Source organism: Capsicum annuum, chromosome 5 (genome assembly GCF_002878395.1).
Source record: "Capsicum annuum cultivar UCD-10X-F1 chromosome 5, UCD10Xv1.1, whole genome shotgun sequence".
Lineage (NCBI taxonomy): Eukaryota > Viridiplantae > Streptophyta > Magnoliopsida > Solanales > Solanaceae > Capsicum > Capsicum annuum.
In genome coordinates this window covers 173,217,473-173,289,561 of record NC_061115.1, presented here as the reverse complement: position 1 = coordinate 173,289,561, position 72,089 = coordinate 173,217,473, and the positions used below count along the sequence as shown (strand labels likewise).

The 72,089-nt window shown below is 35.3% G+C and overlaps 1 long non-coding RNA gene across 1 annotated transcript; it reads right to left on the bottom strand.

Moving 5' to 3' along the window:
- Window positions 1-19,256: 19,256 nt before the first annotated feature.
- Window positions 19,257-21,447, bottom strand: LOC107870937. Its single transcript, XR_001674544.2, has 3 exons — window positions 21,234-21,447; window positions 20,364-21,116; window positions 19,257-19,668 (listed from the first exon to the last, which is right to left on the bottom strand). It is a non-coding gene; the product is annotated as an uncharacterized LOC107870937 (long non-coding RNA).
- Between the last annotated feature and the right edge of the window lie 50,642 nt (window positions 21,448-72,089).

Genomic DNA, 72,089 nt, shown 5'->3' with positions numbered 1-72,089 from the left:
ATATTCTTAACTCTGTTATGAACCCAAAAGGATGAATGATAGGATAGAACTTGTGCTGAATAGAATAGAATCGTAAACTCACTTGAATTGAGTTATGGTATGCATTGAGGATAGTAATATACTTAAATTTCCTATTTGGTTCAATTAAGGGATATATTATGAATGAAATCTACTTAGTTCTCACATCTTGGCTCAACGATATAGTTACGGTGCTAAGTTAGATAAGCGACTAGAGGCTCGAAAGACCATGGTCATAGTATCAACCTCATGAACCAACAACCAAGATATTCAACCTAACCAATGATGTTATATAGCTTACTATGATTTTTCACAATGCCTTAACCATGTGCCTTTCCCTATCACTGTCCAAAAACCTTTACTTCCCGCATTATTTGTGGTTACTTTTAGTTTTAAATTTAAAATTATTTCATTTACGTTACCACATAGTTAATCTTAATAGTTGAACTAGTCTTGGATAGTTGTTAACACAAGTCTCTATGGGATCGATACTTGACTTACTTAGGACTACTTTACTACATGGTGGGACCATGTACACTTGCGTGTGCGCTTGGACACAACATACTACAATAATGATGAAGGCAAATAGTGTTCATAAAGGCCTATAATAACTATTCAAGACGCCACACATGCAATACAACAAAATTAATTGGAATTAATGTACAAATAAGGCCTACAATGTCAAATAAAGCATGCACTTGTACATCACAGCAATCATATTCTCTAGAGTCAACAATAATATGCAAATAATACCCTATATGGGCACATAATAATAATAATAATTTTGAGATGCTACTCTCCAATTCCCTAATCCATAGCATTCATTACAACAAAGTTAACTACCAAGCCTAGTTTGAAGAAAGTTAAGTCATAACCTACCTAAAAAGCCAAAAGTTCACGCCTAAGTCTTCAACATGGAGAAGTTCCAACCTGAATAGCCTCGGCACGAGCTAAAACTATCAAAAATATAACCTACACATCAAAATATAGATAATTATACCCATATTAACTATATTTGATTTGAGTCAAAAATTAGTTTTAAAAATGAGTTCAAAAACAAAAATGGCAAAAACCATAATTTTATTTTAGAAACATGTTCCAAAATCAAAAAGAGACTATATTTGAAAATGCAAGAAAAAATGAGTTGAAATTGGTGTTCTAATTGATGCAAAACAATTTAAGAGTTTACTCGAAAAATCCCCAACTTATAGTTTGAAATTTGGAGCTTAGCAAAGCTCAATTAGTGAGGGAAACCCTCAAAATTGCGCTTTATCGAAGATCCTACGTCAAAAAATGGTAAAAATTGCAAAAATAGTGTATTATACAGTTCTATAAATAGTGCTTTATGATCGAGATGGTTAATATTGACCTGGGATAGATTGTTCATTAGATCACCATGAAGAAACCAACTTAGCACACCCAAATTCCAATCGCGATCGCGGACAACCCACCATCCATCCTCGATGAAGAGTGTTGCCAAGGGTCGTGATCGCAAGAAATGGCCATATGATTACGTTGATGGCCTGATTCCCTAGATATGTAATGCCTAGGGACTACCCCTTAGATATCGCACAATGATTAGGATTACGAGTATTCCCAAAGCTAAACAATGGTATGCGCTTAGCACTTAAGATAAATATACTCACAACATGAGCAGGAACTTTTATCTACTAACCTAAATTCAATTGGATAAAAAATATCAAATAAAAAATTTGAACTAAATATCAATTGAAACACATAAATGTCTGAAAAGAATTGACAAGTCTTGCCAAGCCTCTAAACATACTAAAAAGCCACTGGGACAGACCCTAGCTGACCTGAAAGACAAACATAAAGTCTAAACATAATCATAACTAAACTGTTGAAAGTACACATAATCTTGGTCCTCAGAATATGAGGACTCACCAACTAACTTGAGGTATAAAGTGATCATCATGGCTAAGAGTGTAGCCGAGGACAAACATCAGTATATATATTATGAAATAATGTAGCCACAAAGACGTATATGTGGTCAACAATTCTAGAATGTACTAAGTATATGGGTATGGATGCAATAAGTAAAACTGAAATACTATAAACATAAATAGTAAAGCATAATCTAGTAAAGTCGATTAGTCATTACACTTAATTTCTGAAATTTTGTTTCTGTGGGAGATTCTTATTATAACCGGCATCAAATATGTGAGCAATATGGAGTCCAACTTATAACCCATGTGGAGGAGGGTTGCTCCATAACTTGTCATTGGTATAGAACCATAATTCTAGTTATTACTAAGCTAAGCTCATTTGGGCAAGGAAGACACTCTCTAGTGAATACCCTTTTTAATCTATGGTGGCACATAGTTTCTAGAAATTCGCTTGCATTAAATTCGCCTCACCTCGGTGCTAAATACTACTCCCAAAATATACTAATGCTCATAATATATGAAATTCACCTTAAAGTAAGAATGTATATTTATAAGTCTAAAAACCAATCATGCTTTTGTTTCTAAATTATGTTCATGAGTAACTATGTGAATTTCATATCATATCTAAGATTATAAGATCAAAATTTAAATTATAATCATGCTATAATAATCTATAATCTGAAATAGTAAGTGCAAACTTCTTGTAAACTGAGTGACTCATGCTAAAATTGTATATATTTACGAACTCATGGAATTTCATGTAACAATGCTAAAACTCACTTCATAAGATCAATCACTTGTGCAAAACCTTAATACATATGAATTTTTGTACAAAATAAAGTTTAAGTCATAAAGACATACAATAATTTCAAAATTATGGAAAGTGGGTATGAACCCTAACCATTGAATTCATAAATTCATATTAAAACTGAGATTTTGGTCAAAAGGATGAAAGGTAATCCTTGTTCAAATCCCACATACCTAAAATTATCAATTCTCTTGAAAGAAACTCTTAATTTGGGCCCTAGAGATTGACTTTTGATAGGAACCCTTCATTTGTGTTCTTGAGAGCTTGGAAGGATATGGAATGGGGAATTCATGATATGGGGTGAGGAAAAACGTTTTAGTATTAGTTATAGGACCATTTAGGACATAAACGACTGAATTACCCGTAAAAACTTGAAGAAAAAATAGAATTTTGGCATCGCCATGATCACTAGGATGGCACGCTCTTATTGCGCTAAGACCACTCTCTTATCGCAGAGACCAACTGGTGCAGCATACCTTTATCGCGCCAAACCATTGGTTTTTGAATCTGGCTATGCCTCGTTTCCATGGCAAAATCTAAATGCTGACCCTTATTGTTTTCAAGTTATTTAAGCCTCGAAACTCATCCCAAAAGTTTTAAAGTACTTTCTAATGGTCTTGTTAATATTTATAATCATCAATCATCCTCAAAATTGCATTAAAACACATGAGAGCTATCAAAATAAAATCACCAAACTAATGGAGCATAACAATATATTTGTTGTTGCACTAGCTAAAACTTTAACCTCACAATCTCCGAATGGACCCCTGAGATTCATTTAAGACACCACAAGCTATATATGTTTGTAGGCTTTTTCCAATGTTCCTACTCAATGACAAAGTTGGATTTTTAAAAAGAGGTTGTTAACAAGAAAGTGGCCCTGGACCCCTTAAAGTCATATTTCACTAGTTTTTTAATGATGAGTTGAAATGCAAAATAATGTCTCTGAACCCAAACCAACCTCGATACCAACCCAAACTTAATATTCTAGATCTAATGGAACTATCCAAATCATTATTGGGCACCCCAAACTCAATATGTTGATCAAAGTCAAACTAATGGCTTTTAAAGCATCACACAATCTCAAACTCTCTCAAATCACTCTTGAATTCATATAAAATCGTGCCAACAATCTCCACAAATCACAAAAAATTAAAGCAACTACAGAAAAGAAAAAATGGCCAAATCACATAAAATGAAAAAAAAAACACAATTACGGTTGTTATAACTTTCTAGTATATTGTATTAGTAATCCTAATAGAAGTATCCTTCCGGATGATCTACCATATCTGACCATAAGAAAGGTATATTATTCAATCATGGGGACCTCAATTATGTCTAAGTACATGGATTGACATTGATTTCATGGATCACCCTTCCAAAATTCATTTGTCCCCCATACTTTATTGTGTTTATACTTTTCCATAGTTGGCTGATACTTTTTTAAAAAAAGGTTTAACCTTATGTCAAGATTCTATCCTCCACAATAGTTTACATATCTGGTGTATTTGAACCATATTCATCTATCATCCAACTGCATTTGAATACCTTATAGACATCCCTAGCCAAATCTCCTGTTAGAAATAGATATTGTAGTGTCTCCTACTATGGGATTGTGTAGAAATAGAATTTAAATGTTATAGCTATCCTTCTCCTCATTAATTTTTGTCATTTTTTGTTACTTTATCATTCCATAATATCCATATATCCATATAAGGAAAACTATCTTACATGGCATTCCCTTAATCTATATGTTCTTAAAATTCTATTACATGTTTGCGCTATGTCTTATTATGGCCCATGCACTATTTACTATGAATCGACTTATACTTGTAAGCATCTACGAAGGTCTATCCTAATAACCTTCCAAAGTCAGAATAAAAATTTCAATCTTAATGTGCTCCACAATATCTTTTGGGAAGGTTTTTGGTAGTATCTGGTTCTTCTATTTCCCCTGGTACTAAAAATGAAGGGAACCCAGTTATGTCCAATTTTTGTTCCATATATTACAAGTTCCTACTTTAGCCTCCCACTATATTTCATATTCAATAGTTGCTCTAGCCTCCAACATCTTTTTCCATATTTGAGTAACCCTCTTCCGTTGAACTAGTGTTCGAATTATCTTCTTGCAGTATTTATTCCACATATATTTTACTCCTAGGGATTTTTTTGTTCTAAATCCCCACCAAGATTTGGAAACAGTGCAGCTGACACATCAAATATGAATTTGAAGCCCAATCCTCCTTCCTGTGAAGGTAAACAAATATTCTGCCAAGATGCCCAATGTTTACTTATTCCATCCTCTTTATTGGTTTAGAATTAACTAGAAAAGATCTTATATAGCTCATTCAAAACACATTTAGGAGGGGAAATTACTAGCAAAAACTTAATTGGCATTCTTTGATGAACACTTTTGATCAATACTACCTTACCTACATATGACAATAATTTCCCTTTCTAGGAATGTATACTTTTCTTCACATTCTTTACCAACTCTGCATATACTCCTTTTTCTATCTTGAATGAAATTCCAGGAATCCAAGGTATTCCAAAGGGAATTGAGCTACTGATGTCACTCACAATTTTTACCAGCTCATTCCTAATTTTAGAATACTTATAAAAGAAGTGTTTCTCCTAGTTAACCATTTTGAACTTAGTCATGAAAATTATTTCATATGAAAAATTACTAAAGGATGGTATGATTTTAAGGTTTTTGAAAGTATTGTTGTGTTTAAATACATTTTTCAAAGATAGCAAAAATGTTCTAATCCACTAGTAAGCACATTTGTGGATTTTTTAAAATGTCGATCTCGTCCTCAAAAAGTCATTTAAAGCTTTACCCTGCTCTGATTTTAAATAAAAAGTTTTTCGAAATGACTTTATAATAATCTTTTAACTTTTCTAACATTTAGTGGCAACTCTTTTTTCAAAACAAACAAACAATGTTATGAAATTTTTTTGTCATAATATTTGTCATAAGATCTAAAATGGATAAATAATATGAGTACGATCACGTAGATGGACTTATGAGGGCGTACGTTAGACCCGAGGCTTGGTGTGTGCAATGAAGTGCAAAGGAGCACCTAAATGGACACCAAAACAGCCCACTACATACACTAAATGGGCCAAATCAGTCCACTACATATACTAGAGGGGTACCCCTTCCACTACAAGAAATACAGTTTTTTGTAACGACTTTCAGTGGCGACAAAACAAGTTGCCACAAAAGCTAGCATTTCTGTGGCAACATATAAAGGTCGCCACAAAAGGTCTAAGAATTAGTGGCGACTATTAAGGTCACCACTAATAGTTACATATTTAGTGGCAACTGTGAATAGATCGCCACAAAAGGTATAAGATTTAGGGGCTACCGTTAAATTCGCCACTAATAGTGACATATTTAGTGGCGCCTATACACAGGTCACGACAAAAGGTATAAGATTAGGGGCGACCATTAAAGGTGCCACTAATAGTGACATATTTAGTGGCAACTATGCGTAGGTCGCCACAAAAGTTATAAGAATTAGTGGTGACCGTTAAAGTTGCTACTAATAGTGACATATTTAGTGGCGATTGTGCATAGGTGCCACGAAAGGTATAATATTTAGGGGCGACCGTTAAAGTCACCACTAATAGTGACATATTTAGAGTTACAGAATAAAAATATAGAATAATTAATGATATAAATTGAAGGCCCAAAAAGTTTAAAAGTAAACCAAATCAAAAGTTCAAATTTTCATTTTGCATTGTTTTTCTCTTAAAAAAATAAATTAAGTTATTTGTAAATATATTTTAGATATATATTTTATATATAGACAATCCATATTCATGATTTAAAAATGTACAAATTATTCTATTACTTTTTTAGTATATTTTTTATAATTTATTAATTCAAATATGACATTTTATATAATTTTATTAATATTTATTAAATTATATTGATACTTTTTAAAATTCAAATTAAGTTACAATTTTTGGACCATCTTTTAAACCCTTTTAATCTCAGCCATTGGATCAAAATTGATCCAATGACTGAGATCAAATCTCTCACTCTCTTCTTTAAACAAAACCTAAAACCTAATCCAATTTTCAACAACAACAAAGCAGCCACCTCTCTCCTCCCCATACTCTCTCTCTCACCACAACAGATGCATCACTGTCACCGGTGAACCGCCGCCGATCAACCACCCAACACCAGCGCCGCTCCTCTCTCCCTTCTCTCTCTCTCTCTTTCTCTTTAAAACCACCAGAAAACCCATGCTCCGGCGAGCCGCGCGCCACCAACAGCCCTTATTGTGAGCCCAAATGAAGCCATCTCCGACCAAGCCCTGCCCCACCAACAGCCCTCAAACAACGCCTTCTCCATCCCTCCACGTAGCCGCCGCCCTCCACCGGAGAAGTGGGTAACTCCATCACCGATCAAGCGCCTGTCAGATTCCCCATCTACCGACGGAAAAGGCAACAGCAACAGGAGCTGCCAGTCCGAAGGACCACCACTGGTCCACTTCTCCGCCGCCATAATTTCCACTCATCGCTGGCAAAATCCGTGAATCCATCCAGGTTTGTACTCAATTTAATTTCATGTCCCAAATTAACATTGTTATCTTCTTCTCGTTCTTTTATTTGATAGATTATTAAATTTGAAATTATAACAGTTGATTTTGATTTTTTGATTCATCCAATTTCGTATTTGGTTTCACTCTAAATGGCTTGGTCATATATTTTTCCTTCTTTGATGATTTGAATAATTGATTCCATTGATTGAAATTTTTTCCTTTTTTAGCTTGATTGATTTTATGTAAATTGATATTTGAATTCTGATCTTCAATTGTGCCGCCAGAGCTTACCTGGAACTTTTGCTGGTTGTTAGCTAGCATTAACATTATAATTGAGTTATTTTAGCTCCTCGGATGTCTTCCGATATGTTTCCATGGATAACATGATATTGTAGTTTAGCTAAACAAAATGTTCCTAATTTATTTAGTTAAGAAGCTTTTTATATCTTCTAGATATTTTTACTATGGAGATAATTTAAAGTAAAAGAATGGGATATAGTTTAGTGCAGCACCTTATGGTTTATTTGAGAATAATACTTTCCATTCTGGTTAGTCTTCTTCTATTTTTGTTTTCATGTTTGTCTAATATTCTCCTCTGTTTACTTCTGTTAATCCTTTTTCCTTTTTATAATGTAGGTCTTCAATTGAGATTAGCTAAGTCGATAGTCTTCTTTGACTGTTCTGTTCTATCGAGTGGTTTGATATCGAGATTAGCTAAATATTTTGCTATTTCCTATAGCTTTTTGTCTTCAAATCATACCCTCGTGATGCTTCAATATTTCTTTACTTGTACACTTGCAGTTGCCTCTATCTGCTACCAGCTTGCTTGATCGAGATGAGTTTTTCAGGGTTTGTCGCTTATTTTACTTGTGTTAGATATAATCTTAATGACAATGCTGACTTTTCATGTGTTTTGGCATAGTAGAACTGGAGTATTTAATGAGGCTTCCATCATCTTTGTTATGGTTGAATATGGTTGTTTCTTCTTGCTTATTTATTTTTATAAAATATTGCTGAATACAAATTGCTTCACTTCCCTAATTCAAGGGCACATTAAAAATTTGCTTCAGATTACTAATTTATTTGTGTTCCATGAAACGAAGTATCAGGGAAGTATTAATATTCTACAAGTTGACTTAATTTACAAATTTTATCATATTGACGTTTGCTAAGAGCTCAAGACCAAAAAATATTTGTGCATCATTTCTGAACATCAGGTACAATCTGAGGCCACATGTTTTTGGCCATGTTGATGTTTCTTTTCATGTTTCTAAAGCTACAAATATGTGAATCTTCGCTAGATAAAATGGTTGGATTCTTTTGAAAATACTTAACCACATGCAATCTTGGAAGAAACAGAGATGATGTTTGTTGGTCCTCTATTTATCTCCTTGGAATGTTTAGTAGCTTGATGCTTAGACACCTTAATTGTCCCTTCAACTTGGTGATGCTTATACACCTTGATTGTTACTACAACTTGGTCAAAGTGAAATGTTTCTCCCTGCAGACTTTGAGAAATGATAAAACACACTAGAAATGGAGAGAATGTGGATCTACATTATAAATATTTTCATTAGCATGTTTTTGTAGAAGGCAATGTTCAATTTAGGTGACATTGGTAGATACATTAGATTATTGTATGTGTTAAGAAGTAGACTTACTAAATTTGGTCGAGAATCTCATTTGTCTATAGTCTCTTGCTTCTTTTTTTTTGTTAAGTTTCACTAAGAAGCTACAAACAACATCATTTTCAACATGTAAATAGTATAGCATGGTAGATGTCTGAGGTGAATAATATAGTGATGGATGTAAACAAGATAACACTTGCCAGCCATATAATTTCTACATGTAAAAACTGTAAAATATATATGCCATTTAAGTAAGAAAAATGCTCCAACGTTCGGCCTATGCCTTCACTACCTAGTATTTGATAAGAAACTGCTTTGGTGTTTATCTTTTGTTTGAGGAATTCTAGCAACATTGGGTGTGTCTATCCATGTGTACGGTGTAGTTGTGAGTAAGAAACTTGTAATACATTTATATTAACATGCTAGTTAGCATGAATTTTTTCTATTGTTGTGATCAAATCTTTTCTTTCTCAATTTCAAGCTATCGAAATGAAAATTTACTTTGTTCGTTATAGGGAAAGGTTCTTTAAATGATGGAGAATTATTGATTAGAAGTCTGAAGACATTAAATTTTGTATTAAGAAATAATTGTACAACAAATTTATATTAATTTTTTTTCAAAAATATTAATATTAGTGGCGACTATAAGTTGCCGCTAAAGGTGTATTAATTTTTTTTTTCAAAAATATTAATCTTAGTGGTGACTATAAGTTGCCGCTAAAGGTGTATTTCCTCTATATTGAAATTGCCTATTGTAGCAAGGTGAAGTCGCCTCTCGTCATTTTCTGTGGCTACCTGGGGTCGCTACTAAATTCTTTCATTCAGTGGCGACTCATATGTCGCCACAAATAACCTTTAGTTACGATCGTAAAACCAACGACCTCCCAGTCGCCACTAAATGTCTTTTGCCGCGACTTTTGTTGCCACTAAAGGCGTTATTTCTTGTAGTGTTCACTAAGGGGCCTTTTGGTCATTTTACCTATTATTTGCAATACACTATAAATAGAATAATGTAGGATTTCATTAGGGAGATTTTAATGAATATTATGAGTTTATAACACTTGAAATATCTCCTCTCTAAGGAGAAAAGACCACCAACCCAAAATTGTAACTAGGGAAATCAACTTGAGTGTGGAATTGATCGTGTTGGATTCAATCTTGGAAATGTTGGATGCTTGGGAGATCGGGGTCACTCTTATGTCAACATAAGAGTTAGGTATTTGATGTGTGTGATGTTAAAGGTCCAAGAGTGGAATAGAATTTTGGGTTGTTAATATTATACCTTCAATTTGTCTAACTATCTATCCTTTTGTTTCTTTGTAATCATGTAGTAGTGTTGATGTTGTAACCATGTGTTTGTGTTGTTAATGTGGAATCCAAAATTAGTCTATTGTTCATCTTGTTCTTGTTGTGTTTCTACTGTTTTGGTGTTATTACGCCATTGTGCTTTGTTTTCTTCTTGTTGGTAGCGAATTTTAGAGGGGTCACCAAAAGAGGTCCTTGGTTTCTTGGCTAGTGGACTAATTTTGGTGTTTGTTTTGAGTTTCTATTGTCTTTCGTGTATCATTTGGTATCAAAGCAAGGCTAGATCTTGTTCCTACAAGATCAATCTTGGGCTTGCTTGTTAGAAAATTCAAAATAAAAAAGTTGAAATCAAAAAATTCCAAAAAGAAGTGAATCTGTCCATTTTTGTGTCTTGGCCAAAATTGTGTTCTTGATGTGTCTTGGCCGAGATTTTTCTTGTTTTGAGTCTAGATCTAGGAGTCATTTTATTTGTTTTGTTGTTTCTAGTGTTAGATTCTTCACCTCTAAAACTAAAGAAGTCTAGATCTAGATTTGAGCTTTAATTGTTGATGTTGTTATTGTGAACCTAAACTTTGGCCATGTGATTGTTGTTGGTATTGTTGTTGCGGATTCAAAGTTTGGACGTGTGGTGTGTTGTTGGTTCAAGGTTTGAATGTGTGTGGTGGTTATTGTGTTGTACTTTTAAGCTTGGAAAGGTGTTGTTGATGTTTGGGGTCCCAACTTGAACCTTTGAACTTCAAGATTCAAAAAAATGTGTTCTTGGTGTTCTTCACATCTTCATCTATTGTTGAAGAAAAAGTGGATGTTTGATCTTGGAAGTTGAAGAAAGAGAGTGTATTTTGTTAGTCTTGAAAGACATATTTCCAAAATTTAAGACCTCTCAAGACTTTTACAACCAATTCCAACCACAAGGAATTTAACAACCACTTTTTCAACAACCTTCCATGATTTAAGGACCATGTCTTGAGGAGAAAAGTCAAGTCTTGCTTTTTGAATTTGAAAAAAGATTTCAAGACTTGTTTTCTCTCCTTAATCAATTCCCACCAATTCTAAATTACAATTGGATCAAGACTTGAATTAGAAAATAAAATTTGATAACAACCGCAACCAATACGTGGCTGCCACATCACATTTTTACTGTTCACCGACAATTTCTAAGCTTAAATTTCATATTTTTTAGTTTCATTTTATTGTTTCCTAGTTCCGTTTGTTGGTTCGAACACTAATTAACAAACTAGTAATCTCCTACTAGATTGTAAGTTAGTTGTAGAGTCTGTTTGTTCGTATCTACGTTTTTTGTGTGCTTTTATCTTTTGTGAATTCGTTGTATCTTGTTGGTTCAAGTCCGTAAATAAATTTTCTTTGAGTCAACTCAAACGAAAATCTATTCTGGGCAAGAGTAGACTCGATCCTCAATCACTCGCGAAGTACAAGCCGACTTTCAACACTTGTGAAATCAATTGTGAGGTAAAAATTGAGAGTGAGAGTGTGGTGAGGCATTTTTGAGCTAACAAGTTTGTTTTTTTGTTGTTCGTTGTTTTCTTTTCTTTTAGGTACCATGGTTTAACCGCATCACTGACAATATTGAAGACATGAAAGGGCACGTTGAAAGGCTACGCCAATTGGTATCCACACTTATCCTAATAAATTCAAAACCTAAGGTCCATAAACACCTTGCGGTGAGAGCTTCCCGATGGAAGTTTCTTCCCAAACTTGTAAAGGACTTTCACACCGAGGTAAAGATGAACATACTCATGAACGTCAAGGAAAAATAGCTAACTCTTATACTTTGGTACATGTGAATGATGAACATGTGACTAATAAACCATTGAGTGTGAGTAGTAGCTTACCTACATATAAGTATATTGATTTCTTACCACTTGTGGATGATGTATATGTTGTGCGAGTAGATACACTAGTTGATCCTATAGATGACCGAATCGACTCTTCTAGTATGATTGATTTGTGTCCACCTAGTGTTAAAGCTATTGTGTTGAATGAAAGTACATCATTATGTGAAAATTGTGTTGATCAACTTGTGTGTAAAACTTTCCCACCACTTGAGAATATGTGTGATGTGATTAATGAATCTCAAGTGAGTGAAGAATTTGAAGATGTTGAGCCTATGTTGTTGTAAAGATTCTAATGTTTGCTTGGCTCATAGGATTAATCATGTGCTTGACATATCTTTGAAAAATGATTTTGCTTGTACTCCTTTGCATGACACCCCACCCGTGGTTGACAAATATGGCGACTTGAATTGTGATCCCTTTGATGTTAATAATGGTTTGTGTCTACTCGAGGACCATAGGGCAAATATGTCATTGTCTCTTTGGGGTATTGCACATATCCGTGTATCCATGTTTGACACACTTGTATTTAAGTTATGTGAACCACAACTTGAGGATGCCAAGTTTTATTCTTATTTGTGGAAGGGTCCAAGGATGTTAAAAACTTCTTGTCACCTTCATGGGGTTGGACAAGTTGAAGTATCTTGTGGGACTCTTCGGAGCACGCTTCACATCATTTGTAGAGGGAAGCCGAGTTCTTGGGCAAACTACTTGCCTTGGATTGGATTGTTGCATGGTAGTTTCCCTATTCTCCCTATTCATGATGTTGTTGGATATACATCATATGAGAGGCATAGTCTCGGTTTTTGTCCCTTAATTCTTGATGTTCATCCGAGCCCTTTCGTTTGTGATGTTGTACAAAAGCTTTTCATAATTAACACAAAGGATCCTTGGTTGTGCTTCAAGTGTGTACCACCGTGGCATAATAGTGCTAGTTGTTTATTTTGCTAACCCTAGCCCTCATGCCATGGGGATGTGTACTTGTTTGTTCTCTTTGATTTTGCAAGGTACGGATTCGAGGTCGAATCCTTTTCAAGAAAGGGATGATGATACGAGTACCATCACGTAGATGGACTTATAAGGGCGTACATTAGACCTGAGGGCAAAGGAGCACCTAAATAGACACCAAAACAGTCCACTACATACACTAAATGGGCCAAATTAGTTCACTACATATACTAAAGGGTTGCCCCTTCACTATGGGGCCTTTGGGTCATTTTACCTATTATTTGTAATACACTATAAATAGAATAATGTAGGGTTTCATTAGGGAGAGAAGACCACCAACCCGAAATTGTAACTATGGAAATCAACTTAAGTGTGGAATCGCTCATGTTGGATTCAATCTTAAAAATGTTGGATGCTTGGGAGATCGGGGTCACTCTTGTACCAAAAGAAGAGTTAGGTATTTGATGTGTGTGATGTTAAAGGTCCAAGAGTGGAATAGGCTTTTGGGTTGTTAATATTATACCTTCAATTTGTCTAACTATCTTTCCTTTTGTTTCTTTGTAATCATGTAGTAGTGTTGATGTTGTAACCGTGTGTTTGTGTTGTTAATATGGAATCCGAAATTAGTCTATTGTTCATCTTGTTTCTTGTTGTGTTGCTACTGTTTTGGTGTTATTACGCCATTGTGCCTTGTTTTCTTCTTGTTGGTAGCGAATCCGAGAGAGGTCACTAAAAGAGGTCCTCGGTTTCTTGGCTAGTGGACTGATTTTGGTGTTTGTTTCGTGTTTCTCTTATCTTTCGTGTATCAATAAAAGTGTTGAAAACTCTATTTAGGGGAAGATGGGACCTTCTCTACTTAGATTGTTGAGAAACAGTCAGAGGAGGAAAATCTCCATATTAACATCTTTCTTTGGTTTGTGTAGTTATGTAGAATCTATTGTATCTATGCATTTGAAAATATGAGTATATTTCTTCGAAGACATAGAAGTCTGAAAATATTTGTACTGCATCTAGAGAGAGAATCTCTACCCCATTGTTCTTCACGACAAACTTGAAGGACTGATGGCTATGTTAGAGATCCCTCGGAAGGTGAACTGCGAGAGCGGTAACGTCACTAAATTTGAAATGTTTATCCAAGGATATGAAGCAAATGCATAAAAAACTATAATACAATTGAAATATATACTTCCCTTATATCTAGGATGATGAAGTATCAAACAATACTTGATACCTCATCACATTGGATAAAAGGAAAGTATATAACTTCCACTTTGTATCGTAGTTGTAGTACTCTTTTGCCTCTAACCTTTGGATAAAGCATTTCTGCTTTAATGACGCTAACATCTGTTGATTCTCATTGTTATCTTCCAAGGGGAAGAACAACAAAGTAGAGATTCTCTCTCTAGATATAATAAAAATACTTTCTTAGAATCTCTGTCTTTGAATAAATAAGAGGCTAGTCTTACAAATGCATAGATGCAATTGGTCCTCATGACCAAACATACCAAAAGAATGGCGTTAATTATGGATGTTTTCCTCTTTTGCCTCTGCCTCTAATAATCTATGTTGAGAAGTCTCCATCTTTCCCATTTTACTGTAGAGTTTTAGCACTTCCATCAAACTGAAGGCCTATGTGAAATATTGTAACAAAAAATTTTCATAACTGGTCCTATTTATTTCGAAAATAGAGTCGTCGCTAAAGTTTAGAAAATAGAGCCTTGTCTAAATTTCTAGTATCAATAAAAAATATATATATTTTCTTCTCTTAAGAAAAAAATGCTCCTACAAAAAAATAAAAGAATAAAAAAATTTATTTCTAAAAAAAAAATTACATTTTAAAGGGCCCCCTCTCGGAAAAGAACCTAAAAAAAAATCAAGGCGTGGGCAAGGTACGATCCACTATAGATATATTAAAAATTAAAAACAAAAGCTATTATAATATAAAGAATAAAAGTAAAATCTTTTGTATTTTTGGTACTTTTTCAATTTTCTTCTCTTTAGTTTTTTCAACTAAAAATAAATAAATAAATAAATAAATAAATAAATAAATAAATAAAAACATATAGCATACTTTACCTTAACAAATATTGAAAGATATTTCACCCTATATTTAAAATCATGTGTGGTCCCAAACAAATAAATCAAATAAAATGAGTGTTAAATATAATTTCTGAGACCCTCTAGGACCTAGCCAACAACATGTTTCTTCAATTTTTATCAAGGCTCGTGCAAACCTCACACTTAAATTCAACATGATTCTTAGCTTTAAATTTGAGTACTCAGACTTTCCCTAAATCTACAAAAGTAAAAAGAAAAATTAACAGCTACAAAAATAATATGATATTATTAAAAAAAGAAAGAAGTTAAACTACTAATTGGGTTGCCTCCCATTTTTTTTTTCCACTTTTAACATATGAATTGCACCCGTAATTTCTTTTTTTTTTTCCTACTACGCTCAAGAGACGGTGTTAAAAGAGTAAAAAAATTAAGCAATAGATGTGGCATATTGCAGTTCTTGACCCTTTAGTGGGGAATGCAATTTCTCGACTTTGGCACAACAAATTCAAGAATATAGAAATATTTTTCTTCCTCTTTACACTTTTCTATAGGCTCAGATGAATCGTTTAATCCTTACTATCCTAACATAATCTGAAAATGGATTAGAATGAGGTCAAATACATCTCAACTCATGAATTGCATTATTATATACATCCTCAAGTAATTCTAGTTTACTATTTTCAATAGTGACAACATAAATAAAAGGAATAATACTCATAAAAATACCTGAACTTTGATCGGATTTTCAGTTAAGCATACTGAACTTTGCGGGGGTCCTATTACACCCCTAGAATTTTTTTTCGTATTTTAATGGCATATATCTTCCCACCTGGACACGTGTAAATACGAGGTTGACGCGTGTATTACACTGCCATCTGCCAAAAGATGCACGTGTAAAAATGAGATCGGCGCGTGTATTACATCGCTAGCCACTGAAACTGGGTATAGCATTTCGGTGGGGAATTAAATCCACTTTAAAAAGTCTAGGGGAGTAATCGGACCCCCGCAAAGTTCAGTATGGTCAACTGAAAATTCGGTCAAAGTTTAGGTATTTTTGTGAGTATTATCCCTAAATAAAAGCTATGATCAATTATTTGGTCCTCGAATTTTAGCTCCTCAATTTGGCTTATAAAATTTATTCAGTCTCATACAACTCAAAACAATATTGTTGAACTTTACACGCATAAACATTTACATTCAAATCTTCTTTTATGTTAGTGAATATCCAAGCCAAACTTATCAAAGTTTTGAATGAAATCATATTTTTCTTTTGGAGTAATGTCAATTTTCCTATCATGCTCTCATTGTGATCCCACAATATATCTATCACACTCCTTCAATAATGCACTATATCAAAGGGATAAGGATCAATAAAATAGGAGTCTTCATCACTCTATACTTTCTCCTGTAAAGATGTCACATTAAAAAGAGTAGTAAAATATAAAAATTAATAAAAATAGATATAAAAATAATTATAAGACAAATAAAATATATACAAGGACAAATAGTCAAATAAATGCAGTTGATCTAACCGTAAATCTTATTCCTTGGCAATGGCATCAAAATTTGATGTCGCCCAAATTATCTTTCAAAAAATATAAAGCGGCCGTTGAACAAATGTAGAACCCAACTAGGTTGGGTTTGATTTCACGAGGAATATGATTAGGATCTAGGTTAATGCAATTTATTTACACTATCAATAAACCATTTCTAAAAGGGGGGATTAAGAAAAACACGTCAATAATTTGTAAACAGGTAATTAAATATCAGTGTATGTTGAGAAAATCTTGAGAATGATGAAGTAGGACTGTGTTTTTCATGAATTCATAACTACATAGGTTATTCGTGCTAGCATTTTATTCCTATGTGTTGCATGCTAAATCTAACAAGATATATACCACTCAACCGTCTCTTGACCTTGGTTTAGATAAATTCCACTCATCTCCTCTCTGACTCAGAATGTCGCACTGCTAATCCTTGTTTTATGATTATCGTGCTCTTGGCCGTCTCCTTTAAAATTCGCAATCTATGATTATTGTGACTCAGAATATGTTGCACTACTAAATTTCACTCATCTCCTCTCTCAACCATCTTCCATTGTTTATTCTTATTATCGTGGTCTTGAGGTTAGGCTAAGGAGATAGTTTCCAATCCATGGTGAGCTTGAGATACCCATCATGACTAGGCCCTGGTTCAAGTCATGACAGATATGGTCTGCATACACTATCCTCTTTAGACCCAACTTTGAGAAAGTACACTAGGTATGTTGTTATATATAGTAAATATTAAATCGCTTTTGCTTCTTTCTATATTTACCTCTTTAAATTTTGAATTTCCTGATTACAACATATTACTTGTAATATTATATGTCTTAAACAGATTGTTACATATATGTAAGTTTTTTAACATCCCATGCTCAGTAAAAGAGATTCACCCAATTGAGACAAGTTGATAAATTAGTAGTAAATAGGTGGATCCTAGTTGAAATTTTAACCTTTAGATGATCCAGTAGTTCTACTCGACACATCCAACTAATTAATAGAGAGGGAAGGTGGAAGAGAGAGGTTGTAGGTGACTAACCAAATAACCAAATCTATTGCATCCAGAATTGTAACAATTATAAGGGTATCAAGTTATTTAGTCAAAATGTTAAAGTTTAGGAGTGAGTGGTAGAGATGAAGGTGACGAGGGGTATATCCATGTCTAAGAACCATCTTGGATTCATGTCAGGGAGATCTACTACGGAAGCCATCCATCTGGTGAGGAGACTAATGGATATATATCGAGAAAAGAAATGGGATTTACATATGGTGTTCACTGACAGTGAGAAGGCCTACGACATAAAGTTCTGAAGGAAGTGCTTTAAGGATTCCTGGAGGCTAGGGAGCACCGATGGCATAAATTAAGGCATTAAAGAACATGATGATGGAGCTAATAGGAAGGTAGGAGGAGACTCAGAGCATTTCCCTATGTAAATTGAGTTGCACAAGAGATCAACTCTTAGTTCTTTCCTCTTTGCTTTGGTGATGGATGTATTGACGCAGGGTATCCAAGATAAGGTGTCATGATTTTCTTATTTGCTAATGACATAGTATTGCTCGACGAGCTGCATAATGCCATGCATGAAATGTTAAAGGTATGTAGACGAACTATGAAAGCTAAAGGGTTTAGGCTGAGCAGGACTAAAATAAAATATTTTGAGTGCAAATTCAATGAGGGGTTCTATGAGAAAGACGTGGATATGGGTTTGGGTACATAGTCTCTTCCCAAGACCTATCATTTCAAATATCTTGGCTCTATTATCCAAGGTAGTAGGGGTAATAAATGGTGATGTCACTCATCGTATTGGTGTGACATGGGTTAATTGGAGTCTTGCCTCTAGAGTCTTGTGTGATAAAATGATATCTCCAAAACTTAATGGTAATTCTTGTAGAATGATGGTTATAGTAATGTTTCTATATCGGACTGAGTGTTGGCCAGTTAAAAACTCTCATATTTAGAAGCATGTTGCAGAGATGAGAATGTTGAGATGGATGTGTAGACATACTAGGTGTGATAGAATCAGAAATGAGGTTATTCGCGATAAGTTGGTTGTGGACTCCGTGGTGGACAAGATGAAAAAAGTGAGATGGAGATGGTTTGGTCATGTGGTCAGGCGAGGTTTAGACGCCCTTCTCAGTAAGAACATATGAGTTGTTTTATATCGTAGGTATTAAGAGGGGTAGAGGTAGGGCGAAGATGTATTGGGGTGAGGTGATTAGATTGGAGATGACACATATTTACGAAGGACATAACCTCAGATAGGGGATGTGGAGGACGCATATTAGAGTAGAAGGTTAGTCATGTAGGAGTGTTATCATGCATCGTAGTATGGTAACTTAGGATTTAGCCGTAAATATTTATCATTGTTATTGTCTACTATTTTTTGACTATCAAACTATTTTTTGGCAGATTAGTTATCATATTTTCTACACTATTTTCCTCTTCTTTGTATCTGGATGTGCTACACTTGAGTCGAGTGTCTTCCGAAAATAGCCTTTCAGCCTCCTCGAGGTAGTGGTAAGGTCTGCATACACATTACCCTCCCTAGGCCTCACTTGTGGGATTTTACTGGGTTTGTTATTGTTGTTGTCCTATAATACACACAATCAAGCCATTCTAATTCCAAAAGTAGAGAGTAAAAGTGAACTTTGGGAACTTTATTCGGATTTAACGTTTGCAGAATGGAAGGACTCTTTGCTTCTAACATCATTCAGATTTAACATTTACAGACCGGAAGGACACTTTGCTTCATCCATAATAGATGGCCTCCTGCTGGTGTATGTTATAAAGTTCCAACCAAATGTTGAACCTCCAACAACATATGATCCTGTCGCTTGGACTCCATCATCTTCAGCTTGCTGTTTCTGAGAGGAATCCCGTTCAGGCTTCACCAATGCCACATTTAATTTCCCGGAGGAGCTTTCATGTCTTTCTAGAGTTCACTAGGATTTTCTCCTTCCTTGATATCCACTGAATCAATCTAAGCTCAGGGTGCATCCTTAGCTGTCTCTGGGTTTGTTGTTTCTTCCATGACGTCCTTGTAAAGATCTATCGGGAGATTCGACTTTGCACATTTAGATGAACATAATAAATATCGGTGTGATATAATATGCTGATTTTGTGTTGAAACTCTTGATCATAGTTTGACAACTAAAAAATAAAAGTGGAAATAAATTCTTGATTATATTCCAGTAACAACAGATACCATATCCATGGGCAATTGGACTGACATAGCTAACAGATAATTCGTCTAAGTGAGAAAGACAGACCATGCAAAGTAGTACAAATATGATAAATCCACTTGCCAGCGAAAATGGATCATGCTGAATACAGGTTCTTATATAGATCATTGGATCAGTTTATCTTGAAAACACAAAATCCAACATTTCCTAAACGAACAGCTGGAAGCTGCCGCTACATAAATTACTGTACAGGGAATAAACTCCTGAGAAAGATCTGGCTTGTAAGTTAGATCTTTAACCACCTGCAACCAACTAGGTTATAGTAAAACAATTTTTTTCCACGCAGTTGTAACCTAGAAGAGAATGCTGTTGTGCATTTCTTACTGACATCCAAACATTCATGTGATGCATCATACTGTTATTAGCAGAATAGGAAAAGAAGTATGTAATGGCATGTACATAATCTCATGAATATTGCTAGCAGCTTCGTGATGTATTTATTTCATGACAAATTTTTAAATGAAAAAAAATCATAAATAGTAAATTTAATAGGAAACATACATTGACGAATTTCGGTAGCAGCCTTGCAATTTAGGATGTCAGGAGTGCAAGTGAAAGTGCAAGAAGGGCGTTCTCTTCTAAGTCCTTGCAAATGGTTGGTTTTGGTACAACTTTGGGAACAGAACTTCTATTGCTACTCTCAATGTCTCTCTTCTCATTCTTTTCTTTTCTCTTTTTTCACTCTTTTCTCAATCTTTTTCTTCTCTTATTATTTCTTTGGTTCAATGCCTCACCAATTGTTTTTCTCTCCTCTCTTTTTTTGTTACATACTATCGCACTAAGTAATAGAATGCTTATTTAAAAGTAGAGCAAAGACTTGTAGTTGGCTAATACAGTTTGAATACCGATTAGGTAAACCAATGTCTTCCTGAAATAGAGGAGAAAACTAGAAGTTTGGAGATTGAAGAAATGGCAACCCAAGAGATTTTGATCCTTGGAAATTAAGGTAAATGAGAATTTCCTTTCCAAGAATAAGGAAAAGTCACACCTTGGCAGATTTCATTCTTCAAAGCCTTCTTTCTTGAGATCTTGAATTTGAGTCCTAATCCTTTGAATTTGTGGAATGCTCCTAGTTTCTTGGGGCAGTATTTCTTCCTCTTAAACCGATGTCCCAGTCTTCTAAGTTTTTTTGGGGAAATTGTAGCCATTTCTTTGAATAATCCTTCAAGACAATTACTGACGTTTCTTGGTTTGCTCCTTGATTTTTCAGTTACCCAATTCTACATCTATAATGTGTTTCTCCTTTTTGGTATCCTGCATACATACAAAAGTCATCATTAAAATCAAAACCTCAACATGGAGAACCTTCAATATGACAAATAAAAGTAAGACCCTATACTATAGCGTACAAGACCCTATACTATAGCGTACAATTCTATAAGGGATTAACATTCGTGAAGGCAGAGAGAACAGGGAGATTTTGGCCATGGATTGGCCCTGTACAACGTTCTTCCCGCGTCATTTTGTGCTAATGAATAAAACCCAGATGCTTGCTTATCATCCACATTATATGCGGTCTGATAATTTTAAATTGAATCTTGAGAAATTCTTCCTCTTTTTTTCTTTTTAACAGGAAAATAGTACTTTAAAAGGTTAACAAAAATAATATATAAGAAAATAGATACAACACAAAAAGTCCAGTCTAATAATACCACAACTGGGGTCTGGGGAAGGTAATACGTTACGACCTTACTCTTACCTTTAGAAGGATATAAGAAAACTTATATGTATCAAATAAAACTTGACATCAAAGGGGAGTCTTGGAATAACTGGTGAAGTTGTTGCATGTTACCAAGAGGTTCGAGTCGTGGAAACAACCTCTTACAGAAATATAGTGTAAGTCAGCATACAATAGACGTTTACGGTCCGACCCTTCTCCGAAACTGTGCATAGCGAAAGTCAGTGAATCGGGCTGCTTCTTTTTTTTTTTAAAAAAAATAAAAAATTAAACTGGACATCGTCTTCATTTTTACACATAACATTCCCTCATTATTGTTAAAAATCATACATTAAATAGCAATTTTACAAGCTACCATTTGCTTTTTTAGTAGCTGGTTCTGAAACATAGTTATTCTCTCTACCAGTCATCAATGATAGAGTTATTTACTTTAGAGGGTCAGAGTTAAATTTTACAATCCATCAAAAAGAAACCATTTATAGACGAGAATATCTGACCAGTCAACTATTTTCGCAAACAAAAACAGACTAGAAAATCAAGTTCAGGTTCCAAAATATAGATCTGAGGTCGCTCCTCTTTGGAAAATGTCATTGATCACTCTTAACACTTGTTGTTACACAAGGTTAAATTTCTGATCTCTAAACTCAACTACTAAAGTCACGACTGCAACACAGTTATTTACACCTGCGTATTGATTGCGTAGATTTTCTAGTCCGAAAGAATAAAATCTTGAATTAATTCATAGCTTCTTCCCAAGGAACATCGCAGTGACTTTATTAATCTAACTTGTTCAAGCAAACTAAAAGATAAGGAATCAGAAAAAGGTTCCCATTTGCATTTTTAACTATGATATGCCCCAACAACTTTGACCACAGAAGTCATGCAGATTCAATTCCTATGCAGGCAATGAGAAGCTATGTAGCTTGATACAAATAATATTATTAGAAAGGGAAAAACATATTTACACCCTAAAGTTATTCTGAAAAAAATTTATATGCCTAACTTTGTAGGTGTTCCTTTACCTCCATATTCTTTTCCAATACCCATTACTGTTACAACCCGATCCTTTGTTTGGAGTAATTATGCCCAAATCATATTTTGAGCCTTTGTACAAGTAATTTTTACCATTTGGGACTCATTAGGGTGGTTTGAGTTGAGACCCATGTCACCCATGTAAAGTTTGGATCACTTGGACCCAAAATGAGATTGCAGAATTTGCTGTCAGTTGGGGCACCGTGATCAAATGAAGTGCATCTACATTTGCTAAACAATAACGGAACAGAGCACGATAATGCTGAGTGGCTAGACATTTAAACACTATTGCATTCCAGCTGTAACGTCGTGAAGGCTTAGGTCCAAGCCCTACTTGTGCAGCATGGTCACATCTCTGGCCCACGATAGCGTTGGCCAGTCACCTTGGTCAGTGAACTCGCGGTAATGCATGCACTAGATATAGAAATAACCTTTTTTCAAAAATCAAATTTTTGTTCCATGTTTTGGGAGTTCTAAGCTATAGGTTTCCACCTTTTTTAAAGAGAGATCACACATAAATAACATAATACAACGATAGAGAGGGATAAAATTATCAAAATGCACTAAAAATTAAAAATCAATATTAGCATTGTTACATCTATAATATTTATGGTATATAGGATTTATTTGATATAGGATATTGTATCTAGGGCATTCCATTAATGTTGTCTGGTATTGCAGATATTAACCTCTTGAGTCACCTATGGATCCCAATTATCTGATCTTGGGTGTATTTATACATTCAAGTGCCAACATTTATCCAAATTTAGACTTGTTCTATGAGCTAAAACGTGTTAATTGTATTGTGTTTGAGCTATAATTGTTTCTCTAACTATTGGACATGATTAGTTGTTGCAGGGCTTGATTTTGATAACATTGGATGAGCTTTGATGCATTAAGAAGGAGATTTTGGACTATAGATGCACTTGGAGTGACATGCTGATCACAAAACACTAGAAAAAGATTCGGAAAGCATGGAATGAAGTGGTGAAGAATAAGAATCAGATGACAATTTCCAGTGAGGGTTTGCGATAACCCCGCACTGCGGACCCTGATCTCTGCTATGACCTCCGTGTCGCGGAGTGTGATTGATTCAGCAAGTCAAATTCCAATGAGGGTCTGCGATAGCCCCGTGTCGCGGACCCAAGTGTCTTCGATGACCTCCGCGATGTGGAGAAGAGTAAAATTCATACAAGTTGTGCCCCACTATAAAAGGAAGACTTAAACACAAGTTGGATCATCTTGGAATACATACAGAAAAGGCAAAAACAATTACGAGAATTCTCTTAAGGTACTTTGAATTTTCATATATCAACATTAACGTTAGTATGATTAATTGCAATTATTTGATGTTGATTTCAAACATGAGCGGCTAAAAACCTTTTTTCTAGGGTTGAGGTCGAAAACATGATTATATTTTGATATTCTTATTATGGTTAATGTTGATTTATTGTATGAGTTATTCTTATTCTCTTGTTTCAACAATTTTAATGAATGACCACCATTAGGATACATTTATAATCCCTTTGTGAATCCGGAAGGAGAATCATAGGGATAGATTGGAGAGATTAAGGAACAAGTTCATATTCTTCTACAGAACGAAGAATGTGAAGGAGCCACCAGGATATGAATATACCTAGAAGTCTTGTTTAGCTCAGGCGCAAAAAGATAACTTAAAGAATCTAAGTGGTTTATTACATCCCCGCTCAATAAAGTAGTTGCAATGTCCTTTTAGGTAGAAGATAGAGGACCAGAACACCATGATCATAATCTAAATCTTGTGAAACAATAACCCGATAATCAACATGACCAAGATAAGGATAGAGACTTATAGGATTGTTAAGAGAGCCTCAGCCCTGGAATTTTCTCTCGTATTTTTTACAATCTTGCTTACTTTGCAATTTTCATACGTTATTATTCAATCAGTTGTTAAATTATTCATTAATTTTTTAACCTATTTTAATACTCTGAAACACTTGAATACTTTATTGTCGACATTAAAATTAAGTAAATTACTAATCAAGTAGTCCTCGTGGTTATGATATTTGATTCTTTGAGCCACTATATTTCTTATACGATCACGGACACTTGTGCGATAGACTACAACATGTTTTTGGTGTAGTTGCCGGGGACTCAAAAAATTATTAATTTTCTAAATTCTTACTTTTGAAAATAAATTAAAGTGCTAACAACTTGATCTTAGCAGATGACTGTTGCAGGTAACGGGACGTATCAGACTGGAAAGAGTGAAAAAATTAGTTGAGCCTTATTCTCAACCTTAACAAATATTTCATCAAAGGTGAAGAGTCGTTTCACTTCAATACCAAATTCAAAAAATTCAAATGGAAGATCAAAGGAATCCTAATCTTGAGGCTCCAATTGCTCCAGCCTTGTAGCTCCAGCTTTGGTGGCTCCAGCTGCCCCTGCTAGAGTAGAAGCTAGACCGATTCGTGAAGTGGCAATCCTACGTACGAACAATGCTACCAATAGCATTTGCAAGCTAGATACGGGCGATCGGTTAGAATTAAAGAAGAATATTGTGCAACTCTTGCTCTCGAGTGGGCAGTTCACAGGTTTATCTTACGAGAAACCACAAAAACACATACAAAACTTTCTTGAGATTATTCATACCTTTATTCTTGCTGGGGTATCTACTGATTATGTTAAATTGACTCTCTTTTACTTTTCTCGGTTGGGGGAGGCGAAGATGTGGTTACATGATGAACTACTGAACTCCATGACTTCTTAGGATGATCTAGCTCAGAAATTCCGTATTCGATTCTTTCCATCTGGGAAGAAAGAATGTTGGAGAAGTAAGATTTTGAGTTTCAAGTAGAAAGATGGAGAGAATCCTCATCAAACTTGGAAAAATTCAAGGCTATGCTTAGGAATCACCCTCATCATTATCAGACAAATGATGTATTGGTACATACTTTCATTGTGGGACTTGAGTCAAACACCAAGATTCTCTTAGATTAAGCAGCATGTGGTTAAGCTTTAGTGAAGATGTATGATAAATTATACACACTACTAAATTAGTTTTTACATAGAAATCCTGAATGACATGTTGATGCAAGAAATACTCTAAAGAAGGCTGTAGGTGTATTGAAGGTTCATCAGTTTACTACTATATCAGCCCCGATTGCTGCATTATAGAATTAGCTAACTACACAACTCAGTAACATGAATTGGGTGGTCACACAGTTCACACCTGTAACAAAAAATATAGTTCATCAGGCTCAGACTTGGTACAACGGTTGTGGAAGTAGTGATCATATAGCTAATGCTTGCACAGCTAATCCGGAGTCTATTAACTATATGGGAAATGCTAATCGACAAAGACAATGTAACCTTAGCAATACTTACAATCCTAACTAGCAGAATTATCCCAAATTCTCATGGGTAGAAATCAAGCACATAATGCAAATAAATATCGTGGGCTAGTAGGTCAGAATCAGAAACAACATATTCCAAAAAATCAAGCCACAACTCAAACTAGCAATATTGAAAAGATGTTGAAGTAGATTTGTGGCTACTCAAGCAATGTTGATTGCAGATCTACAGAAACTGTAGATGAATACAAAAAACTTGGAGGCTCAAATGGGTCAGATTATAGGAGTACAAAAACTAGGCCTTAGGGAGGTCTACGCAGTGATACTTAGCCAAATCTAAAACAAGTGAATGCAATCACTACTCGGTGTGGGTTGCAGCTGAAGTAGTTACAACCTAAGCAGGTTAAGAAACAACAAGGGATAAAGAGAAAACTATAGATGAAAAAGCCGATAGCAAGAGAACCAAGGTGGAAGGTGTGATGCCATCTCTACCTATCCTAAAAATGCTTTGTAAACACCAAAAAGAGGCTTGTTATAAGAAGTTTATTGATGTATTAAAATAGGTTCACGTTAACTTGAATCTTGTTGATATTTGGCAAAGTGTTCTGAAATATGTTAAGTACATAAAGGATATCATGGCCAACAAGAACTTCATAACTGAATATACTACCATGGCACTTACTAAGAAGTTCACATCACAAATCTAGAATAGGTTGACCACAAAGCTGAAATATCTAGGGAGCTTCACCATTCAAATTATAATCAGGCAATCAATAAGTGCTCAGGGTCTATGTGATCTTGGGACAAGCATTAATCTTATGTCCATATCATTATTCTAAAAAATAGGTCTAGGAAGCCTAAGACCTAACATAGTTGTTTTTTCAGTTAGCTACCGTTCGCTTGCTAAACCAGATGACATTTTTAAAGATGAATTGGTGCAAGTAGGGTCACTGATCTTCCTAATGGATTTCATTATACATGATTTTGATGCTGATTTAGAAGTCCTATTTATTTTTGGATATCTCTTTTTAGCAACCGGGCAGTCGTTGATTGATATAACTGTCAGACAGTTGACCATACGTGCTCATTACAAGGTCGAGGTTTTGGTGTATACAAGGCAATAAAGCTCTCCACAGTATATGAAGAACTATCCATTATCACAGTCTTAGATCTTAAGTATGATTTTCATTTTATTACTTGCAGGGATCTCTTAGAGCGAGGATTGGTGGGGTATGATCTATTTGGTGATGTGGAAGTAGTTGAAATAGTACAACTTTTGGATGTGGCAATCATTATTACCAAATAGACCAAATTTGAGTCATTGAACAGACCAATTGGTCCTTCTCCTAAGGCATATGTTGATGAAATACCTAAGCTTGTGCTCAAAGCTCTACGTTCTCATTTGAAATAAGTTTTTCTTAGTGAGGATACTACTTTTCTTGTGATATTATCTGCAGTTTTATCTGATGTGTAGGTGAAAGAGGAATTGACAATACTGAAGAGAAGAAAAAAAGCAATTGGTCAGCCCTTTGCAATGTGTTCCAAAGAAATAAAGGATGACAATTAACACCAATAAGAATAATGAGTTGATTCTAACTCATACAGTGACTGGGTGGAAAATCTACATAGATTATAGAAAGTTAAATAATGTCACTCAGAAGGATCAATATCCCATTCCTTTTATTTATCAAATACTGGACAGGTTAGTGGGACAAGAATATTACTTCTTTATGGACAGGTATTCAGGCTATAATCACATAGACATAGTACCAAAAAATAAGGAGAAGATCATCTTCACATATCTTTATGGCATTTATGCATTTGAACGTATGCCCTTTGGTCTTTGCAATGCACCAATGAATTTTCAGAGATACATAATGGCTATCTACTATGATATAGTGGAGGATTTTGTTGAGGTATTTAAGGATGATTTTTCCAATTTTGGTAATTCGTTTGATGTGTTCTTCTAGAACTTTTACAGGGTCTTGGATCACTGTGAAAAGACTAACCTCATATTAAGTTGGGAGAAGTGCTACATTTTGGTCAAGAAAGGTATCATCCTTGGTCATAAGGTGTCACACAGAAAACTTAAGGTAGATAGAGCTAAAGTGGTAATCATTGAAAAGCTACCATATTCGGTGTCAATAAAAGGTATGAGAAGCTTTCTCAGGCATCTAGGGTTTTACAGATGCTTTATCAAAGACTTCTCAAAGATAGAAAGACCTATGTGCAAGCTGCTAGAGAAAGAGGTAAATTTTGACTTTGGGATCGAGTGTCAAAAAGCATTTGTGAACTTGAAAAAAAGATTGATAGAAACGCCCATTCTGATTGCTCCTGATTGGGCATTGTCGTTTGATATGATGTGTGGTTCACGTGATGTGGTTGTTGGACTAGTATTGGGGAAGAACAATGATAAGGTATTTCACTTTATCTACTATAAAAGTAAAACCTTATATGTGAGCCAGGTCAATTATACAGTCACTGAAAAAGAGATGCTTAAACTCATCTATGCATTTGATAGTTCAAAGAATACTTGGTGGGTATGAAGGTAATAGTTCATACTGATCATGCCATCCAGTATTTGTTCAAGAAGAAAGATGGAAAACCCAGGTTGATCAGGTGGGTTTATCTTCTCCAAGAATTTGATTTTGAAATGTATGACAGAAAGAGAGCTGAAAATCAAGTGGATGACTGTTTGTCGAGGCTTTAGGTTCATGCTCATGTTCGTAATAATGCAGTATGTATTCTAAAGGAGTCTTCAAATGAACAGTTGATGGCATTGGTTGTAGCATAGAATCCTTGGTATGCTGATATAGTGAATTTTCTTGTTAGTGGGATTTATCCTCTAGATGCCACAAGTCAACAGAAGAAGGAGCTATTCTATGATTCCCGCTCATACATGTGGGATGAGCCTTATCTATTAAACAAGGTGCTGATAAAATTATGAGAAGATGTATTTTCAAAGCTGAATCCAAACAGGTGCTATAAGGTTGTCATTCATCACCATATGGAGGTCATCGTGGAGGTGAACAAACAATAAGAAAGGTATTACAGTCTAGTTTTCTTTGGCCTACATTGTTCAGAGATACTATAGCTTATGTCAGGAAATGTGATCAATTCCAGAGAATGAGCACTATCTCAAGGCGCAATGAAATACCTCTGAATAATATTTTTAAAATTGAGATTTTTGATTTATGGGGTATTGATTTTAAGGGCCCGTTTCCACCATCGAATGGTAATCTGTATATTTTGGTGGATGTAGATTATGTGTCCTAGTGGGTAGAGGTTGTAGCAATCCCCGCTAATGATACTGCAGTGGTGATGGAATTTGTGAAGAAGAATATATTTTCCCATCTTTACACACCCATAACAATCATTAGTTATGGAGGAAAGTATCTTGTGAATCATTGGTTTAAGAACTTGCTGGCTATGTATGGAGTCAGACACAATATAGCCACTGCATACCATCCACAAACGAGTGACCAAGTTGAAGTATCTAAAAGATATATCAAGTAAAACTTGCAGAAGACTATTAATGGTCAGCATAGGAATTGGTCGGTTAAGCTGAATGATGCACCATGGGCATATAGGACATCTATAAAATTTCTATTGGGACCTCTCCTTTTCGTTTAGTGTATAGGAAAACATATCACTTGCTCCACAGAGATTAAGCATCAGACTTATTGGGTAGTAAAGAAATTGAATCTTGATCCAAAGATGTCAGGAAAGAAGAGGTTGTTACAATTGAGTGAACTCGGCGAGTTTCACTTACATTCCTCTTAAAATGCAAAATGCAAAATTATATGAAGAAAATTCGAAAAGATGTCATGATAAGAAAATTATGAATCAAGTTTTTGAGCTCGCCCAACAAGTGTTATTATATAATTCCAGGATGAAATTATTTCCAGGTATTTGAGGTCCAAGTGGTATGGACCCTTTAAAGTTATGAAAATGACTCCTCACACGGTTATTGAACTGTAGTATAAGGAAAAAAGTTCTACATTCTAGTAAAATGGAAAGATATTCAAGCATTAATGGGCAGATCATGTAGACAGGCACAAGATATCCATCACATTTGAAGATGAATGAAGCTGAACTGGTTGTGCCACGACATTAAGTAAGACGCTGCTTGAGAGACAACCCACGAATGTGATGTAGTAGATTATTTTATTTATTTTTTATTTTAAAAAAAGAGAAAATAAATCAAAAATACAAAATGATGTGTCAATCCATGACCAAAACTAAGGCACTAGGTGGGAGGCAACCCACTTTTTCTTACGTATTTCTATTGTTTTTGTTGAGACTGAAGAAATGAGTAAAATCATGGCATGGTGAAGAACAATTGAGTAGACTTTATGTTTTGGGAGGCTACTAGGTACGTAAAAGATGTATTAAGTTGATGAAAAAGAAAGGAAAGGAAAAGGGGACAATATTCCCCCAAGTGCACAAAACAGTGGCCCTTTACGATAGCCCAGAGTCGAGGACCCTAGCCTCCATGTTAGGCACCCCATCAAACTAAAGGGAAAATTAGCGAGGACAATTCTAGTAAGCCTCCGCGATAGCCACACATCACAGAGGGCAACTTCCATAATATGGAGAGGCTCTTTTTTCAGATTTATTCAATTAAAAAGACGAGTTTGACCCGACTTAAATCCTTATAATCTGAGTCCTCTTCTAAAAATACCCCTAAAATCCCTAGTTCTCCCTACTTCTTTTTAACCTAACGTAGCACTTCTCCAAAATTCTCTCATTCATGAAGTGTGTCACGGCAATTTGCACCCAAGTTTTGTAACTTTTCTTCTCTACAACTTTGAAAAAGGTAAGTTCCCAGCTTAATCCTTTTCTTTATTATCCCTAATGTCAGTTGAAATCCGATATTGTTCACGTTGTTGTGGTTGTGTGCTTGAGATTTAGTGAGTTAAGAGAATTTCATGTATATTTTTGTCTCTACTGGTGTAACTTGTTGTGTGTGAGAGCATGTATACTTCCCTTTTTCAATTTTCTTTCTTTTGAATTGTGTAAGGGAAATCAATGAAGATTAAATTCACAATGGGATATTACATGTTCTTTCTTTAAATCAATGAATAACAGTGAATGTTTGTTGCGTATAAGATGCTTACGCTGATTAACTTATGGATTTGATACTGTAACCATGCGGGTGTGGGGTGAAAAAGGGAAGTCTGGGTTCCTTAATTTCACATCTTACACACCTACATTAGCAACTAAGTATGGGGTGGCCCCCAAGTCCTTCCATATTTGGTGTTCGCTAATCTAATAATGTACCACTTGATAGGTGTATTAGTGAGCTTACTTTTGGGCATATGGGCACACAGTGATGATTGCAGTTGGGAATGGTATTGCTTGAACATATTGAGCTTTGGAATAAGTAACCACCGTGTCCATAAAGTTTTTTATGTTGAATAAATATAATTCATCCTTGGGTAGCTGAATGTGATATCCTTTGTGCAATTACTTGAATAGTTTGGGATGGCATATAAAATGTTTATTATGCAAAAATACTTTTCATGACTTAAGGGTGCACAAGAAGTTGAACAAAAACAAAGTATGGTGAAGTGAACACACTTTAAGTATTATGTTAACTTGTTCTTTAGAATATGGGTAGAAGGCTATCATTTATTAGTCATAGTCACATACATATGTGCATAACTGTCTCATTTATGCTATGGATGAAACAAAGAAAAAAACTAAATATGGTGTGCTGGGATGAGTTAAATCTTATGGAAATAAGTGTGGCATATGTTTGAAGTCTGAGTAAAACAACACCTAAGTGGTTAAATGTGCATGGTTTGGTGTTGTTAAAGTGAAGTGATAATTTTAAACAGGGGAAGTTTGAGTACCCTAGTCCAATATATTACATACCTATGCTAGCAACTATGTGTAGTGTGGCTTTAAAACCCTTCCACACTTAGTGTTTGCTAGAAAAAAGATATGCCCTATTTAACTTGTTTGCTGGATATTGTGACTGACAGGTACTATGGACCGCCGACAACAAATAGGAAAGAACATTGCTAGCTTATCTGAGCCATCCAAGAAAAGGAAAAGGACAGCTGGATGGGTGCTAATATTTCTTGCTGTACTACGCGGGAAAACATATAGATATAGGACCATGATACCAAATAGTATCTACAACACCAAAACAGTCTGCTAACAACCCACAATCACAAGCCTTTACCCACAACAAGTCAACAACACGATACAAGATGCAAACATAAACTTAAACAAAGTAAAAGATAGCTAACTTTACACAAAGAGAACCCATTAGGTAAAAACTAAAGAGTGTATCAAACTCTAAAACCTCTAAAAAATAAGTTAGCAAGCACTAAGTTCTTAAGGGAACACAAGAGGAACTCGGTTCACCCAAGCACTCTCGTTTCTAGCTGTTTCACAACACAAGTGGAACCTTTCACTTGTGAAGCTCAAATTTTTGGAGGTCTACTCTCTTCTTGAGATGAAATATGATGTTCAAATGTTACAAGTGTTTTCAAGAAATGACTAACTATGCAAATAAGACTAAGGGGTTTCTACTTATAGTCTATTACAAAAGAGATGGGAAATGACACCTTTACCCTTAATGAAGGTGGTGGGTTTGGAGTAGTGTTTTTAAGATACTCAAGGAATGTCTTCACACTTTAATACATACATTCTCTTGGACGAACTTAAGACATGCTCAAACACATCCATCTTCATGAATGTGCCTTAAAGATGTTGTAGTTCTGGAGCTTGGCTCCTAGGGAATGGTCTTGAGCTCTTGACACCTATTTGCCACATGCAAAGGACTTCACACTTTTCTCTCTTCTTGGATATGGTTAAAGTATACCCTCTTTGCACTCGTATCACTTGTAATCCTTGTGTTCTTTAGGTTTATATCAGACTAGATGGGTTGAGAAGGCTAGTAAGAAATGGTATGCTAAACATAAGAAGACAAAATATGCCCTAGATGAATTTATCAACAGGGAAAGATTACTGAAGGATTACCCTGTCATAGTATGTAGGTTGGAATAGCTTCATATAAGATTCATATTTGAGCAGCCCATGGAGTGCAACTTGCACCCCGTCAGAGAATTCTATGCTAACTAGGACCCCAAGGATCTCAATTCTAAGGTGAATATCCATTGACAGGTAGTGACTTTCTTGGCTCATAATGTGAATAGAATTCTAGTATCCCTGAGGCAAATGCAGTCCCTCTGAGGTAGCTGAATATTACCCCTTCACAAACAGATATCAGACACCTGTTGTGTAGAAATTGGTCTATAGCTTGATGGACTCATCACAGAGATAATGGCCTTCACCTGATATTCTCGTATGCTTAAATGAATAGGGAGGCACGTATATAGAAGAAAATTATTTGCCATTGCCTGATTCCAGAAAAACACATACTAGTGTTACATGTGACAGGGTTTTCTGATCTATGTTTAATGAGGAAATATTGAGATTAATGTAGGTGTTGTTTTTATGTCTGCAATGAAGAAGGTTCATTACTATCAAAGGTGTAGATATGGATTCGGTGGATTGCTGAACAAGTTTTTGTAAGGTCAAGAGGTTGAAGAGGAGGAGCTAGATTGTAGGCCAGTAGTGAATATGCTCCCAATAGATATAGCTCATGGTCCAGTGCTTACTATACCCGAGCGTCTATTTTGAAATGATGAGATTACTGACCATATGTATTTGCTAAAGATACTCCAACTGTGATTTGGGGGTAGACCAGCTATGAATGAGGAGATTCATGCTGTTGAGCTGGGTTACCCTCTCAGTCACCATGCCCATAATTTGCTGTGAGTAGGCCCAGAATTTGTAGATCCTGTTGATAATGACATGCCTACAAATGAGGAGAGAAAGCTGAGAGATTTTGATATTGAGTCAGAGGAGGAGGAGGCAGCGGACCCTAAGGCATCTGGTCTAGATGTCCATGATGACATAGACGATGCCTGATCAAGGAGTGATACACCACCTCATTACTTGGTTATGTTGGAAGTACTGAAGGTAGTCTTATAGTTTATGTGTGGGGTGGTTGTTCTCACCCTTCGCTCCTCTAATTGGTTACTCTATATTTGTGTTATTCATGGATATTTATTTTGTTTTTGCTGTTGATGTGGCATTGATTGACACTCTAACTATTCGGTATGTAATAGTTAGTAATTATGATATTGACTAACTTTGTAATTTGTAGTGGTTTCTCTACTTTGCTTCGTTCATTACTCTTAGTTCATAATTTAAGTTTGCTTATCTAAGTTTCATTCAATTTTTGGAGTAAATTTTTTTCCCTAAGGCAAATTTAATAAATCATCATAGTTAAGTGCCTTCCTCTATGATGGATGAATGAAAACCATTTTAAGGGGATTAGTTTTAGAAAATAAATCAGTGAGAAGAACCGAACCACAACTCTAGGTCGAGATAATTGTATTAGGCCATTTGGCTACATGTCATGAAAACCACTTGTTTTAAGAGAGAAGCATGTCAAACATAAAAGAGGGATGCTAGTTTTAGATACCTATTCTCAATTATGTGAATCTCAATTTTTTGGCTTAATTTAGAATTTGTGCAATTACTAGATTGAGAGTCTATAGGGATCCCACTTTAATCTAGCATGCACAAAGTGTGAGTGATATTTCCTAGTTATTCCACATGCATAGTTTTGTCTAGAACTTGCTCTATTTGTCTACAAAGTGAAATAAAGTGCATTGGATTTAGGAGATGATGTAGGCATTTTGTTGATAGCCATGTTTTAGACCTCTTTTTACCTTCCCTTGCAATTATCCTTACTTAGCCCTGTTGAGCTTATAGCATATTTTCTTTGGAAGTCTCACATGTAGCTTATACCCTTTTTTTAACCTTAATTTGATTCAAAGCTCCTAGACACTTTAGTGAAGAAAAATTAGTAGAGTAACGAGTTGAAAAACAAATAGGAAAAAGGCAATAGTGAAGCCCCAAAATATAGATATACGTGTAAGAATGGAGGTTCAATAAGGTCGGGAGTTAGGTGATAAAAATAACAAAGAATGTTAAAAAAATTGAATAATGTGTTGAAAAAGTAGACTCCCTTCCATAGTGTATCCAAATTAGCTTAATGAGATGGGGCTAAAAAGAAAGAAATATGGAAGATCGATGAGGTGAAGAATTGGTTGTTAATTGAGTATTTGTAGTGTTCTTGTGATGTATTAAAATTCTTAGGGAGATTTAGCCACTTTTTTTACCCAAATAGTTCCTACCCTTCCCTTAGCTTACATTACATTTTTTGAAGACTTATTTGATCCTTAATATTTTGTGTGAATTCTTTATTAAAGTGAGCAAAATTTGTTCTCGGTGTACCCATGATTGTTATAGATTAAAAAATTATGAGTGAATTGGGTAATCATCTTGTTGTGAGGGTACATATAGAGGATAGTTGGGTGATCTATGCGAATGCTTAATTGAATAATATGCATACGTTTGACAGAATGCTAGAGTCCACATGTGAGGATAGGGAGTTTGAGCATGCTAGAGTCCACATGTGAGGATAGGGAGTTTGAATGGTAATATTGTGTTTTCATTTGCTATATGACATATTTAAGGGGAAAATTAATGAGTCATGTGTCTCCTATATGTTCCCAACAAAAGTGTCTTTTTTAGATTATGGTACTTAGCCTATTTGTGTTGTAATGATTGTCTAGCATAGTTCGAGGATGAACAAGATTCTAAGTGTGGGGTGGTGATCTTGGGCGTATTTATACGTCCAAGTTCTAATAGTTATCCATATTTAGACTTGTTCTATGAGCTAAAATATGTTAATTATATTGTGTTTGAGCTATAATTGTATTCTCTAGCTAATGGACTTGATTAGTTGTTGCAGGGCTTGATTTTGATAACATTGGATGTGCTTTGTTGCATTAAGAAGGAGATTTTGGACTATGGAAGCACTTGGAGTGACATGCTAAACACAAAGATACTAGAAAAAGATTCAAAAAGCATAGAATGAAGTGGTGAAGAATAAGAATCAGATAACAATTTCCAGTGAGGGTCCGTGATAGCCTCGCACTATGGACCCTGATCTCTACTATGACCTCCACATTGTGGAGTGTGATTGATACAACAAGTCAAATTCCAAGGATGATCCATAATAGACCCACATCATGTACCCTAGTGTCCACACCTCAGCGATGCGAAGAAGAGTAACATTCATGCAAGTTGTACCCCACTATAAAAGGAGGAATTAAACTTAAATTGGATCATCTTGGCTTACACACAAAAAAGGCAAAAAAAATAAATAAAGAGAGTTTAGGGTTCTTTGAATATTCATATCTCAACATTAGCCTTAGTTTGATTAGTTACAATTCTTTGATGTTGATTTCAAACATGAGTGGCTAAAAAACTTTGTTCTGGGGTTGAAGCTGAGACCATGATTATATTTTGATATTCTTATTATGGTTAACATTGATTTATCATACGGATTATTCTTATTCTCTTGTTTCTACTATTTTAATGAATGTCCACCATTAGAATACATCTATAATCCCTTTGTGAACCAAAAGGAGAATCATAGGGATAGATCGAAGAGTTTAGGGAGCAAGTTCGTATTCTTCTACAGAACAAAGAATGTGAAAGAGTAGCTAGGATAGGAATATACCTAGAAGACTTGTTTGGTTCAAGTGCCGGAAAATAACTTAAAGCATCTAAATGCTTTATTACATTCCCTCCCAATGAAGTAGTTGCAATGTCCTTTTAGGTAGAAGATTAGAGGCTTGGAAGACCATGATCATTATCTAAACCCTACGAATCAATAACTCAATAATCAACACGACCACGATAAGGATAGAGACTTATACGATTATTAAGAGTGCCTCAGCCCTAAAATTTTCTCTCGTATTGTTTCCAACCCATCTTACATTGCTATTGTCAAACTTTATTGTTTAGTTAGTTGTTAAATTATTCCTTAAATTGTGTAACCTATTTTGATACTCTAAAACACTTGAATACATTATTGTCAAAACTGAAATTAAGTAAATTACTACTCAAGTAGTCCTCGTGAATATGATATCCGATTCTTTCAGTCACTATATCACTTGTACAATTATGTGCACTTGCGTGTGAGATAGACCGTAATATTATGCAATGAAGGAATCGAGTGTATATAGGTTATTGGTGAGGTTGTATGTATTTTCATCTTTATTTCATTCCCAATACATGGTATATTGATTTGGTTGAAAAATTGGCTAACTGATTATGAATGTGGATTATTAGCATTTATGATCTTTATTTGGATTTTGATATAGTGTTGAATTGATTTAGTGATTTTGTTATCTACTTATATACCTTCGACTTGAGGTTCCTATGTTGATATCTATAATGAGTGGTTAAAAGAGCAATGTAGATCATATTTTGCCATTATTTCTTTTAAGGGATCAGTCGATCCTATTGCTGAGTACATGCTTATTATATTTACCCTTGCTTTTTGCACCTTTACTGTATAGGTATAATCCTAGTTATAGTGGCGGGTGATGCTTAACATTTCAGAGTATTCAATGACTAAGGGGTAGATACATAGCTGTTCTACAATATTTGGACTTTCCTATCTTTATTTGTATCTTCTAATGATATTCAGATAGTATAGTAACTTTGAGTCTGCTATTGAATCTTAGAAGCTTGTACTCATGTCACCAAGTCTCAGAATGTAGCTGTTTGTATCATATTTCTATCATTGATTTTTGAAAGATTTAGTTTAAGATTTAACTTTTGCTTAGTGTTTACTTAATTTCCACATTTTTACTTATTAATTGGTTAATGATGTCTTGGCTTACCTATTAGTGAGATTAGGATAAGTTCCAGCAATACTTAAGATTTTGGGCAATGATATCCTTTTCTCTTTTATTAATCATTATTTATGTTGATCAATGTGGTATATAGTTGTCATTGGTAAAAGGGTGAAGAATCACTCCTCAAATCAATGCCTCGGTTTGCTTCTTTGCAAAAGGTAGTTTCCTTATCTTTTTATTTTATCTTTTATTATAAGTAAAATATTTCATTTTGCATTACGTTTTAGCTTTCTGGGCTTATAATTATTCATCTGAGTAATGAATACAAATATGTTTCTTAGTGTTTGAATTATGTGAAGTTTGCATATATCTAGTGTTTCCTTCCTTTATTTGTTCAAAATTAAATTAGTAGCTTAACCCCTTCCCCCCCCCCTCCCACTTTTTTTGTATTCTTCTCTTTTATTTTGATTTGTTTAAATTTTTGTTTTGGTTGTGTTTATTTAGTTTTTGTTAATTCATTTGTGACATAAACTGTAAAGTAAGAACGAATAATGGAGAGAGACGAGATAACTGATCTTATTTCCCTTGAGAGATTAGATTAAGGGATCTTCTTGAGGGATGAATCACCATGAAAGGGCAACTCTATTTATAGGGGAAAAAGCTCCCAACTTTTCTCGAAAAGATAGGCACCATATATCTTGATAGATACTCCCTATATCTTGATAGATTTTTACTTTATCATGAGAGATATTCAACATTTCATAACAGATATTCATTATACCATAATAGATACTCAATATATCTTAATAAATGCTCAATATATCTTGATAGACATTCATTATTGATGTGCTGTGAATTTATGGCACTTGAGATACTTAAAATAAGGAATAATTGCAACTATATGGATATGTTAATATGGATATAATAGGTTTTTAGGTCCTTGCAATACAAATAGGTTCGAAGAATAAAAATACTAAAAATTGAACTTGCAAAGGATCATACAATTGAAAGCATGATCATGGGATCTAACCTTGGTTGTACAAAGGCTATCATGCCTTTAACCAGAGAAAGGTTCCTAAGGAGTTGACCAGATGAAGTCATTCCACATCGTTCCTTGAAGGTATGACTCACCATGCTATCGTTGGAGGAAGACCTAGAAATAACATTGTAGGAGCTAAGTATGAGGGCTAGTAGGCGAAAGCCTTCCATAATAGTATAATGATCATATAATCATACCTTGAGATCATGGGATGAAGGCCTTGATATGAAAGACTGCAGATTATTTGAGTAAAAATGATCAGATCACCATATTTAATGGTCGTGGGTTGAACAAACTTTTGTACTATTTCTGGGGCACATACTGGTGTATGCCCAATACTCGATTTAATACAATCCCCTGATACCACTTTATAGATAGATTGAGAGAACTCTGATACATAATCGAAGGATAGTGAATAAAGGAGTTCATGATCAACGTGCTTGGCTTGAGTGCTTTCATGATAACCCAACAATTTTGAACTAGCCACCACATCAAGATAATGGTTAGAAAACTAAAGAGCAAGTCACTGATCGGATGATGGATGAGAATAATGATAGGACAATTGCTACCAGATGGGAAGTAAGGAAAGAGAAGGATAGATAAGATAATGTTGATCATCTAGTTGTGCTTGATGAGAGGGAGAACATGAGAAATAATAAGAGACAACAACTATTCTAACCCTATATCCTTATGTATGGTGATCCAATGAAAGATTTGGGTTATGTGGAACCAATTGATATGGGTGTGATCATTCCACAAGAATTTCCCCAAGGTACTAAGTTCTACATTATAAGTGCAATGATCCAAGTGTTGAATTTGAAGGGGTATTTGCTGGCCTGCCTTGTAATGATCAACTTTTTGATAAAATATGTAAATTGTGTATTTCTATGTGATTTGACTATTTTAACCCTCCTCATAGTTGAATTATGGTATTTATGGGGTTTGGGGGTGATTGTCATAGTTCTCTATGCATTTTGGTACCATATATGCAATATTGTGGTTTTTTATGGATTTGAGAGCCTAAATTTGGATTTATGCGGATATCTTTTGATCCATACGATAGATGGCTGAACAAACTGCACCAAAAACTCCAAAATATCGATTTATGCTGGTTTTAACTTTGGTTAAGGTCCTAATTTACCTGATCTCACTTCGACCTATTGGTCGAAAAGTTGAAAAATTAGAAATATAAGTGTGAGACCCAAATTTGGTAGAAACAGCCTTGGATGGAAAATTCAACTATGCTAGAAGATTTTGAATGTAGATTTTAGGATGGTAACATATTTGGAGAGATTTTACAGCTTTTAAATCTCATTTCAACCTTTGGTTTGGAAAATTGTGATTTTGAATTTCGGGGATCAACATTGTGAAAATGTTGTTTCTCCGAAAATCCAACTTCGCCAATGTGGCAGGAACATCCAATTTAGTGGGTTTGCATAACTCTTTTGCATATATTAGACTTTGAAAGAATTTCTAACACCTCGTCGAAGTCCGGGCGGGTCTTAAAAAGAAAAATCAGGTGCAAATCTGCTATGTAAATCAAGTTTTATTTTACCCTTTCTCGGCCCATTTTGTCCATTTCTTCACCTCGCCTCTTGAGATTTAAACACTAAAATAGCATGAGAGATTAAAAGTAAAGTTTGTGGGACCTTGAGAAGCTAGATTAACATCTATTTCTTGATTCTATTATAGGTTTAAAAAGAATTCACCCCTTTTCTTAGTGATTTCTTGATTAATTTCTCAAAACCCCAAAAACCATAGGATTTGATTTTAGACCCCAATTTCACTCCTTTTCACTTGAGTAATATTCTAATCTTATAATTATTTATTTTTCTTCAATTCAACCTTTAAAACAAATCTGATTCTTGATATTAACCCGGATTTCAAAGATTTTACCTGGTAAATCTTAAAAATAATTTTTCTTTGACTTGAACCTCATTTTTAACTCGATTTGACTTTGGTGTTTAGGTGTAGGTTCCTAAAAATGTTGAGTTTTTGAAGTAAAGTTATGATTATGCCTTTCTTTTTAAAAAACCCATTTCGAGGGTTCGTATTGACTTTGAATAAAAAGTAGTCTGTATGGGTGTCGTTGATTTTGTTTTGATGCATAAATTTTATATATAATGTTCTTTGTGGTGTTTGGGAATGTTTTGAAGAGTAAGTCTTTTGGAGTAAAGTCTTAGTTGCGGTATTTCATCTTTTGAGGTAGGTTATGACTTAACTCTTTTAGGCTAAACTGGGCAGTAAATTATGGTACAAAATAAATGTTAAGGGTGAAAACTAATCATGAAAAATTTCTTTCTATGTGTATTTCTCATGTCGGGGCCTATATGTTATCTAATTATCAAAATTGAGATACTATGTGATGTATGTTACTGTATGGGGTCTTATATGATATTGATAGCCCTGAATACGTTTGAATAATTGTATTGTGTTATTGTAATGCCTAATATGCTACCACTGGTGTATTGTAATATATTCATACCTATTGATATATGAGACATATGGAAATTAATGGATGAGATGGAAATAATCAGTGGATATTGACTCATATGGTTATGGAAATCTATCATTGTGGTTGGTTATAGAAATACATTATGTGGTCAGTTGTAGAGATACTCATTATGATTAGTTGTCAGAATTACATCCTCATATCATACTAATTCATAAAATAGTGGTACCACCATGGCAACACCTGAGTAACACTGGCAACACTTTTTTAAAATCCTTTTGAGGGATGTGCCGGGGAGGAGATATTGTAACACATTATAAAACCCTTTCCAAAGGATATTCTAGAAAGAAGATATAAGATATGTGGATCATATATGGGTTGACGAACCCTTCATGGGTCCTAGGTCGGGATGTTTTATCTCTATAGGTATATATATATGGGGATTGTACAATGATATCAGAGGTTATATGATGACCTCGTGCATCATCATCATCATTGTTATATATATTTGACTTACTTTATTGTATATATATGGTGGTTTATTGCTATATTTACTTGTCATTTATGTAATTGTCTTATCTTCTTTTACTTGTATTTGATGATCTTGTATTTGCATATTGCTCCTTGTTCTACTTATATATGGTATAATGCATAATTGTGTTCTAACTTGGTGTGATGTTGCAGTATATTTGATATATTGGAACTATTAGTGCTAATAGTGTGGGCAACCATTGTGGGATATTTTCTTATTGCAAGTGACATGCCATTAGTGTGTATTTTGTATGCTTTATTTTCTACTTTGCTCGAGCGACTTATGATACCTGCTAAGTACAAGTGGACCATACTCATTTATACTTCACCCTTTTGGTGCGTCTTTAGGTTCAGGTATGCCTTAGACTAGTAGAGGTTGGACATTCATATGTTTGGAGTTCACCTTTATTTTTCTATAATAGTTATGTCTTTATTAGTGTTCAGAGATAGATATTTTTCTTTGTGGTTATTTTTCTGATGTATTTGAATCTAGGATTGTATTAGTAGTTCTTATACTATTGACACTAGGTTTTGGGAGTTATAGCTGCATGTGGTGATTTTATTGTTTTCGCTTTTATTATATCTATGTGGTTAAGCTTCATTCTAGAAACCTTATCTTGAGGGCATTTCTATATTTTTCTCATGTGTATCAGTTTGGGTGAGAGTTTTACTTGTCAACATTCGATGCGCCATAAGTGCCATCATGGCCTATTGATTTTTGGGTTGAGACAAATTGGTATCAGAGAAGCCATGTTTCATTTGTCTCAATGATGTAAGAATGGGATGTCTAATAAAGTCTCATAGATCGGTATGTAGATGTTCGTATCTATCTTCAAGAGGCTATATGATGTCCTTAGGAAACTTTTATTATTTTTATTCCTTATCGTGTGAAGTTCTTTCATATATTGTGTTCTTAGTTATGTTTTACTCTTTCTGCGTAGCTGGTGTTGACGAGATCGCACTAGAGTAGTGGTATAGTGCTTTCTCCCAGAGAGTGATCCTCAAGTAGAGGATAGACTCGAGGGAAGGGACGGCCTCGTTGAGCGGCCTCATCTAGGAGGAGTTCTAGGGGACTCTCCCCTGAAACTAGTGTTGAGAAGATTGGAGGTGTGGGTCCTACTCTAATTTTTCTAAGTTTGTTTGCCCTAGTTTTGGAAGGATTATTGGTGCATTTGCTGACTTGTTTAGAGGGTTCTTCTTTGTTTATGCTAGGTGTTCCTCCAGTTCAGAGTGTGGATCCACTTATCTTAATTGCTTTTTAGTTTCGGTACTCCTCAGACCTCGAGTCCAATTCTACCTTTAGTATAGAAATTTGACTATGGAGTTTCGAGACCAAGAGTCCAGCCATCATCTATGCTACATCCCAGATGAGATCACAACTTACCAGATTTACTATGCCTCTTCTCATGGATAGTGTAGTGATGTATTCTGAAGATCCAAAGAATTTTAAGAGGTTTACTCGGTTAGGTCCTTCCATATTTTGTGGAGTAGTGGGCGAGTATGCCTATGAGTTTCTGATTGATTGCCGAGAGAAGTTGTATAATTTAGGTTTACTCGAGTCTCATGAAATTGCTTGTACATCTTATTAGTTGAGAGATATAGTTAGAGATTGGTGGAGGTTTCTTGTCTATTGTAGATCCCATGATTCTCCCGAGATAACTTGGGATTAGTGCAATGAGGCTTTTTTAAAGAGACTTATGCTTTTCAATTTGAGGGACCTTATACGCGATCAGTTTGATCATTTAAAGCATGACTTCATGAAAGTTGCTAAGTATGAGGTATGCTTTCATGCCTTTTTCAAATATTCTTATGATAGCATTTCCATTGAGCCTAAGAAGATTCAGAAGTTTGTGAAGGGTTTGGATAACTTCCTTCAGTTGTCTACGTCTTAGATGGTTGTGATTTGGGTTTATTTTTAGAGTATTATGGATCATGCTAAAATGACAGAGGGTATTCTTAGAGCATCTCAGTGAGGCACCAAAAGGCACGACATTTTAGTGAGTTCAAGAGTTAGACATCTCTAGGTGGAGATTTTAGAGGTTCTTGTGGATACCAGGTAGGCTAATACAGGATACTTTACAAAATTTAGATGGTGGATCTTCTAGTGTAGTAGTTCAAGATGGCCTTTCGAGCCTATTTGTACCTTCTCCTATTGAGACTAGTCTTAGAGGTTGCCATTTTTATGATGAGATTTTCCATGTTCTAGGGACTGTCCCTTCCTGGTGATTCGGTCTACTCCTATTCTAACTATGAGAGGTAGGGGTGCTACCTGAGCTATGAGGGGAAGAGGTAGTGGATCTCATGGGTGTGTCTATGGGGCAACTCAGTTAATTGGTGGTCGTGGGGCCACCTAAGAAACTGGTGGTTATGGTCAGTGTTATACTATACCATCCAAACTTGAGGTAGAGGCTTCTGATGCTACGTTTATAGGTATCATCCTGATTTATTTTAGACCTACATCTGTATTATTGGATCTCAGATCGACTTTCTCCTATGTGTCTACGTATTTTCGTTAGTTTTTTTTTTATTTTGTTAGTCAGTTTCTTGCCATGCCTATTCATGTATCTACCCTAGTAGGTGATTCTTTAGTGGTGTATCGAGTGTACCGATCTTGTGTTGTTACTTTTTCTGAGTGTGAGACTTTGGTTGACTTGCTTGTGTTATAAATGGTAAATTTTGATGTTATTTTGGTATGGATTATTGGCTCTTTATCATGTTATCTTATATTGTTTTTCTAAGACTGTGACTTTATGATGCTGCCTGACCAGGGGCCTTGTCTGAATAAGCATCTCAAGTTCGACCGAGACCGAAGACCACTCCCGTTACCCAACCCAACCTCTAGCCTCCTGCCGTGAGTTGGCTGAATTTCGAGAATGCAACAAGATAGTGTAACAACTCACATAAAGACTTTGGGATAAGTTCACAACCATGACCGACACAATTGAGTTCAACCATCTCATACCATCAATCCAACCATACCAAACCCATACCGAAACAAGGGCCATAAACCAGGCCATAATCAAAGATATTCCAAAACAAAGTATAAATAATCCTAAAATGAAATATGATGGAACAGTGAGAAATTACGTTCGGTGATGCCAGTCTTCCCACTTATTCCAATACCAAGGCTGACACTAATACCAATCCCACCCATTCCATCCCATAGAAGCACGACAAAGCCTCTAAGCAAAAGAGTAATAAAATCTAGTTGGGATATGCCCCCAACCATAACCAAAATCAATATCTAGAAATACACCAAAATGTCTAGAAATATCCATAATATGAAATAGATCCTTCCGAAAGGATGAAAGTTCACCACTTCAGTCCAAGTGTTGATCCCCGAGTCAATCACTATGTAGGAGGAGTAGAACAGCTGGTTCCTTCACAATATGGGTATACAACCGCTAGTAGATGAGTTAGCGGGTGAATGCTAGCATGATCTCAAGATAAGGATAAAATAATTTCATTTATAAAACCAAGTAAAACAATTCATATGCACATGACCCGATATATATATATAAATATATATATATATATAACCATGTTAGGAAAATGGACCGGGTTTAGCATCCCTCTAAAACCTTAACCTGGGCTATGTAGATTTGCCATCCTATACAACCCACAGTCTATATAGGTCAGCTCCCCCTGCTTAAAGGGCCCCAATGTGTGTGGCCGCATGACTAGGGAATGAAACATTAGGATAACTAGTACATCCCAAAAAAACATTGGGATAACTAGTACATCATAAACATCATGCACACGGTCACCAAGACCAACCTCATATAGGAAAATATGAGTTTCCAGTTTTGGTCACCCCGGGACCTCCACCTTCCAGGGCTTTGCTACACATCCCGCCATTATTACCCAATTAAAATCAATTTCCAAATAACCAAACCATTATTCAATTATTAACCAAGGCCATTATTAACCAATCCTTACTTGCAAGTATTATCCATAGTCAACCAGGTATAGGTTAAAGGGGACTTTAAAGTGCCCTTCAATTTACCATATTAAACCACTTGGGGAATTCCATGTACTCCTCAAGATAATTATTAGCCATTTACCATTCCAAGCCATTTAAACCATGCATAATTACTTTACTAAGTTTATAAACAAGCAAGAGTTTCATTAAAACTAGTCATTCCAATGAACATATCTTTATAAGCATTTTCTCAAACACATTAGGGGCATAATATGACCAAACCAACTCTAATTACCATTAAACCATGCCCATGCAATCCAATTAACCAAAACCGTCATTAATGTATATAAAAGAAAAACTAAAACCATGGAAAACCATAACAAACTATTTAATATCAAAACCCCCAATTCATATTTCAAAACAAAAATTATACAATCAATAAAATCATGAAAACATTCATAAAACCTGTGCCTTTAGATGTAATTAACCATGAGGGAAGAAAATATGCTTTAAACCAAGATGATGATGGAAAGAAATCACCAAGACAAGCCCCAAATCAATGCTCTAGTTGAAACCCTAGCTTCCCTTACCCAAAAGATTTTGAGAGAATTATGGAGTGCGTAGAAGAGTTTCTACGTGTTAATGAATAGAATAAGAGGGTAAATAACCTCCCAAGTAGGTTCGAAGCTATGGGACCTTATTAGAATAAGTGGGAAGATATCCAAAATAACCCCACTTAAGTCGAATACAATCCCTTCATAGGGATATGACTTACCCTCACGATCCATATCCTTCTAATATGAGTTGTACCCTTCACTCGTATCCTAGGCTCAACCTTTGGTTCAAACACTCTCTAACATAGGCCACATCCAACCAAATTGTATCCAAAGCATATGATCCGTACCCTTCATCAGAATCCCTAGAAGATTTAAACCCAAGGAAGATTTAGACACTGTCCACCATATGAGTCCTTGGTACAATTTATACCTTGGCTTACGTCTCACTGTGAGTGACTCGTACTCAGATCCAACCTAAGTAACCAAGTCTAAGATTAATTAAAAGAACCAAATGATCCCTAACCTCTAATACAACTCGTACCCCTAAGTCGTATCTATTCCAGTAATCAAAATCCAACCTACTACCTAACACTGGTCAACATACAATTGGACCACACTATCCGTACCCCAATATATGGATCGTACCCATGATTCGTATTGGGTCCAGAGACTAGAATTCAAAGAAATTTTCTAAGGCCCAGAAATCAAGTTGTTACAGTCTCCCCCACTAGGAACATTTGTCCCTGAATGATGGACTAGGTAGGGGTAACCACATGCACGAGTTATTTGCATTATTAAATATATATCCAATCTTTAACAAAGTTTAAAAACAAAGAGGCAAAGATATAAATCTTTCATTTAAAAACACTAAAAATAATAATGTGTTGAAGACATATACCTTTCACAAGAATCCAGGAGCAAAAAACAAATGCGGATATTTGAACTTCATGTCCTCCTCCGCTTCCTATGTAGCTTCTTTGACCCTATGGTTCCGCCACAGAAACTTAACCGAAGCCACGTCCTTGGTCCGCAACCGACTAACCTGCCTATCTAAGATCTCAACTAGTACTTTTTCATAAGACAGAGAATCCGAGATACCTAATCCATTGAAAGGAACAACTGAAGAAGGATCACCAACACACTTCCTCAACATGGAAACATGAAAGACCGGATGAACCAAGCTCAATCTAGAAGGCAACTCTAGCTCATAAGTAACATTACCAATTCTCCGTAAAACCACATATGAACCCATATATCGGGGACTAAGCTTCCCCTTCTTACCAAACCGCACTACCTCCTTCATGGGAGATACCTTGAGAAAAACATTATCCCTAACCTCAAACTCTAAGTCTCTATGCCTAACATCTACATAGGACTTTTGGTAACTTAAGGCAGCCTTAAGCCTCTCCTGAATCACCTTCACCTTCGTCATAGCATAGTAAACCAAGTTGGGACCAAACATGTATGCCTCACCAAGCTAAAACCAACCAATAGGAGATCTACATATCCTACCATACAATGCCTTAAAAGGGGCCATAACAATACTAGAATTATAACTATTGTTGTAAGCAAACTCTATCAAAGGTAGATGCTAAACTCAATTCCCACCATAATCAATCACATAAGCCCAAAGCATGTCCTCTAATGTCTTAATAGTGTTCTTTACTGGCCCATCTATCTGCGGGTGGAAAACAGTACTCAGACTAACCTTAGTCCCCAACCCTCTATGAAAATATTGCTAGAAGTGAGATGTAAACTGCATGCCACTATAAAAAATAATCAGAAAAGGCACCCCATGCAGTTTTGCAATCTCCTAAACATACAGCTTCGCATAATCTTCCACCGAGAAGGTTGTCCGCTCTAGCAAAAACTGCATAGACTTAGTCATCCTATCCACTATCACCCATTTTGAATCATATTGATTCCGAGACTGAGGAATACTAGTAACGAAGTCCATATTGATCATTTTCCATTTCCACTCAGGCAAATCAATTTTTTGATACAACTCTCCTAACCTCATATGCTCAACTTTAACCTTTTGACACACCATGAACTTGGCCACAAAATTAGCCACATCCCTTTTCATGCTATTCCACCAATAGATCTTGTTGAGATCATGGTACATCTTAGTCGAGCTAGGATGAACAACATAGCGCAATTCATGTGCCTCATCCAAAATCCTTTGTCGCAAATCATCACCATCAGGAACACACAGGCTCCCTTGGAACCATAAAGTACCATCACCACCAATCTCAAACACCACAACCTTTTTCCTACCAACGTCTCTTTTAATTTTTATCAAGATAGGATCTAGCGCTCGCTTATCCTTAATCTCTGCATCAAGAGATGATCGAACCACTTTTAGCACCACTACACCACCATCTATGAAATCCAAGAGGTGAACTCAAAGATTGGCCAAGCGGTGAATATCCTTCACTAATTCTTGCTTTCTTTCCTCCACATGAGCCAAACTTTCTATGAATAACCTGCTAAGAGAATCAACAACCACGTTAGCCTTACCTGGATGGTAGTAAAGACACATGTCATAGTCCTTGAGAAGTTCAAGCCATCTCCTCTGTCTGAGATTAATCTCCCTCTGAGTGAATACATATTGTTGACTCTTATGATCAGAAAATATATCCACAGGAACACCATACAAATAATGCCTCCATATTTTTAAAGAAAACACAACCGCCAATAACTCAACTAATAAGTAGGAAAATTCCTCTCATGCACCTTCAACTGCCTAGAAGAATAGGCAATCCCCTTCCCATAATGCATCAAAATATAACCAAGCCCTACCCAATATACATTATAATAAACCACGAACCCATCATTTCCTTCCGGCGAAGCCAGAATGGGATTCAAAGTTAACTTATCCCTTAACTTCTCCAAATTTCCTTAACAAGCATCTAACCAAGAAAAAAATGACCTTTTAAGTTAACTTAGTCAAAGGAGCAACTATTTATGAAAAGCTTTCCGCAAACCCCCTATAATACTCGGCTAAACCAAAGAAACTTCGAATGTCAGATGGAATCGTGGGTCTTAGCCACCTCTTCACCACAATAACCTTTAGCTGATCCACCATGATCTCTTCACTAGAAATAATATGACCTAAGAAATTTACAGCATTCAACCAAAGCTCACACTTACAGAACATGGTATACAACTGTTTTTCTCTAAGGTCTGCAACACCATACAAAGGTGATTAGCATAATCCACCTCACTCTTAGAATAAGCTAGAATGTCATTAATAAACACAATAATGAAGAGATCTAAATACTAATGAAAAACCCCATTCATCAGATCCATAAATGCCGTCGAAGCAATAGTCAACCCAAATGATATTACCAAAAACTTAAACTACCTATACCGAGTACAAAAAGCCATCTTAGGGATATCTACCGTCCTAAACTTTAGCTGATGGTGCCCAGACCAAATATCTATCATAGAAAAAAACTTGGAACCTTTCAAATGATCGAACAAATTATCTATCCTTGGAAGAGGATACTTATTCTTGACCATCACCTTGTTCAACTACCTATAGTCAATGAACATTCGAAGGGAACCATCTTTCTTACACACAAACAACACTGGTGCAACCCAAGAAGATATACTAGGAAAAATAAACCCCTTGTCCAGAAGATCCTTCACTTGCTCCTTGAGTTCCCTCAACACAACAGGATCCATTCTATACAGATTAATAAAAATTGGATAAGTGTTCAAAACCAAGATAATACAAAACTGTATTTCTCAATTCGGAGGAATACCAGGAAGATCATTTGGGAAGACCTATGGAAACTCATTAACCATTGGAACTGACTGGAAAGAATGACCTTCCGAGTAAGAATATTTAACCCAAACCAAGTGATTAAGAAAAATATCAGAGATCAATCTCCAAGCTCTAAGATAAGAAATAAATCTCCCCCTAGAAGCTAAAGAACCACCCTCCCATTCTATAACTGGTTCACTAGGAAACCTAAAGATAATTTTTACGGGTATGATAATCTAAGGACGCATACCAAGAATGTAACCAATCTATCCCTAGAATAATTTATAAATCCACCATACCCAACTCAAACAGATCCACCAAGGTCTTCTTGCCACCAACAGATACCACACACCCTTTACAGACTCTTTGAACAGTAACTGAGTCACCTACTGGGGTAAAAACAAAAAAAGGATCAGAAATAACTTCTGAATTAAAACCAAAAGATACAGCCACATAAGGATTCACATAAGAGATAGTGTACCCTGAGTCAAGAAAATAATATACATCATGAGTAAAAATATGTAACATACCAGTAATGACATCAGGTGATGCTTTGAATTCCTCTTGAGATGCCAAAACATACAACCTATTTTGACCAACACTAGAACTAATAAGAGTAACAAAAGTAGATGGAACACCACTAGGTTAGGAGCAAAAGATAAAGCCGAAGAAATATCATTCTCCCCTATAGCAACCTTATTAATCTGATAATACCCGAGTTGATGGTCTTCCTGGCCACACTTGAAGAATTTGTCCCTTCCTTCATTGCAATAATCCCAATGAGGATAACTACAGAACCGCTAAGGAGGGCATGAAGAAACTGACTGACCTCTGCTTGCCTGAGATTGGGCACCTGATGCCTGAAAATGATCACCACCTTGATGAAGTTTGTCGCTCGCCTGGTAAGAAGCACTAGTAGAGGAGTAGGAAATAGAAATCCTCCACTTATTTTTATACCATTTTCCCCCATCCCGAGCACCTTGAGATCCTGGTTAGAAAACCTTCTCCTCTTACTCTATCTATCCCTAAACTTTACCTGTTTCCTCTGTTCATACTCCAATTACTGCATATGAGCAGTCAACCTAGAGATGTCATTATATTTAATCAGCAAGACAGTCTTGGTCTAAAAAATCAAATCCCAATTTAACCTAGAAGCAAACTTCCTTATTTTTGTCCGCATATCAGCAACTAAGTCAGGAGCATACCTTGACAATTAGTGAAACTTCAAGGCATATTCCTTGACTGACATCCTCCCCTACTTGATGTTCACAAACTCCTCCATCTTTTCTTCTTTTAACTCTTGGGGAAAAAATCAATCTAAGAAGGTCTTAGAAAAAGTATCCCATAAGACTGATTCTTCAACATCACCCCTATCCCTATCCAACTGTTTATACCACTAATATGTAAACTCTTTGAGCTGATAAGCTGAAAAGTTTAGCCCTTCCACATTGGTAGCCCACATCACCCAAAATATCTTTTCCCTTTCATCCAAGAAGCCTTGTTAAACCTCCTCCACCTTTAATCAAGAAAAAGTGGGAGGAAACATCTTCATAAATTAGCCAACTTTTATGGCCTTAACAGACAAAGCACCAGTTATACCCCTCTCAGCTTGAGCAACGACCATTTGAGAAATAACATGAATAGATTTATGGAATTTTGCAATAGTCACCATGCCCTAAGGAGGAATAGTAGCAACTGGCAAAACTCTAGAACTATCAGAAATAGGACCGTGAGATCAAAGATAAACCCCAAAAGTAGGATTAACCCCTTCAACATTACCCAAGATGGATTAGAAGAGTTTTCTTGTGTTTCAGATCTAGGAGGCATGATCTAAAAGTTGAACAAACAAGGATTAGAGAAAATTCCAGTACTGAGACTCCAAGCTTGAAAATAGAACACCAAGAGAGTAAAACATTCCTAAATGCCTTGTATCCTCTCCCTTATGAGTGTGGCATGCTATGCACTTCTAAAAAAGACTCTACTCAACACGACTTTATGGACTCTCAATTGACAATGATCCTAGGCTCTAATACTAACTTGATGCGACCCAACTGGGGGCCTTGTCATAGTGGGCCTCTCAAGTCTAACAAGGACTGAAGACCACCCTCATTACCCAACCAAACCTCCAGCCACCTTCCTTGAGTTGGAAAAATTTTGAGCATGCCATAAGATAATGTAATAGCTCATATAAAGACTCTGAGATAAGATCACAACCATGACCGACCCAATCGAGTTCAACTATCCTATACCAATAATACAACCATACCAAACCCATACTGAAATAAGGGCCATAAACAGGGCCATTACTAGAGATGTTCCAAAACATTGAATAATAAATCCCAAAATGAAATATGATGGAATAGTGAGAAATTATGTCCAATGATGCCAAACTTCCAGTTTATTCCAATGCCAAGGCTGACACGAATATCGATCCCACCGATTCCAACCAATAGAAATATCATAAAGCCTTTAACCAATAGAGTAATAATATTTGGTTGGGACATGCCCCCAACCATAGCCAAAACCAATATCTAGAAATAAACCAAAATATCTAAAAATATTGAAAACATGAAATGGAGCCTTATAAAATGATGAAAGCTCACCACTTCAGACCAAGTGTTAATCCCTGAGTCAATCACTATGTAGGAGGAGTAGAATGGTCGATTCCTGCATAACGTGGGTATACATCCACCAGTAGAAGGGTTAGTGAGTGAACGCTAGCATGATCTCAGGATAAGTATGAAATAATGCCATTTACAATACCAAGTAAAACTATCCATATCCACACAACCATATACATATATATAGCCATGCCGAGAAAAGGGACCGAGTTTAGCAAGCCTTTAAAACCTTTATCTGGACTGTGTTGCTTTACTATCCTAGACTACTCACAGGTTATATGGGTTTATCTCCCCTATTGAATTGGACTTAGTGCATGTATCCACATGACTAGGGAATAAAATAGTGTGACATCATGCACACAGTCACCAAGACCAACCTCATATCAACAAATATAAGTTTCTAAGTTTGTTCCTCTTGGGACCTCTCCCTTCTATAGCGTTGCTACACATCCCGCCATTATTGCCCAACTCAAACCAATTTCTAAATAACTAAACCATTATCCAATTATTAATCAAGGCCATTACTATTGGTATCGTTATACCAATCCTTAGTTAGAAGTATTATGCATAGCCAACTATGTATAGGTTTAAGGGGACTTTCAAGTGCCCTTCTGTTTACCATATTAAACCACTTGGGGAATTCCATGTACCCCTCAAGAATAATCATTAGCCATTTACCATTCAGAGCTATTTAAACCATGCATAATTCCTTAATGAAGTTTTAAAATAAACAAGAGTTCCATTAAAATTAGTTAATGTAATGAAAATATCTTTATAAGCATTTTGTCAAAAACATAAGGGGGATAATATGACCAAAGCCAATTCTAATTACCATTAAAACATTCTCATACAATCCAATTATCTAAATCCATCATTAATACATATAAAAACATAATTAAATTCATGGAAAACCAAAACCAACCATTTTATATCAAAACCCCTAATTCATATTTGAAAACCAAAATCATACAATCAATGTAATCATGAAAAAATTTATAAAAAACCATTCCTTTAGATAGAATTAACAATGAGGGAAGATGGCATGCCCTAAACAAAGATGATGATGGAAAGAAATCACCAAGACAAACACCAAATTAACCCTATAGTTGAAACCTTAGCTTCCCTTACCCACAAGCTTTTGAGAGAATTATGGAGTGTTTAGAAGAGTTTCTAAGTGCTAATGAATGGAATAATAGTGTAAATAACCTCCTAAGTAGGTTATAAGTGTGGGACCTTATTAGAATAAGTAGGGAAATGTCCAGAATACCCCTACTTAAGTTGAAAAAAATCCTATCACTGTAATACGACTGACCCTCATGAGTCGTACCCTTCGTATATGAGTGGTACCCTTAACTCGTATCCTAGCCTCAACCATAGTATCAAACACTGTCCAGTAAACAACTTATCCAACCAAGTTGTATCAAAAGCATACGATCCATACCCTTCATCCATATCCATGGTAGATTTAAACCCAATAAAGATTTAGATACAGTCCACTATGAGTCCTTGGTATGACTCATACCCTAGCTTAAGGCTCACTAAGATCCACTCATTCTCAGATCCAACCTAAGTAACCAAGTATAAGATTAAGTTAAGAAACCAAATGATCTATAACCACCAATACGAATGGTACCCCTAAGTCGTATCCATTCAAGGTTAAAAAATCTATCCCATAAACCAACACTGATCAACAAACAATTGGACCATACAATCCATACACCAACATACAACTTGTACCCATGAGTTGTATTAGGTCTAAAGACCAAAATTCTTGGAAATTTCCTAAGGTTAAAAAAGTAAGGTTTTTTACTTTAGCTTCGCCGGTTATGCCAAGGATAGCTTAGAAGGGTGCACTTCATTTGGGTCCTAAGAGGATTATATATTATGTTCAAGCTTGAAAATTGGTTAAGAGGGGATGTTTATCTTTGTAACACCCCAAATATGGGTCCCGAGATGTCACACGGTGCTAAAGGCTATGAGTAGCCTCAAGATAACTCTGTAAACCTGCTACTAGATCTGAAAATTTTTTCAAGATAAAATAATCAAGTAACAATGCTGGATTGTATCCAAAACTAAACTGAAATAAACTAAATATACTATCTGAACAACTACTACTGAAAATTTGAATAATAGCTAGTAGTACGACAAGCTTCTACTACTAAGAAATTAAAAAGCCATTGGGACAAACCCCCAACTGACTCAGACTAAAATAAAAGAAACTAATCAAATACTACGAATGCTGGAAATTTTGATAAATGGGACCTCAAACCATGAGGACTCACCAACTGTCGGGATATAGATAGGGATGCCCAAAATCACTCATTTTGCTAAGACTGAGCACTTGAACCTACATTATAAGGCAATGTAGAACATAGAAATATATGTGGATCAGTACTTTAAGGATGTACTGAGCATGTGGGGGTGAATGCTTAAGTAAAAGTAATATCTCAATGTTATCAAAATTCATAAAATATGCATACTGTGTGTAATGACTCACTTGGATGGAATAACTAAAAGGTGAAAATCATAGATCATGAACAATAAAACATATTGTATAAAACTGGTGACCCATCACATTTCAAGTTTAAAAACTGAACTGTTATCTTTCATTCTTTCCTGTTAGACTGTAAGAAATTCTAGTAAAAGCTTTTCTATTAGGGACTTATTTTAAAAGCTGTTCTATTATTTTAACTAGTAGGGATATTTTTCTAACTGATATAAACCATGTGAGATGTCATGTAGTCCAACTTCTTGTTCCCCTAATGGGAAAATCTCACATTGGGGAGAGGTGTCATACTCTTGCCAAAGAGTATAACCTAAGCTAAGTGATCACATCTGTAACTATCATCCATATAGAAATGGGAATACTTAATCTGTACCTATGTTGGCTCGTAGTTCTAGGAATGTAGGATGCGCTAAAACCACACTTTTTTCTCAATGCTAAATACTAATCCCCTTAAACTGTGTGCTCATTCTATAGGAAATCCACTTTTAAAAGTCATCATATTTCATACTGAAAGCTATCTGTGTATCGATTTATTCAAAACTGAATTTAAGTTGTAAAGTGGATTTCATATCTTACCTAAAGACCAAAAGATCAAATCATTATTAAAAGTTGTCTATAAATATATCATAAGATGCATAAAAGCATAATCATTCTTGAAATAACAATATTCAACTAGGGCTTGATAATCCATGCATCAATTTCATATAATTCAACTCAAAATCTGGAAAAATATAGTCTCACACATGAAATTCTGAAAGTAGACATGTAATTCAACACCCAATTTACTTGAAATCTCAAAATCTTCAATTAATAATAAATGGGTATGAACCCTAAATTAAAATTAATATAAATCATGTGAATTTATAATTAAAAACCAGTTTTAGGTGTAAGGATGAAGCACTTATCCTTGTTCAAAACCCCACATACCTTATTGATCAACTAGATGAAGAAGCTTGGTTTTGAGATCCTATTTGTTCTCTTGAAGGTTGATTCTTAGAATTCTTGAATAGGGAACCTTGAATTTTGAACTGTTTTAAGAAAGGAATGGTGGAAATTTGGGGATTCTTATTGTTGAATGTTGAAGCCTAGGGTTTTAATTGAGAGGGATTTGATGAACAATGAGCATATTTTGCTCAATATTATGATTAATATTCCGTTTACACGATTTGGGGGCTTGATGAAAGAAAAAATTGCCCTTGGGATTTAAAATTCTGCAACTAGAATGCCGATTAAGGCCCCACCACAATGTGGGGAGTGGGTCATATGATACCCACCACAAAACGGTGGAATCATAGTGAGTCACTAGATTGTGACAATTGCTATTTTAGTATTCACCGCGATGCGTTGTATTTACGGTGACCCTTTGAAAATTAACAAATGTTGAATTGGCTTCCACCGTGATGCGATAAGGTTTCCATTTCTATTTCCACCACGATGCGATGGAATCGTGGTAGCTTGCTGGAACGAAAATCCAAATGCTGCCGAACCCTCATCCCAAAATTTTGAAACTTACCTGAGACATGCTATTTATATCACTGAATATAATTCAACTAAAAATTCATTTTCTCAGAGCTTGGAAGGTCAACTTAAAAATCTTCAAAGTTTAAAGGGAGTCAAAATGACTAAGTCCCTCACCTATTATCTTTATTTTCAGGTTCTAAGTGCTTCAAATACGTACTAAGGTCTAGAATGAGCTAAAGATATTTGGGGTATTACAATATCTCCCCCTCAGTAACATTCATCCTCAAATAAGACTAATGAAGATGAGATATTGAAAAATTGAGGCTATATTTGGGATGCACAACTAAAAATAGGATAAACTGATTTACAAGTGCAAGAATTATCAAAAGAATGGCTATGTAAATCTAAAACTTGGAATGAAAAAAAGATCATCTGGGGAAACTTATTACCTTGAACTGAATCTGAATCTGCAGATAAAAGATGAGGGTACTTGATTTGCATATTTGCTTTCTCTTTCTAAGTGGCTCCCTCAATGGATTGATTTCGCTGAAGAACTTTGACCAAGGGAACTTCTTTGTTCCTTAGTCTACAAATCTGGTGATCAAGGATTTCAACTGGAATCTCTTCATAGGAAAGGCTATCATGGATATCTGTCATTTCTAAGGGTACTATTACCACTGGATCACTAATCCACTTCTTTAACAAGGACACATGGAACAAAGAATTAACGGAGGATAAATCTGTAGGCTGCTCAAGCTCATATGCCACCTTCCCAACATGGCTTAATATCCTTTAAGGACCAACATAGCAGGGACTAAGCTTCCCTTTTTTGCCAAATCTCTTCACCCCTTTCGAGGGTGAAACTTTCAAATAACTAAATAACCAACTTCAAACTCTAGATCTCATGAACTTGATAAACTATGTGTTCAAGCAGTACTCAGACATGTTCTTCATAGTCTTCATAGATGATATTCTTGTCTATTCCTACAGTGAGTGTGATCATGTAGACCATCTTAGAATTGACGTTAGACTCTCAGATCCTATTAGTTGTTTGCCAAATTTAGTAAGTGCAAATTTTGGATAAGGTCAGTAGCATTCCTTGGTCATATCATTTCTGATGATGGCATTAGAGTAGATCCTCAAAAGACCAAAACAGTAATAAATTGGCCCAGACCTGTCTCTCTATTAGATATCAGGAGTTTCTTAGGTTTGGCTGGCTATTACAGATGGTTTTTTGAGGGATTTTCTTCTATTGCATCCTCTATGTCTAGATTGACCCAGAAGAAATTCAAGTTTTAATGGTTAGATTCTTGTGAGAAGAGTTTTCAAGAGTTAAAGACTCGACTCACCTTAACTCCAATTTTGGCTCTTCCAGATTGTTCAGATGGTTTCATAGTGAATTGTGATGCTTCCAGAGTAGGTTTGGGTTTTGTCCTCATACAGCATGCTAAGGTCATAGCTTACGCCTCCAGATAGCTTAAACCCCATGAGAAGAATTATCCTACTTATGTTCTTAAGTTACCAGCCATAGTATTTTCCTTAAAGATATGGAGGCATTACCTGTACAGAGTTCATGTAGATGTGTTCACAGACCATAAGAGTCTTCTGTATGTCTTTTCTAAGAAATATCTTAATTTTCATTAGAGAAGGTTGTTAGAGATCTTGAAAGATTATGACATGAGTGTCCTTATCATCTGAGCAAGGCCTATGTAGTGGTCGATGATCTCAGTAAACTGCATATGGGTAGCGTTTCTCATGTTGAGAACAGTAAAAAGAAGTTAGCTCAGGAAGTTTATCAGCTTGCCATAATAGGTGTTCGTTTGGTCGATTCTTCAGAAGGTAGTATATGGGTTCAGAGTAGTTTTGAATCATCTCTAGTTTTTGAGGTAGAAGAAAAGCAAGATAGAGATCCCAGTCTAGTCAAGTTGAAAGGGTCAGTAAAGGATCAGAAATTTTAGGTTTTCTCCTAAGGGGGAGATGGTGTATTGCATTGTCAAGGTCGTCTGTGTGTTCCAGCTATAGCTGACTTGAGGCAGCAAATTCTTACAGAAGTGATTGGTATACTCTACTCTATTTATCTAGGGTCCATAAAGATGTACCACAACTTGAAGGAGCTTTATTGATGGAGTAGGATGAAGAGAGATGTTGCAGAATTTGTGGCTAAGTGCTTTACATGTCAGCAGGTTAAGATAGAGCATCATAAGCCTAGTGGATCCATACAAGAGTTCAATATTCCTACTTGGAAGTGGGAAGAAGTGAACATGGACTTCATGACATGTTTTCCTCATACTCATCATCAACTTGATTCGGTCTGGGCCATTGTAGACACGATGACCAAGTCATCTCATTTTCTTCCAGTCTATACCTTTTATTCAGTCTAGGATTATGCAAAACTCTACATCAGAGAGTTGGTCAGATTGTACGGTGTTTCATTATCTATTTTCTCAGACAGAGGTACTCAGTTCATCTCTTATTTATGGAAAGCATTCTAAATGGGTCTTGGTATCCAAGTTCATCTCAGTATAGCCTGTTATCCTCATACATATGGTTAATCAGAAATGACCATTCAGACTTTAGAAGATATGCTGTGAGGGTGTGGAATTGATTTCAAGGGTAGTTGGAATAACCACTTCCCCTAGATTGAGTTTGCATACAACAATAGCTATCATTTCTGTATTAAGATGGCTTTATTCAAAGCTCTCTATAGTAGGAGGTGTAGATCTCCAGTCGGTTGGTTCGAAGTTAGTGAGGCATCAGTTATAGGGCCTAACTTAGTATTTGATTCCTTAGAAAAAGTCCAGTTGATCAGAGAAAGACTCCGGGCTGCTCAGAGCAGATATAAGTCCTATGCAGATATGCAGAAAAAAGATCTCAAGTTCGAGATTGGTGACTATGTTTGTCTAAAGATCTCTCCCATGAAGGAAGTGAAGAGATTCGGCAAGAAGGGAAAGCTCAGTCCCCTATATGTCGGTCCCTTCAAAATTCTTAGTCGTTTTGGCCAAGTCATTTATGAGCTCGACTTGTCTTAAGATCTAGCTTCAGTTCATCCATTATTTCATGTCTCCTTGCTAAAGAAGTGCATATCTAACCCAGTAGTTGTAGTACCTATTGAGGGCGTAGATATCTATAACAATCTCTCTTATGAGGAAATTACAATCGAAATCCTCGACTATCAGACTCGTAGACTGAGGAACAAAGAAGTCCCTCTAGTCAAAGTTCTTTGTCGAAGTTAATCTGTTGAGGGAGCTACTTGGGAAGTAGAAGAATACATGTGTACCAAGTATCCTTACCTCTTCTCTGCTAATTCAGACTCATCCTAAGGTAACAACTTTCCTTAATCCTTTCAGTTTCATGTTTAGAATTTAGTTACAACATGGTATCTAGTTCATGTTCAAAATTCCATTATAAAATAGGTATCAATTACCATTTCATAGTTAGTCATGCATTCATATGTCAATTCAGTTATGTATTCATGCATTAGATATGCATGTTCAGTTTGATGAGAAACTCATCTGACTAGTAATTTAGTCATGCAGTCATAAATCCATTATTCATGCATCAGATATTCATATTCCTCAAAATACATTCAGCTTATCAGTTATATCAGTCATGAAATCATGTTTCAATTGTTCATGTCTAGCATGCACTTTAGTTTATCATTTCTCCTACCTTAGTCAGTTTCATTCGAGGATGAATGTTCCTAAGGGGGAGATATTGTAATACCCCATAATTTTACCTAGCTTAAATTCATTCTGAAGATATCAAAGACATGCTTTAAAGATGAATACACTCTTATATATGTGGAATTTTCAAGATTTTCACTTTTTGTTGTATTGAAAATTGAATAAGCTTTCTATCGATACCAAATTCGCCTAAATCCGATAACCGAGTAAGAAGTTGTGGCAATTTAAAGTTTCAATTGTAAAACACCATCATTTCAACTAGTGGCGCAGCGCGCCATAAGCCAAAATGACGTTTGTTAGTTTCCAGTAAGACTCCGCGATTAGACCGCATCGCAGAGGGCACCTAAATCCCAATTGTCCTTTTTCCAGTGAATCTCTGCGATGTCTCCACGTCGCACCAAACTTCTAGGTTGCAAAAAAAAGTGGCAACATGATAGCTCCACATCGTTCCATATCACTTTTTCCCAGTTGTCCAATTCCAGTGACACGACGCGATAGCACCGTGTCGTGCTAGGTGCCCATTTTGGAAAATTTTGACGAACATTAAAGTTTTATCCAGGTCTAATATAGTCTTTTCCCAAAGTCTTAACACGTCCAGGTATGTGATTTGATCCCTAAAAATGTTTTGAATCATTATTACTCACTTTTTTCCCAAAATCATGAACATTCTCTCTCAAGAAAACAAAACCCTAGCCCTTAAGAATCAAGGTCAATCTTAAGAAATACATCCAAGAACTCCAAGAAACTTTAAGGTTTCCTTTCTCAGGTATGCATAGTGTTCATTCATGGATTACTTTAGTCCATGAATCCCAAGAATCAAGTTTTAAACTATGAATTATGATATTCATGCTATGTGTGTATTATGTTCATGTGGTTGTTGTTGTATGATTCCCATGTGGGAATCTTTATATATTTTTATGATAATATGTTAGCATGTGAGTTGAAAATCATGAACTTTAGTTGGTTATGATATGTTAATTTGATGATTATGCCATACCCTAAGTCATGCACCTTAAGTGTTTTACAAAATGCCTAAGAGACTAGAAATTATGTAATTTAACTAATTGTGACTTAAGTGATGGATTCATGTTTTACCCTTATGTTCAAATTACTTCCATGCTATTGATGTGCAATGTAGATGTTTGTTGAAATGCTCATAATTCTAGAATATTAAATTATGACATTGATTATATGCATTCCTTCCATGTACAAGATTATGATAACCATGTACTTCATGAAATTCCCAACTTATTATATTATGAATTGCTGATGTTGGTTATGTATTCAAGAATGTCATGCCTTGTTAGTTTTCTTTTATCTAGTACTGGGGGTACTTGTACTCGACAATTTAGCTATATGACTAGAGCCAGTGTCATGTTTTCATGATATCCTCAGTCAGGCTATGTTCAGTAGAATTCAGCCAATCACGTGACTCTGGAAAATTCAGTAAACTCATTAATCCCAGTAAGTCTTAGAAAGCTTAGTAATTCAATAATCTCAGTAGTATTCCATCAGTTAATGGAACTCCATGAACTCAGTCCAGTTCAATTTAGTTAATCATGTTCAGTTTCAATTCAGATGGGAGTAGAAGTTAGCACTGAGTGAGCCCAAGGATGGGAACTCACCTGTTATTAGAGGGTGTGATTCTTAGAAGAAATATTTGCACTCCAAAACTACGTAGCCAGCGTTGCTTGAGACATCATAACCTATTATAGGAGGGTAGATGAGGTGGCTTAACCTGTTATATGAGGGTCCCTCTGTTCTCATTAGAGTAACTTGTTATATGAGGGTCACTCACAGTTTGTCCCCACTAGTGGTGCGGTATTGACACCCTTATAATCGAGGTTACAGATTGGACCCCAACTTAGCCATAATGGCATATTAAGGGCATGTCGGTAAGATGACTACTTCCCACAGCTATAGTTTTAGACTCAGTCTCAGTAATAGAACTCAAATAGTTCTTTAGAATTTTAAGACAGTCAGATACAGTCAACTCCAAATAGTATAGAACTCAGTTAGTTCCATCAGAACCTAGACTATTAGATACAGTTGCTTAGTATTAGTTATATCATTTATCAGTGACTCATGTTATCAGTAATCAGACTCAGTAGTTGGTACCATCACAAATTCAGTCACAGTCACTTATTCATGCATATATTCTCATGTTCATGTTATACAGTCAGTTAGCATTGTTCATGCATTTGAACCCTTTTCATTTAGCCTACCTCACTTGCATACCAGTACATTCAATCGTACAGACATATTTATGCTATGGTGTTTTATACCATAGTTCAGAAGTATGAGTTCTAGAGCATCGGTAGCATTCCAGTTTCAGCAGTCAGAGTAAGCAGTGAGTCCTCATCCTTTGAGGACATGATCATTACCTTATTTCTTCATTACTTAGTTTATTTCAGTAGTTGGAGTTAGTTTAGGACATGTCCCATAAACTCCTTATTCAGATTGTTTAGAGGCTTTCAGACTACATTATTTTAGACTAGATGTTTTCAGACATTGTTTCAGTTTTGGTATTGTCGTACCACATTATTCAGATATGGTTTTATCAGATTTTTATTAGTTTTGAAACTTATGGCATGTTTCATCCTACAATCTCCGTAGTTATATAGTATTTTATGCAGTGTTAAGGTATAGATATCAGTCATAGTTAGCTTGTGGTCTTTCGGGGTCATGAGCACCATGTAGCATTCCAGGTACCAGATTTGGGGCATCACAAAAAGCCTGGGGTTAAAGCAATATGAACAACCATAATATTCTATTTAAATTCATTCATGAGATTACTTATCTTGGTTGTTGATTCACGGGGTTAATATTATGATCATGGTCTCTCGAGCCTCTAATCACCTATCTACTTAGACCCATAATTACATCGTTGAGTGGGAATGTGAGAACTAAGCTAAATGTATTTATATTTCATACCATGGTGAGCCAAGTAAGGCATATAGGTATATCTCTATCCTATCCGCTAATTCAAATTTCTTATGTTATAAAAGAATAAGAACCTTACTATACCTATCCCCATGTTCTATCTTCTAATTACCTCCCTCGAGAACACAAAGTCAACAATTGATATATTCTAAGGGATGAAAATCCTTAAAATAGTGATAAAAAGGATAAATAAGCATCCAAATATGATAATAAATCCCAATAAATTAATTCAAAGAAAAAGTTAACATATTCTCGGCCTTAACCTCGGAAAGGGGGTATTTAGCCACTAATAGATATAACTGTAATCCAAATCAATGAATACATTATATAATAAATTAAAAATATAAATTAAATTGACATAAACCCTCTATGAAGTGTGTAGAAGCGACTCTTTAGGCCTATAACCCGTTCAAGGTATCAAACACAGTGTACAAGTGCCTTATTTATAGTAAGAGAATTTTGGCTGGTGTGGGAATAAGTGGTGCGCCGCATTGTTTATTCCATTGGAAAGAGTGGCACATTGAATGGATTTATGAAAGGGAGAGAGTGGTGAATTATATTTCTTATTCCAAATGGAGAAATTGGTGCATCACGTCCATGTCATGTGGGCACACTGGAAAGGGCATTTGACATCTAAACTCGTTTTAAGCCTTTGTCCTTCAATTCCAAGCCTTGCAGTGTTGTTTTGCCTTGATTTATATCTTTTATATCCTCAATATTTCATAAAAATCAACTCATTGCTTTGAGTCTTGGCTTGTTTCAATTAAACCATGTATTTGAGCTCAAAACAATTCAACATCAAGAACGGTGAACTAGAAACTAAAGCTAACAGCTAGTGTTGTCCTTTAAATCTTTAACTTATTGCTTTGACTCTTGGCTTGTTTCAATTACACTTTGAACACTATAAACATGTTTTTACACCGTTAAACACACATTAAAACCATTAGGAACTGATTCAACACATTAGAATCAATCAAAATCAACTAGACAAACACCTAGCTCAAGCTAGTAACACTAGTTTTCTCATTTGAACTCTAAGTGACCAATTTAAAGTACTAACTTGTTTGAAAGACCCCATGAACATTGTAATTACATACTTAAACTCTTAGATGCTTATTTATATCTTTATTTACTCATTAATCACACAAGTAGTCCTTAAAACAAGGCTAAACAAGCTAGAATAACAATACTAAGGTGCATAAATTCACCTCAAATCACCACCCCATACTTAGAGCCTTGTTCATCCTTGAAAAATTCTTTACTCTAAGCATCATAAGCTGAGGTGAATCCACCATTCTACTAAAATGAAGACACTCAATATAGTACTACAATGACTATATAGAATGCAAGTTTCTACACCAAACACATTTTATAAACAATTGAAAGTTCAAGAATACTAATTCAAAACATCTAGCCTAAAGAATTGACTCACCTAGTTGGAAAGATCATACATATTGTTCAATCATAGAAATCATATAATTCACCCAACTGTCATCAAACGTGCTCCCTCACAACAAGAGAGTTACCCATAATTACTCACACAAAAGCAATTTATCACAGAATGGTTACAAGAATCAAATTAAGCTCACTCTCACAAGGAATTCACATGTTACACATAACAAATCATATGCTTTCCCATAGTGTAGTACTCAAATAATATAAGAATGCTGAAGATTAGGATCAAATAGGTCTTTATGGTTTGTAATATAAGCTAAGGGACGAGTAAGATCTATTCTGGCCAGTAATAGTGACTATCTTCCCTAAGCGCTTTAATATATCACATTATACAATTAACTCAGCTTTAGCAACAACTTTACAACACTTTGGTTTACCCATATATTTTGTTTTCCCCATAATTAACCTCATTCACATGCACGTGGTGGCAGCATTTTCTATTCACAACTTATTCAATTTGAACAACTTTTTTTCTTTTACATTACTCCACTCCCAACCACAATACATCAATTTTTACATACTAATAACTATCACTTTGGGGCTTCAATTTCACCTTTTTCCTACTTGAATTTCCAAATATTTAACTTAATTAATTTTGCATTAAAGCACTTAAGAGCTTTGGATCAAATTAAGGTCTATAAAAAAGGGGATTAGGGTACATATGAGGCTGCCAAAGAAAAGATAAAGTCCCAACAGGGCTAACAAAGACTATGCACAAGGGTAGTTCAAAATATGGTATGAAATGAGGCTATCAAAGAAATGCCTATATCATCTCCTAAACCAATGTTGTTTATTTCATTTTGCACACACCAGTCAAGTTCTAGCATCAAATGCAACAAGGAATATACATACAAACTCACATCAAACATGGAACATGCTCAACTCAAGAAGGATCATCATAGACTCTTAACCAAATAATAGCATGAATTCATAATTAAGCCCACAAGTATAAGAGACATAATAAAGAGCTTAGGAGTCTCAAAAGTAGTAATTCACACAATCAACATTCTTTTATAACCAAAACACTACCATCTTGTAATCAAATATAGCACCATAAAAAATATCTAATTTATTCTTAACATAAAAAATGTCATACTCTATATTATCCTTAGTTTAGTTCAGCTCTTAGTGCATGCAAACGAGGATTAGAACCTAAAAATTTCACTAAGTGTTGGAGACTTAGTCATATTTTTTGCCTCTTAAATTTGAGTACTTTTAAATTGGCCTTCCCGGCCCTGAGACGTAAGTTTTTCAGTTAATTCATGTTCAGGGGTGTAAGGAGTTGTAACACCCTACATTTTTGGACTAGACTTTAAAGCATCATTCTTACGAGTGTAAACTCTAATCCCATTAATTTATTTTATATATTGTGACATGATCTTTATCCTAGTGTGTGAGTAACTTCGAGGTGAAAAATGTTCAAAAAAATCAACTAGAACAAAGTTGAGCTAAGAGCCTTTGATCCGTCCATAGTTTCATATTCAATTCTACAAGGGTCTACTTTGAACATAAATAAATTCTGATATACATAGAGTTTTGTAGCTCAAGACCCAACAAATTGTAGATAATTGAGTCAGATTTCCAATGATACACATTTTTCCTTAATCCAATACTCGAACAAAAAGTTATAGCCATTTTTGTGACAGAGACAGTGAGGGAGACAAATTATCCCACAATGCACGCTCCATCACCCGCCCCTATTTTATAGCTTTTGGTTCCATATTTTAATGGCAAATGGGTCATTTTCACCCATCCAAATTTGTCCATTACGCATAATTCAATCCCTCAAGGAGCATTATTGGCCCCTTTATTCATAATTTCTCTCCAAGAAATCCTTTTTATCCAAGAACAAACCCTAACATACTCCCAGGAACTTCAGCTTCAAGTTGCATTATCTTCAAGATAAATAAGAATTTAAGGTCTCTAGTCCAACAATTCCACGAAAATCTTTCAAAATCATCTCCAAGGCTTTCAAGGTTAAGTTTTCTTCATCAAATCAAGTGTATTAAGGTATGTGGGAGTTATGAACAAGGGTATCCTTTCAACCTTGTGCCCAAATTGCATGATTTTAAGATTTTATTTACTTGTTTTGAATTTGGGTTTATTCCCAAGTTTATGTATTCTTGAAGCATGTTATTTTCCTAATATTTAAAACTTAAAGTATGGCAAGAAGTGCTTATATTTATGTTTTTAACTTACAAGATTTATATTATAAATGAGATTGCACTATCTTGACTTGTTATTGTTGAAGTATTTTAAGAATTATATTGAGCATGAAGTTTTGGTATCAATTACCATGAGTTTACAACATAAATTTCAAGCCTTAATTTTAAGTGTTGAGATTTCAAGAAGATCTTGCTCTTAAGTTTTATTTGATAAGCTTATATCAAGAATGAATTTGAGATTTCAAGAAGACTATGGTCTTAAGCTTCTTTGATGGTTTTATACTAAGATTTATAGATAGATGGATCTTTTGATCCTAAGCTAAGATATGAAATCCATGTTTGTTCATTTACATTATTGTTTAAGGCAAAGAGAAGCATAACTAGTTTTCATTATAAAACCCTTATGCTAAGTTGAGTTGGATTTCCTAAAGTATGAGCATATAGTAATAAGGGAGTAGTATTTAGCACCAAGATGGGTATGTGTCCATGGTCACATGCCCTAGAACTACGTGCCACCATAGGTTTAAAGTCACACTATGGGTTAAGTATAGTGATCACTTAAGTTAAGGTCCTATTTCGCTGGCAAGGGTAGAACAACTTTCCCCCACATGAGTTCTCCCTACCTTGGGTAAGACGTTCGACCCCATGATAGCTCACATGGTGTATGTTGGTTAGAATAACCTCCCTAAGAAAGAATAAAGTAAATATTTTAGAAACTAAGTGTTATGGATCACAAAGATTGTCTTTAGATTTACAACTCATTTTTATGATTTTACAGCTTTTATTTTATTCAATCGCTAGGTGAGTCATTTACACTTAGCATGCATTGTTTAAAGGTTGATATGTATGATAAGTTATTGTTTTGACCTATGCATTCACCCCCATATACTCAGTACATTCCAAAATTATTAATCCATATATATATATATCTATGTGCTACATTATCTCATAATATAGGTACAAGTTATAGCGTGCACATCATAATCAGACAATTTTTAGTTTCCAGTTAGCAAGTCATGAGTTCTTTTGATTTGTGGGCTCAAGTCAACCATAGTTTGAGTAGCATCTTATTTTCTTTATTCAGTTGTATTGATTAGGGATAACTGGGGGTGATGTCTCTGCTCCCTATATTTAATCCTAGTAGAGGCTTCATAGACAGTTAGTAGAATAGATGTATTTGATTTCCATTTTGTTTTGTATAACTTGATTTGTAATTGTTTTAATAGTTTTGCTTTAAAGATATTCAGCTAAAGACTTTTCTTCCGCTTATTTCTTCAAGATTTATGTATCTTATATAGTGGCTCATGAGTTATGCCAGTACAAGGGTTATCTTGAAATCACTTATGGTCCTAAGAACCATATGACATCCAAGGGGTAGTCTCGAGGTGTTACAAACTTTGTATAAGAGCATAGAGTTCAAGTATCCTAGGGTGTCTGTGAAGTTGTGTCTAGTAGAATCTAGCAAAATGGTACGGAGATATTGTATTTTTCTTTAAGAGGCTACAGTGCATTTAAGAAATATTTTCCTTCATAATTCTCTATGTCGTGATATAAAGTTATTCTCAGAAACTTCTGTCAATTCATGTGTTACTCCATAATCTTTCATCTATTACTTATTCTTAGGATAACATGATTAGCAAGTTCCAATTCCTCCTAAGATGATGCTTTTAGATTTACTATCAGTAACTTAAGAAGTCACACAAGGGGCTTGAGAGGAGCCCACTAGTGTACTATAAGTTCCTCAAATTAAAAGTTATTTCCACATCCTTATGTGATGTTCAGTTAGGATAGAGTAAGATATGTATTTAGATTCCCCATTAACCCTTTAATATCGATAGTGCTTATGAGAAGAGATAGTGTGAACTAAGATTGTTAAATAGAGTTTGTATTTAAGGGATATCATAACCTACAATATTATGATTTATAACTAGTAGAACCTTCTTATTGTTGGAAGTGTGAGTTTAGAAGTATAGTGACAAGAAAGGTGGAAATGGCAATTGATCGAAAGTATATAGATAAATTTATGTATGCTATGAAGTTTGTGTTAAGGTTATATATCCTTGTGTGTTAGCTTAGGAGTAATGAATGTAGTACTATTTTCTTGGGAGGTAGACAAAGAGTTATTAGTTAAAGTGAATTGTGGTGTGCTTGATGGTAAGTTATAGTGTTAGAAAAGTATAGGTCATTAATTAAGGTATTAGGTTATTGAGGATTGTTAATGTACTGTTCCCCATGTGGTTTTGAAAAATAAATTGGTTGAGGTTTGTAGAGCTAGGGGTATAATTTAAATACATGGATGGATAAGTACTACAGATGTGTGGAAGAGGGATGTGCTTATGGACTGCAATTGGATATACTGTAAGATTATGATAAAATATCATTATTATAAGGTTGTAGTGGACTAGTGTTTCCTAATATTTTGACATGTAAGAATAGTGCGTGAAGTTGTGGTTAAGAATGTCTATCACTAGACACTAAGTTTGAACAGTGGATGATCATAAAGGTGGAAATAATGATTGCTTGGTTGGTGATGGTACTTATATGGAAGTGATCTAGTAGGCTTTGAATAGTGTATGCAAGAGTTTACATTCATTTATTAGTAATTAAGTATAATGTTATAGGTATGATATAGAGGTATGCCCAAGGTAATATGGGGATTAAATTATTTTCTAAGATTATTAAGTTTCATGTGTTCTTAGATAATCCCCATGAGTTTCTAAGTTTGAATAAGGCTAGTCATGCAGTATATGTTATTCTTGATAGCTATGTTAAGGAGCTAAAGATAGAGGACGCTAAGCCTTTTGGTCTGATTTGAGTTAGTGAGACAGATTATATGTCTAGTGAGGCAAGTCTGTTTGTTGAGTTAATAGAGTGTATGTGTATGATGATGTCTATTAAAGCTAAAGGAAGTTAAGGGTGGTATGTACTAAGAGAGTGACCAAGAATGAAGTTAGTATTTTTTAGATATAGTTCATTCAGGTGAGTGAATATTTATGTGTAGACTATTAGAGCAAAGAAATTATGGTTCAGTGTTGAGGATATGGAGTAGGCCCATAAGCTTAGAATTTCAGCTTTGATCTAAGGGGGAGATGGTAGAGTGAAGAAACAAATCAAGTTTTGAGAATTAAATTATGATACGGGTCAATAAGAGTTGTGATAAGATAGTGATCCCTTCTTACTCTAGAGTGTTCCATGGATTTTAGTCTTTATCAACCAAATTCATGTCTTGTATGATAGATCCATGCCAAAAGAAAATTATTATACACTTCATACATATTCAAGTCCATTCACAACTTTTAGTAGGTAAGTAACAACTTCACTATAGGATTCGAGTCATCCCTCATAAATCTATGAAACTCCAGTCTTATGTTGAATAGCTTATGATAAGTATGAACTCATATTTCAGAGTATTATTAGTTCTCATAACTCATGATACTAGTGAAATTCTCATTACATCATATACTTCCTTAGTTTAGATCTCCTTAATGAATCCATGCCTTTGACATTATACTATTCAGTCCTTAGTTAAGTGTCAAAGTTATGTATAGTATTTTTTCATGCTTCAAGTCCGTATGTATTAGCCCTTCAGTGACCTCTTCCTACATTAAGATAGTGGTAATGATAATGGATTAGCAATGGTTTAGATGAGAGGGAGTTGATGATACTCATTAAATAAAATTATTTATGCTTTTTTATCTAAGGCTAAAGGATGGAGGAATATTGAGGTAAACCTTCGATATATGTCATAGTTAGTTGAGAATTCTAGGTATGTCATCTTAAGCATAGTGCAAGAGAGTTATTGTTGATAGAGACTTACAGAATTTGAGAAGTATGCCTTTATGGGTGTTTTCCTTAAAGTTCATATGCGGTTATAATGATAGGCTTGAATTTCATGTTGGGATGTAAGTGGAGGCATATGCGCTGGTGAATCCATAGTAAGAGTTTAGAGTTAGTCATTTAAGCGGTAAGGCATGTTATGCTTGGGGTATAAGCTCTGGAAGAGACTTAGAAGACTGAATTATGTGGTTTAGGCTAGTATTATGGTGTAGCGTGTTGTATCTTGTGATTTCAATTTAGGCTTGATAATGGTGACAGAATTTAGTTCAGTTTAGACTTTAGTAGATAGATTTATCAATGCTTATGTGAAAATTTTAAGTTGAATCAAATGAGAATGGTATTTAAGGGGAATATTGTAGTTGAGGGAGTATTTAAGAAGTATTTCTAAGCTTGAAAGTAAGAAGTTACATTTCCTAAGGCCTAGTAATTCTATCCTAGCTTATGATTTATCTGTCTATGTTCATGCTAGAGAGTTGTATAAATGTTGTGATTCATTTGTCAGATGTCTTGTTCAGATTATGCCATAAATTCTTTGCTCCATAATATTATTAGAATTTCTTAGAAGAGTGTTGGAGAAATACTCCATTTGAGTATGGGCTGTCCGTATGAGCCATTTCATAGAGCCTGCGATCCAGTTTAGCAATCAAGCAGATAAGATCCTATAGATTTCCAACTTTCCACTTAGTCTTACTACCTAAAGTTTCATGAGTAAGGTCATTCCAAGAGGTAAGATGTTCACATTAATGAAATTACGAATTCATCTCAGTTCATGCATCATGCATCAGTTTTAGATTTAGATATTAAGTCATGATTCATCTCGTGAATGTACCGTGCATCATCACAGTCTTTCCATAGTATTTAAGGCAAGTCAGTATCATTCGGAGGATAAACTATCCCAAGGGAGAGATGTTGTAATGCCCCAAGTTTTCATGTCCTAAACATCTCAACTTTTTTTCATAAAACAAAATACAGCATGAGGCAATGGTTACTCATAATTTGACTCTCTCGTTTCTATCTCAGCCTTATAGCCATTATCATTCCATTTAATATATTCAAGAAATTAGTTCAGTTATGATATTTAGTTCATGTATCATGTTTCAGACTCATTAAGGCAATCATGTTCCAAGTCATGCATGTTCATTATATGATCTCAGTTACCTTAGTACAGTACTATCAATCTAATCAGTCTCATTTGAGGACAAATATTTCCAAGGGGAGATATTAAAATGCCCCGTATAATTCTTAGTTCAGTTCAGCTCCTAAGAGGCTTAGAACCTGAAAATTTCACTAAGTGTTGGAGACTTAGTCATATTTTTAGCCTCTTAACTTATAGAAATTTTAAGTTGGCCTTATCGATCTTGAGACATAAGTTTTTGAGTTAATGCATGTCAGGGGTGTAAGGAGCTTTAACATCCGACATTTTTGGGCTAGTCTTTGAAGCGTCGTTCTTACGAGTGTAAACTCTAATCCGATTAATTTCTTGTGATTATCCAA